This window comes from Amphibalanus amphitrite, unplaced genomic scaffold (assembly GCF_019059575.1).
Source record: "Amphibalanus amphitrite isolate SeventyFive unplaced genomic scaffold, NRLGWU_Aamphi_draft 002056F_arrow, whole genome shotgun sequence".
NCBI classification, from domain to species: domain Eukaryota; kingdom Metazoa; phylum Arthropoda; class Thecostraca; order Balanomorpha; family Balanidae; genus Amphibalanus; species Amphibalanus amphitrite.
Genome location: NW_024883549.1, coordinates 1 through 71,845, shown reverse-complemented (window position 1 = coordinate 71,845; position 71,845 = coordinate 1). Strand labels below are relative to the sequence as shown.

Sequence of the window (71,845 nt, the reverse complement as noted above, 5' to 3'; positions counted from 1 at the left end):
CCCCCCCATGTGCGTTCCAGGATGGGAAAATGGCATGTGCGGGCGAGGGTTAATCAATATTGACGCAATGGTGACGTCACGGTCGCCGTCGACGTCACCATTCGAATCAGAGTCAGTGACTTGTGCCGAATATCAAGTTTAATATTGATGCTTCAACGGATCTATATCAGCCGAAAACACCTCATTCCTTTTTACTCGCTAGATGGCAGAAGCGTCAAACGCCTGAATGTATGCTGTGCCGCAATGCTGGCTCTATTGTATATAACCGCCTAAATGAATGGCGGAGTAATGAGGGATCCGGGATAACCATTAACCACTATCTCTTTAGAACTGATGACTCGCACGAAACTGAAGCTTTTGAGGACGATTATCGAGTGTGGTAAATGTGTCTGGCATTTTCATCCAAACATTCCGCTTTACTCGCTAGATGACGCAGAAGTGTCAAACGCCTGAAAGCATGTTGCGCCGCAGTGCCCCCTCTTCCGTATGTAGCCGCATGAATGAAGAGTTAAGCGCAATCGGCGCAGCCGTTGTCGCCGGTGTCAGGTGTGTGCCTACATAGAGGTCCAACCATGCCGCTGAAATTGATCTATCATACAAAGCTTTATAACAATGCGCGTAGTAATTTTCTTAACAAACGCAAAAAAAACTAATAGGTGTGGCTACAAGCGCCCCCACCCCAATCGGGCGGAGGTTATTGTGTTTTGGTAGCACTCACCGATTGTTTCCTGGTCTAGTCTTCTACAGCAATCACAGACACATTTCGATTGCGGCCAACCATGCAAAACATAGCCCGGTGAAGGACTGCTCCGGTTGTTTTTTTTCAATAGAAAACACAATTCTAACGAATAGTGTTTGTCTAATGAAGAAACAACCTGCGGTTACCCGCCGCCAAACGAGAGGATGAGCCTGGCACGTGCAGACCGGAGTGGGTGCGCTACGAACCGACGAACAGGACAATCTACTAACCACTCTAGAGGTGTGTAAAATTTGAGTGCAATCGGCCCGGTCGTTTTCGAGATCTTGAAGCGGCACCCTTCACGTGCGCACGTGCAAGCTGGGTCCCAACTGACTTGTGCACGGCACCCTAGTTGCCGGTCTCTAGTGGTGTACGGAATTTGAGCTCAATCGGCCCCCGTTTTCAAGATCTGGAAGCGACCCCTATCACGTGCGTACGTGCAGTTGCACCCCAACCGTGACAAATGAATATACATACTAACTGACTTGTGCACAGCACCCTACTAACCGGTCTCTAAAGGTGTGCCGAACTTGAATGCAATCGGCCCAGCCGTTCCTGAGATCTGGAAGCGTCACCCTGCACGTGCGCACGTGCAAGATGGGTCCTAACTGACTTGCGCACGGCACCCTACTAACCGGTCTCTAGCGCTGTACCAAATTTGAACTCAATCGGCCCGGCCGTTCTCGAGATCTCGAAGCGTCACCCTGCACGTGCGCACGTGCAGTTGCACCCCAACCATAGCACATGAAAAGGCATGGTCCAGCGGGTGCCTACATCTTTGTGTAGTTTCAGTGCAATCAGCCAAGTAATTACCGTGTTATTGTCATTACAACAAAATTGACACCTCTCCGTTTTACACGTGTCACGTGCAGTAGGGGTCACCGGCATGCATCATCCATAGTAAATACTTCTAAGAAGGGTATACGCTACCCCACACAAAAATCCGCAAGAGTATCGGTCCCCTGCTTGCGGAGATATAAGTCGTACAAAAACGTCCCCACGGAGGCCGGCCGCTAATATTTAGCATTAAATCGCATCCTTCAATGGGATTTATCCCCGTCACCTGTTCGTATACTGTCTGAGCAAGACCATATATAGGTGTGAGCTCAAATCTCGGTAATGTCGTGCTTTTTTACTAAATTTCTCAAAAACGGCACAACGTGCAATAACGCTCTATATATCATTGGAAGAAGCATCAAAAGTTGTATAACCTATCAACTTTTCACTTAAATATATCTTCAACGTACAAAGTTATTAAGCACCAAAGACGTTCCCATTGACTTTCCATGTTAAAATTTTTCATTTTTAAACGAGCTTAAAAAGAACAAACGAATTCTGACAGCTTAAAGAAGCATAACAACATGTTCTATGGTCTTTTCTCAACAAGTCCTGAAGGTTTAAACAAAATCGTATCATATATTTTGTACAATGAGCGAATGTAAATGTCTCTGCAAAAACGCCCATTGACTTAACATGGGGAGCGAAAAAAGTTCAACTTTGACCTCGTGCAAAGACACGTTACGAAGTTCTGACGTGTATACCGCGCACACTGGCGTGTACCGGAACGTGTTTGCCATAAAATGCTTGGAAGAAAATCACCTCTTCCTTGGCTCCTTTTCCCGCTATTGGCGATCGCGCAAAAAGTGTCCAAAACCCCGTTGACTTAACATGGGGAAAATGGAATCGCACGTGCCACGTGCCACGAGGTTTTAAGCGAGTAGCGACCGGTGCCATCAGGTAGATCGCCCCCGGGAGCCCATACCCTGAACTTTTTACGGAAATTGAGCGATTCGTCTAGGCCCCCGTCAAGATGTCTCGATTCGCTGCCAGACTTGCAAAACATAGCCCGGAGAACGACCGCTCCGGTTGTTTTTCAATAGAAAAACACAATTCTAACGAATAGTGTTTGTCTTTTCAAACAACCTGCGGTTACCAGCATCTGCGATGCTGGGCTCCGCATCGCGGGACCGCAGGTTGTTTGAGCAAGCACCTCTGTAACGCCGCTAAAGGTGTGCCGAATTTGAATGCAATCAGCCCAGCCGTTTCTGAGATCTGAAAGCCTCACCCTGCACGTGCGCACGTGCAAGCTGGGTCCCAAATGACTTGTGGACGGCACCCTAGTTGCCGGTCTCTAGCGGTGTACCGAATTTAAGCTCAATCGGCCCAGCCGTTTTCAAGATCTGGAAGCGACCCCTACACGTGCGCACGTGCAGTTGCACCCCAACCGAGACACATGAGTATACATACTAACTGACTTGTGCACAGCACCCTACTAACCGGTCTCTAAAGGTGTGCCGAATTTGAATGCAATCGGCCCAGCCGTTCCTGAGATCTGGAAGCGTCACCCTGCACGTGCGCACGTGCAACCTGGGGTCCAGCAGACCTGTGCAATACACCCTACTACGCGATCTCTAGCGGTGTGCCAAATCTGAGCACAATTGGCCCGGCCGTTCTCGAGATCTGGAAGCGTCACCCTGCACGTGCGCACGTGCAGTTGCACCCCAATCGTGGCACATGGAAATACACTAAATGACTGCAACCTACTGATCGGTATCAAGCGTTAAACCAAATTTGAACACAATCGGTCCAGCCGTTCTCGAGATCTGGATGCGTCACCCTGCACGTGCGCACGTGCAGTAATGCATCGCCTGGAAAGTGTCTACCTCCATGCCAAGTTTTAGCGCAATCGGCCCAGTAATTACCGCGAGCTATTGCGCTTATTACAAAACAGGCACCTCTTGGCTTTGCACGTGGAACGTGCGTTAGGGGTCACCCATATGCATCGAGAGTAGCACACTATGTGAAAGAAGGGAAAAAGCTACCTCACACAAAAAAACCGCACGTTTATCAGCCCAGTGGTTGCCGAGATATAAGTCGTACAAAAACGTCCCCACGGCGGCCGGCCGCTATTTAGCAGTAAAATCGTGTCGCATCCTTCTATGGGAGGTATCCCCGTCACCTGTTCGTATACTGTCTGAGCAAAGGCCATACGTTACGGTCCAAACTCCATAGTGAGGCGGACATACGAATTTACGAGAGTTTAGCGACGAAATGATTCACTTAATTGTTAAGTAATGGGTACCATTAGGTAGACCATAAATTTTATCTAGCATCTCACCGTAGATGCAGTAAAAAGTGCTTTACTTTTCAATGTATATAAAGACTTGCTCAGCTCAATCAGTTCACTCTGTATTGGCTCAAGCCGTATCATGCGAACGCAATACAAACTAGAGCACCGACAGCGCAGCGCTCCCCAACTCACTGCTCGCCCAGTCCACCCGGGCCGCCGCCACGACGGCCCCCCGCCCGCAAGTAGGCATCCCGCACTGCACCGACAGCCGCGGGCGACCAGCTGACCGGCCAGCTGACCGGCCAGCAGCCGGCGGGCGGCAAGCCGCGGATGGCCGACCCGCCGGCGCGGCGAGGGAGGGAGGGACGCAGCTGAAAGACCCGACTACATATATATCAAAGAAACATTATATGTAATCATCGATGACACGACATAAATCTGCTTTATTGGGGTTAGCGGTGTAGTCTGTGATGCCATCACAATGAAAATAGCCTAGTTTTGTAGAGCATCAAATTCTGATTCCATAACGACTCTCGCTAGTCCATTTTTAATTGTAAATAAGCCTTTTATTGCGATGCAAAGTCCCGAAATGGTGCCGACGGCGGCCGGTCCCCCGATAGTACCATACCATAGATCAGTGGTCGGCAGGCCTTCCGGGGTCGTGCCCCCTTTTCGGGCGCCAGGCAGGGCCATTACCCCCACCCTACCAGACACCATTGCATACACAACCGAGCTCACTGAAATGTCATACCTTTCCGTGACTCTTTGGGTATTTCGGGTATTAATATGTAAAAACGTCGGATCACGACACAATTTTACCCTCGAGCCGATCATTTTTTATCTGCCATAAAACATGTCATACATTGACAGAAATAACTGTTGACTTGTTAGGCAGGTATATGTTAGGTATATGTTCAAATGGTTGCGAAATTCTAGCTACAATGTATAAAATTGATAAACCTGTATTGAAAATGTCATCGCGATCGGCCGCTTTTTGCGCGAGTTATTCGCGAAAACCCGAGGAAAAGGGGGTCCCCTATAAGTGCGAAGGTTAAAATTGGGTAGCAGCGTCTTCCTATCGTCACGGGTAGCACGTTCATTTTTCTACCGCAAAGCTCCAGTTCAGATTTCAGAGGCCGAGAGGCTGGGGTCCGACCGGCCCCTCCCCGTTTACGTTAGCTGTTATGAAAACGCCAATAGAGGGGCGACGGTTAGCGTTCGATCTTTGAACCCTGAGACCAAACAGGCGTGATGTCTGTCCCATCAAGGGAGACATTAATTCTAAGATAAGGCTTTCTCAGAGGCCCCCATTACCCCCCGCCGAGGGGCTCCATTACCCCCAAAGGGGGCATGCCCCACCATTTGCCGACCCCTGCCATAGATGGTAAACAGGTTAGTTCACATTCCCGCCGCTATGCGGGCGGCGGCGGCGCCACCTGTCCTCGTGTCCGCCTGACACCGTAACGATATAGGTCTGAGCTCAAATCTCGGTAATGTCGTGCTTTTGTACTATATTTCTCAAAAACGGCACCACGTGCAATAACGTTCTATATATTGGAAAGAGCATCAAAAGTTGTATAACCTATCAACTTTTCACTTAAATATATCTATAACGTAAAAAGTTATAAAGCAGCAAAGACGCTCCCATTGACTTTGCATGTTTAAAAAAATCTTCTTTAAACGAGCTCAAAAAGAACAAACGAATTCTGACAGCTTAACGAAGCATAACAACATGTTCTATGGTCTTTTCTCAACAAGTCCTGAAAGTTTAAACAAAATCGTATCATATAATTTTGTACAATGAGCGAATGAAAAAGCCTCTGCAAAAACGCCCATTGACTTAACATTGACTTCAAAGACCGTTTTTACGCTATCTTTGAAAAACCTTAGGGGGGGTCGCATCGACCCCCCCCTGCCAGGGCGAGGGTTAAAGTGTTAGTTAATAATTTTTGCTTTATCTGAATATACAATGTTACGTCTACCAGTCTGGACATAAGACTTTAACTTTTTTCCCTTTCCGGGGCCTTACCTGTTCCTATGACGTCATTGACTTAACTTGCTAGTTTGGATAAAGGGATATTCTCGTGCGTGTAAACGGTTAATATATTCGAATTTGAGGTTGACAAAATGTCAACGGTCGTTTGTGACGAACGGGGACTATATAGTAACAGTTACTGAAGTTTGGAGGACGTATCGACTGCTGAAATAATGTTTGCCAATGAGCAAGAACATCATGCGATAACATGATTAACTAGATACGTTAGTTCCGACTAACATTGCGTCGTAGTTTCGGATACTCCGAATGGAACTTGAAAACGTTAACAAATACTTTTGTTATCGGCCATCGTACAATGCTTGAAACAGTGCCTAAAGCAAACAGTCAACGTCCGTAAATATAGTCTGGTGCAGCATGTGCACTAATGGTATTGAACATGCATGTCGATGACCCGACATGCACGTCATGGACAGTGCAGTATGACGAGAATATCCCTTTAGTTGTTTAGAAGTTGAAGGTCTTGAAGTAGAAGGTCTTGAAGTTGAAGGTCCGCGGAGAAAGCTCGCCACCGTAGACACTATAGCCGGGGATAACAGCAGCAATTAAAATTTCATTTGGCAAATAAGTGACGATGAGGCACAACTGCAAATAATCTTTTTCTTGACCGCCTTCCATCAGCAACGTGCTATAGTACCATAATTGCCAGAAGAAAACCGCTCATTTGCAGCCTCATTTTATACACATCTGTTGAAGGAAATATATTTTCTTTTAACCTTTAACAAGTCCGCAAACTTTGCTTGGCATGAGCGATTAAGCGCTAGAAGTTGAAGCTTGATCTAACGAAAAAGGAAACAATACTTAAGCTCATGATGCATAGACAAATATGCACTGAGAGTCCGGATGCGGCAGTGAAAGCGTGTGTCAACTGACGCAAGGTTACAATGCTATTTACCGACGAAAAACGCGATTTTGAAGCATTTTCGTGGATAAAGTGAATGTAGACTCAGACGTATTAGGTAATAGTATGCTTGAATAATGAAAAATATCAATTAAAGAGGAGCTTTGCACTCACTCATTGTGCAAATGTAGCAGCCTAATAGCATTTACATAAAGAATCTCAATTTTATCTTCAATTGCTGCCGTGATATCTTATCCCCGACCTTGCCTCGCACATGACGACCCGTGGGGGGAGTCTGGTATCCACCGCCAGCAATTGTGCACACTGGTTCGGTGGACTGGACGTAAAATGACGCCACTCTACAACAGACTCATGATCTCCGAGTGAGATCGATCTCCAAGTGAGACCTGGGTTTAGAGGCGCTTTAGCATGGAAAGCTCCTCAAGGCTCCCGTCGCGTGCCTCGCAAATGATACGAGCCATACGCGCCCCCCGGGATTTTAGCCCATGCAGGCTGTTTTTTGAGATGAAGTCTCCACTAACGTTACGTCAGCTTGTGCGTCACCAGTTTCAACAACGAGAATAGTTTATGTTTGGATTAGACGGATGATATGCTTCCTAGCAATGTGGATACATAAATGAACTGTCAGGTAAGCTGAAGCCACCAAAGGTAGATTAGATATCGAACAAGTTTTGTGCAATTTTTTGCACAGTTTTGTTTTTAAAACAAAGAATGCATTATGCAGTCATTGCTTCGTGCATTCCATTGGAAGCAAAGCTTCTAATCATCGTCTGCAAGTGAACTGATGATTTTAAGAATGGACGGCACAAAAATAGGACGCCGGTATTTCACAGAATACGTTAATTTACACAAATACGATTAAAGGGACCCTCCCACCTTCAAAAAAGTTTATGAATTGGCATAAAAGTGATGTCGCTCGGTTCAGAAAGAGCGAAAACGAATATCTACCAAATTTCACCGAAAAATATTCACCGGTTTTCAAGATATTGGACTTTTACTTTTGTTTACTTTTTGGGATCTCCGCTGTTCCTAGCGACTTTATTTGGAAGCAATAGATTGGCAGCTCAAAGCAACATATATCACCACGTGCTACAAAACGTTTTAGTCAAACATTTAAAATTCGTTAGATATTTGCGCTGACGTCACACATTCAGAGGGGTATTCCTATGCATTAGCCCCTCTGAATCAAATTGCTGCAATTTTGAATTCAATATTTCCGATTTAAGGCATTTATCGATGTTGTGAGTGCCGAAACTGGTAATTGTGAGCCAGGGACCCCATTTTGGCTATCTCAACTCAAATCTAATGTTAAGGTGGGAGGCACGTTAACATTAGTTTTGAGTTGAGATACCCAAATTGGGGTCCTTGGCTGGAAATCACCGGTTTCGGCACTCGCAACATCGAGAAATGCCTTAGATCGAAAATATTTAGATTCAAAGTTGCAGCACTTTGGATTCAGAGGGGCTAATGCACTTAGATGCCCCCTCTTAATGTGTGACATCACCGATTTACTTAAACTTTGGTAAGACAATTTTTGCAATGGTTTTATAGATACTAAATTGCGCGTGACATATCCCGCACTTTCAAGATACCACATTATTGCTTCCAAATGACGTCATAGGAACAGGTAAGGCCCTGGAAAGGGAAAAAAGTTAAAGTCTTATGTCCAGACTGGTGTTTGATTCACCGTGATTGAGTCGAAAGGTTTGATTCACCGTCCGGATGGTTTGATTTTTAAGCCATGATTGAATCAAACTCATTGGGAATCAGGGTGATTGAATCAAACAAATTAACGATTCATGAACCTTAAAAAAAAAATGAAGCGAACATAGTTCATCAACAAATGTTAACACTACTGCCATGTGATGATAATTGCATACCAACAAAAAGAACACAACAAATACAATACTATCCCTGATATTTATCTTTATTTTTAAATATAATCAAAAAAAAGAATCGTTCAATAACTTTTTGGCTGAATCAAACGTGAATCATTCCTTTTTTCTCATTCTCTGAATCAAAAGGAATCGATTCACCCATTTTTTGGAAGGAATCGAACAGTGATTGAATCAAACAAAAAACAAATGAATCAATGATTGAATCGATCCAAAAAAGGTGAATCAATAACCAGTCTGCTTATGGCAAAAAAAAACGAGCAATATTTTAAGTGAAATTTGGTGGATATTCATGTTTGTTCTTTCTGAACCAAGATACATCACTTTCATGCCAATTCGTTAACTTTTTCGAGGTGAGAGGGTCCCTTTAAATTTGTTATTTGAATCAAGAGGTGACGCATGTCGCCGCACGAACGACCCAGCCAGCCTGCCTTCGTGGTTAGCGTGGGAGCTCGGTCCACAACCACGGCGATGATGCCCAGCTGTGGAGCCGTACAAGCACAGGCGCAAGACTAAGCAACCACGGGCAGATCTTCTTTTCAATGTGTGGTGTGTGCACGCCACCACACTCCCCAGCAACAGGGATTTACTATGCAGCAAGGGCGGGCAATCGGAGAGATTGCCGGTACGGCGGACAGCCAGGTGCCCACACCGTACCAAAGTAGATATGCTGGGATTTTTAGCAAGCCCTTGGTCTCGAAGATCTCGAAGAATCTCGTTGGTGTTGATGGCGGACAATCTACCAATTGGAGAGATTGCCGGTACGGCGGACAGCATGGTGCCCATTCCGTACCACGTCGACGGCCCATGTCTCGAATAATCTCGCTGATGTCGATGGCGGACAATCTACCGATTGCCGGTACGGCGGACAGCATGGTGCCCATTCCGTACCACGTCGCCTTGGGGCCCAGGTCCAGTCTCGAAGAGTCTCGTTGATGTTGATGGCGGACAATCTACCGATTGGAGAGATTGCCGGTACGGCGGACAGCATGGTGCCCATTCCGTACCACGTCGTCTTCGGGCCCAGTCTCGAAGACTCTCGTTGATGTTGATGGCGGACAATCTACCGATTGCCGGTACGGCGGACAGCATGGTGCCCATTCCGTACCACGTCGGGGGCCCAGATCTGGTCTCGAAGAGTCTCGTTGATGTTGATGGCGGACAATCTACCGATTGGAGAGATTGCCGGTACGGCGGACAGCATGGTGCCCATTCCGTACCACGTAGTCCCGGCGCCCAGTCTCGAAGAGTCTCGTTGATGTTGATGGCGGACAATCTACCGATTGGAGAGATTGCCGGTACGGCGGACAGCATGGTGCCCATTCCGTACCATGTCGTCCACTTTTACGAGATGCGGCGACCCTTACCACGCCGGCCCCGACCAGCAGACGTGGAGGCTGGCCGCTTAGACGGTTTGGTGGTTGTGGGTCGTCGTCGTCCACGCTGTATTTTACTGCGCACAAGACAGCAGTGCTGCCGTGAGGTGAGGTATATATGATCTGCAAGGATCAGTGCCTCGTCCGTCTGCGACATTTTCTGGATGACGTGCTGTACGTCACTTACAGACACGTTCACTCCCTTGGCATGCAGCTCGTCGCACACAACAGAGGCCACGTCACGTGTGTGCAGCCGCCTCCAAGCCACGTGGACAGCGTCTCCGATGACATTATCGGCGCTACTCCACTGGCCGTCATCCTCGGCAGCCACAAAGTGACGCCACGTCTTTGCGGCATTGATTTTCATTTGGCGCTCGAAGATCTCGGCCTCCAGCACGTCTGGATTCAGACGCTGAACCTGAATCTCCTCGACAGTTGGCCACTGGTCACTGGGAATGTGCAGGTGATGTGGGTGTCTGACACGCGACACCACCACCGTCCAGAAGCCGGGTGTCTCTACCCACGCTTTCACTTTGGCCACCACTCGATCCAGCGTGGCGCCCTGGCCTTTAAAGCCGGTGAATGCGCTGCCGCCCTCCAGCGGCGGTCCAACACGAAACTCGGTCCGACTCTCTTCACCGCCGCCTATCGCCCGATTGTTTTTGCCCTTGTCACGGGCGCGCTTTACCATCCGTATTGGCACCAGATCGTCGGCATCTTCGATGCCGAGGATATTTGGGCCACGATTCTCGGTGTAGTTTGGAACGCGCACCACAATGAACTCGGGCAGATGGGGCGGGTGCTTTGGCGTGTGAAATACCAGCTGGACGGTGCTAGACGCCGCGACCAGCTCGTCGAGACGATGCTCATCGCCGTCGACGGTGTGACCGTTGACCTTCACGATGACACTGCCCACGGGAACCTGGTACATACGCTCACGGTCCGAGGCAGGTGTGTCGAGGGGAGTGGTCAGCGTGACGCCACTGGTCCGCACCCTTTCTCTGTACTCACAGCTGGACAGTGTTACCTGCCAGTCATCCTCCAAGTACAGCGGTCCGACGAACTCGACGTGAGCGCCATTGAACAGACCGACACTGGGTGCCACGTTTTCCAACAGCATCAGCGGCAGACCACTGCACGCAAAGAACACTGCCGGTATGCTGCGGAACTCTCTGGGTGACACCTTTTGCAGTCGGGCTGCTTTTTTCGTCGGTAAATGCTGTGCGTTCACGGCCATTACCGGCGTGTCACGCTCGTTGGCGAAGCGAACGAGCGCCCTGGCGTTGTCCGACTCGACGGTAGCACGATGCACGGCCAGCTCGCTGAACCAATGGTTACCGTGCAGTGTGACGGCGCCAGCCCAAAGTGGATCAGCAGCCATGTGCTCGGCGGTGGCCGTGTTGTCGCGGAGCCACTGCAGACTGGCGTGTGTCGCCCTGCCGTAGCGGAACGATGGAATGATCACCTTTGTGAAATGGTCGGCTAGCTCGTCGTTCTGAACAGTGCGCCGCACTTCATTTAAGTAGACGGTCTCGTAATCGCCGTCCAGTGCTGCCGCACGGAAACGAGCCACCGCCCGGCGCTCATCATCATTGAGCGTGTTCGGCTCCCGTGAAGCGGCGTGACTCCACGCCGCGAAGCCGTCCACGGTTTCCAGCGCCGGCATACGAAACACCTCACGGAAGGCGAGCATGCCCAGCCGCGATGCCTCGCAGCAGTCTTTGCCGTCGTCCATTCGCTGGCGGAGACTCCACACAGGACTGTCGCCGATCGGCAGTATCTGTGCCGGGTCACCGACAAGCACGACGCCGATGTCGTCCAAATTGATGCCGGCCTCCTCGAGTCGCTTTACTATCCAGCGCATCATCCTGCGCTGGATCATTGAGAACTCGTCGAATATGAGAAGACCCAGCTCAGGACCGAGCCTTTCACAGAGTGCAGCAAACTGTCGGCTCTCGGCCGGCAACGGGTCATCGCCTACTTGACCGACTCTTATAGCAAAGAGACGGTGGATGGTGGTCGCACCGTGTGCCATATGGAACGATGCGCAGCCCGTTGGCGCCGAAAGTTTGACTACGTCAGTCCAGTCGGCCTCATCAGCGACGAGCAGCTCGTTCAACTCGTGCACGGCAGAGCGCAGCGTAGTCGATTTGCCCGCGCCAGGATCACCCAGCAGGAATGCACGCAGTGCCTTGGGCCGTTTGTCCCTAATATCGGGGACCAGGGGCGCGACAGGCTCGACGATGCGTGACGACCGATTACGGCGCCATTTGGCCAACGCCTGATCGTAGGCATTCCATTCACGACAGGAGCGTCGCCACTCGCGCTGTTCTTTCAGATAGTCTGTGACCAGACGCGGCAGCACCAGCTGACGTCCACTCGGCGTCACCGGAGCCGAATGCGCAGCGTCTCCGGCGCTCAGACTAGCCAGTCGGCCATAGTTGCGACGCACATGTTCTGGATTGACTATGCGATCGCCGAGCCACTGCGCTTGGAAGTCGTATCCGGCCGGGTTTGCGACGCTCGCCGCCGCTCTGTCAGCTCGCTGCACTGCGTCGTCAATGTCCTCTGCAGGACACGCCAGCATGGCGTCCAGAGCCGTCTGGTAGAATCGATCACGCACACGCTGAGCCATCAGCTCACGCTCTTCCTCTACCTCAGGCGGCTCGACAACATCAGCAGCATCGTCAGCGTTGTCGCCGTCGTCGTCATCGTCGCTGTCCGATTCGTCAGACAAGTCCTCGCCTGTGGCTGCCGCCGCTCGGCGTTTGTGGTCTTCGTAATACCGAGTGACCCACACAGGCTTGTGTACGTCAGATGCCATCAGCTGATCGTACATGGCTCTCCAGTGAGCGGCTATGGCGCAGTCAGTGAGACAATCTAGTGGCGGCATCAGCTCCTGCGATGTCAGGCACGGCTGACACCACAGCACGATGTCGCGAGCATACTTCCAGAAATTGACTCTGGCAGGATTTGCCTTTGATATGCCATGATGTGGTGCCAACATGACTGTTTTCAGCACACCACGCCATGAAGACTGGCGACGACTTATCTGGAATACGCGCTGACCATCTATGGTTTTCTCAATGGACGTGAACGTGTCGAAAAACTCGTAGACTGACATTTTGCGCTGAATATCGGTCAGAGGAATATTGCCATGACGAATGTTGTCGCCCAGCCGCGCGTTGAAGCGCTCCACCGAGTCAGCATACACGTACACCGGATTGTCAGCGGCATTGGCTGGTTTCACCACGCGGCAGCCGCTCATACTGAACCTCTTCACGTCCAAATTCTTCTGCAGCAGCGGCAGCTGCCAGTTTTTGTGCACTGCCTGAAAGATGGACTGACACATGGATGCCGCCGCCTGGTTGTACATTTTCTGTACGACGCCGATATCCACGTTATCGCTCGCCTCACGCCGTTCCATTGCCGACAACAGCATGTCGCCGGTGGTCCTGATCGGAGCCACCGGCTTCATGGTGTACTTGAGCGCGTACTCGACGCTACCGTCGCCGCGGGACTGAGCGAGCAGCACGTTAAATGTGTAGCCACCGCTGTCCGTGGGCGAGCTTTTCCATTCGACACGCGGCGTACGGGTGAGCCACGCGGGCACCACTGCCTTGTCGTCGACGTTGTTAAGGACGTGCAGGATGGTGAACGGATCATGACTACCTAGCCATTTGTCGTTTGAGGCCGTCTCGAACTGATATATGCGAGGATCGTGTGCATCTTTCACCACAGCCGGCTCGGTGCGGAGACGCCGTGGCATGCGTCTCTTGCACACAATCACCTCTTTTTTTACCTGCTTGGCACGTCCATCTGCCGAACGGGCCGCCTCAGTTGCCGCCTTGTCCACGACCGGTCGCCGCACGGCACACCCGTCTTTGGCAGACGGCGCGTCTCCGCGTCCGCTGTGGCCCGTGTGTCGCAGCGTGCCGTTGATGACGCGCACATAGAGCTCGTCAATGGCGGCAAAGTCGCCGGTTGACAGCGCGTCGTCCAGCTGGACGGCCATGCTAGCACGGCAAACGGTTGTTTTGCGATCGTAGGCAAAGTCAAAGGTGCGCTCGCCGTCTTTTGTGAAGCCGGCATTCCAGTTGGTGTAGCAGCGACCGATGTGCCTGACATACTCTTGTTGACAGTCACGCCAGGCCGCGCTGACGCGCGTCTCAAGAGTGACGCGAGAATCATCGCTCTCCAAAGTGGGGTCTTCCACCCGCAAATCTCTTTCGATCTCTGCCACTTTCTGCTTCAGAGAGGTCTGAAGCTGGTGTAGGAATCGTGAGAACGATTCACTGATCACGTGACGGTGAATGTGTGGGTTGGCGTTAGCACCCCACTCAGAGCGCACCAGGAAGTATGTTGCAGAGTGTCGCGCCACAGATAGCGCCAACGTGTCCAGCTCACCAATCAGCGCCGACATCCACGCCACGATGCCGGGATGTCGCAGCGTGTTGGCTAGCCGTGCATGGAGATAGCGCTCGTCACTGAGCGCCTCATTCGCGGCAGCGTTGTCACACAGCCGATGAATAGCCGGATGATGATTGTAGGGAACGGCTCGTGTCTGCCACAGGTAAACCTCCATGGGGATTGCATTAGACCGCCACGGCGGCGGGCTCTCAAGGTAGCGAGCGATGCCGATGGCGTCCTGCTTTTGCACTCGCCAGTAAGCGTCAGAATCCTCCAATTTTGAGCGTAGACAAAGCAGCGACTGTGCAAGCCTTTTGCACAGCGCCGGGTCGTTTTCCAGTTGCTCCTTGGTTGGCAAACCGTCTGGAAAGTCGGTCATTCTGATGGCAACATTGGCCTCCTGGCCGGTCTTATCACGACTCAGCTGGTTGCTGACAACGAACTGAAGGTCAACGTTGCCTTCCGCCTCGGGCTGACGCGACATCCAGTGAAGCCAGTTCTGTCGCCAGGAGGTGACTGGCTGACGGATGCTGACCTTACGGTCCTGGTACGGATCGGCGTCACCCGAGCGGAACACCTCTGGGAAAGCCATCTGCATGTAGCCGGGTGTCGACTCGGGCAGCGGATTTTCCCGGTCGACTCCTGGCATCGGTATGTGAAGGAGCGCAGAACGCGCGATACCCTGCCGGCGAATGTCTTCGGGACGTTCACTCTGCGGCCCGCAGACGGCACCGGCAGAAATGCCGCCAGCGCGGACGCCCTCATCGTTGCCGAACTCGCGGCCAAGCATCTCCAGCTCTTCACAACAGCGTAACAGCACGCTACTCGGCTCGCCGGTCGAGTCAACATTGTCTCCGTCGACGGGGGCGGGCAGCAGCCAGCCGTTAGCAGTGGCACAGTTTAGAACGTGACGCATGGTGACGTCGATTTCATCGGCGTCCGATTCGTCGTCGTCATCTGTGCGTCGCTCGTGCTGCCCTCCGTTGTGGCGGTCGGCAGCCGCGTCGACAGCTTGACCCACCACAAAGTTCTCAATGACCTCCCATAAGTCATCCTGGCCAGCCTCTGTGGTGTCGGCACCCTCACCGCTGCGCGACAGCCGGAAGCTTTTCCACAGCTCGTCGGCCATGGTGAAGCCAGACTCTAGCCAATTGCAGAACTCGTTGAACCGCAACACCTTGTCTGCACGGGCGTGAATGTCGCTGGCCAGTACGACACGAAGACCGGCAGGCGTGCTCGGCCGGTCCGGCTCGGATAGCCGCCGCTGCAGCGCCGCGAGATTTTCGTTTGAAAACGGCATCCACTGTTCACCGACAAAGCGATAGAATGGACGCGTCTGCCGTGGGTTGTATTTACACTCCATGGTGCGTTCCATAAAATGCTTGGCCCTGAGTATGGTCTGCATGTTTACCATGGCCTCGGCAGACGTGCCGTCTCGTCTGCTCTGGACCAGCACAACGAATGGCAGCCTTTCAAAATCATACCATGGTAAATTCCGTGCCCGGCAGGCGTCCTTCAGCGGATAAGAAATGGTGCCGTGCTTGCAGAACGGAACCTGGTTGGCACGCAAACGCAGCACGCTGACAACCAGATGCACTGGCCGCAGCACCATTGTCTCAGCGGGTGTCCATGACTTAACAAACTGATGATACGCCTCGTCTGAGTATACATCAGTGGCTACCAGATTTTCTGCCGAGAACAGGCTGATGTCCGTCGGCTCTGGCTCGTCACTGTCGTCCTCTGGAGCACCGTTGTTTGCAGCCGATGCGCTCTGCGCTGGCTGGGAGGCGACGGGCCGCTCGGCGCCGCCGACAAAGTCGCCAACGTCATTCGGATCGGGACGTAATTGATTTATGTCCGACACCAGCGGCCGAGGTACAATGTTGTTGTTGGCGTCAACCTCATATGCTGATGAACATGCTGTACAAACGCCCGTGACGTCTCGGTCAGTGAAAACTGTGCCGTTGGCACCCCTGAATTCGGGGTCTAGCGTCACCGTACAACGCCCGCCTTCACGGAGCAGCGACGAGCGCGATACGGCGCCAGAAACAACGCTATCCGGCGGCAAATTAACCAAACGGCCATGCACAGGCACCTGGATCTGATAGTCGGGATACGGCAATCCGGGCGTCTGCTGGTTGCACTTGACGCAACGCACACGACGAAGCGAATTGTACAAGGCATGGATGTCACGTAGTACCTGTAAGTTGGAGAACTCAAGCTCGGACGACGGATCTTCAGAATCGGTGTCGAGCGGATCGTGCCACGCCTGGCAGCATTTTGCCTCGCGCGGACTGTCAACGGTGAAACGGCCGGCTGTGAACTGACTGCTGGAAATAGGACGGAAGCGTCTGCGCTTCGCCTGCGTGCCCAGTGTGACGACGCCACTGTTTGACGTTCGGGTCAGTACGGCACGACGACCAGTCCATTCAGCAGCTCTGTCATCACCACGGTAATGATAGCTAGCCAGAACCTCAGTCTCCTCTGTATGATCAGACGCGTCCAGCACACGTAATGAGCGAAGCTGCATTGCCGGTGGCGGTAACGGGTCTCCCGCCGTCCGAGCGCCCATGGCCACCCAGGTGGACGGCTTGTCTTCCGCCGTGCAGGTGACAAAGTCTGGCGGAGTGTCACACGTGATGCCGACCAGCCGGTCACAAGTGAAACGAACTCTGTGCTGTTCGCCGGCATAGGTGTAATGACCGAGCGGATACTTGGACGCAGCTCTGTCATCAATGACACGCAGTGTGCCGCAATCGACACACGAACGGAGAAAGAACGATGTGAGAGCATTTCCATCTGCAGTGGCAGGGGCTGCAGTGCGTTGAGGCGGCGCCTGCGCCACCGGCCTGCGCTGTTGACGCCTACCTGACGTGGCGGAACGAGTGACGAACATTACGTTGTACTGAACGCGAGTGGCGTTGCCGCGATCTTCGTGACACTGTGGTCCGGCAAAGACGTCAATCAGGTGGATGTATCTGAAATGGTGTTGCCGTAGCTTATGATGAACATCTCGAAGCAAAAGTTCGAAATGCTCGTCTGAGAGTGTCTCCGACCAGGGGTCAGCTTGAAACGCGGCCCAGCGATCAGCTCCATGTCTGGATATGAATATCTCACGGAGGGTAGAGAAACGGTAAAATTTATACCAGCCCTTACCGTAGTAGTGCAGCTGGAGGAGATTATGCCGATCCTCCCAAGTCTGTGGACCCCGGTGAGGCTGCAGACCTTCCTCCTCCGCCCGACGTGGATATTTTGAGTAGAAGCGATCTACAAGGCGGAGTGTCTCGTGAAACAGGTCCTCGTCCTCTAGAACGGCGGCCACTGTTTGACCAGACTTTTTTAACAAGTCCTTGAATCGGAGCCACGAGTAAGAGGTGTACCGCAGTTGACCGCTTCGTGATGGAGCGCCAAACCCACGTCGTTTTAGGTTTTTCAGGCTCATCTGACGTAGTTCCCCATTGTCACCAATAAGGTACGTCACAGTAACTTTATTACTGTTTCGGTACCGCCAGGGACCGATTAAATTGCTGTCCGTTGGTGAGCTGAGATCAGTTGACACACTTTCTATAACCACACTATGCGAGGACTTATCCACGAAGTCATCAAGCGTGGCACGAGTCAGTGTGGAGACCCCCTCGATGTCTAAGTCTGACTGAATGTAGCCAGCCGGAGATGGGATGCGTCCTTGGGGGTTATGGCCGTTCACAGGAACAGCCAATGGCGACTGAAGTTCTGATTCATTGCAAATACTCTCTGCTGGGTCAATGAGCAATTGACCAGATTCCTTACCATCTGCTTGAATAGCCTGAGGAATAGTAGCGTCCGTGGCGGTATCCTTTCTCCGAAGTGGTACCACAGCCTTACCTTTCCTCGGACGACCGCCACGACGCTGAGCGTTTCCTCCCGTAGCACTAGACTCCGACTGTCCTATCTTTGAAGAGTCAGCTTCAAGTGCTGCAACCGACTGAACGGTGTTTTGAGAAGCTATTTCTTTGGTCTCTGCTACATCAAGTTCCATAGGGGCTGTACGTTTTGATGATGGCGGTGGTGGGCCCCGTTTCTTAGGACGCCCACCGCGTGCCTTTTTGGCAGTAGCGCTGTCTACGGTGTCAGACTCTTCACAGCTTTTTGCTGCGTCCTCATTTTCCCCATGATCTGTACCCAGTGGAACGACCGGAATGGTTTTGGAGACGATCACTGGCACGTGTGCACCCTCAGAGGCTGGTTGCGCTTCTACACAGACATCCTCGACGTTGATTGAACGTCCGAAGAGATGCGTGAAAATACGTTTCTGTTTTTTGGGACGGCCAACTGGCCGTTTTGCTGCATTGCCACAGACTGAAGTGTTGAGGTTCGCGGCAGCTGCGGAGCCCTCCTTACTCGCTGGTTTTGTCACAGTATCTAGGCACTTTGCCTGGCGACCGCCTCGTCCCTTAACAATAGTCCAAGCACCATCATTGTCGGTGCTCTGCTCAGTGATGGCCGGTGAAGTCTGGGCAGTTTGTTCCTCCTGGGGTGTTGGTGGCGTTGGGGGAGATGGAGCGACCATGTGCAGGTCATAGTGCTGCCTCCGACTATAAAAGCATAAGTGAATAGGAGACTGGTTTGGTGCTCCATGAGCAGCCACCTGATGACCGTTTTCCCACACATAAATGAGACGGTGAAGAACACGTGCTGCTGCTCTTATCTCTGGCTCACCACCGAACTCACCTCCCTTGCGCATGGAATTGATGTAGCCGTCCAGGTCAGGGAACACTTCCCTAAGAAGTTCATCTGTGCGCTCCTCTTCACATATCTTTTGCCGAAGGGCCACGTGATCTAGCGAGGGATCACCGACAGCATAGGCGAGCGCCCGGAACAGACAGTTGCCGTCGCCATGTATGCCAATGATGTTAGCACCGTAGTCAGTGTAAACGGGGTCCTGCCTGCTGACCAGTGGAGTGGATTGCCAATCATGATAATAAATCCTTCCAGACCTGGCCTCACGGGACATCCCCGTCAGCACCTCTACGAACGATGGCTTTACGCCCTCCGCCATTTTGGCGTAACTTGTTTTTTGCATGGCGAATATATCCTATCCCTGGGAGGTCTTAATAGATGTAGGCTGAGTGCACCCAAGGCCTTACGTCAGCACAGACACAGCCGTGACCGGAGCTGAACCACAATGTACCAAGACAATGCAGTATATCTGCAAATAGCGAGCAAAGAAAAATCACCGAAAATAACGTGGCTGTCAAGCAGGTCAAAGGTTAATAATATGTCAAGTCACTGAGAAGACTGCCTTTCACGGGGTTAAAACAAACATGAAATATGAACGGTCAGTAAATATCGATGCTATGGAGTTTCCAACTTCGTCCTGGCGGTAAGGGGGGGATATATTTCGCCACAACAGTTTATCTAAAAAAAAAAGGCGAAGGCTTTGAAGTGACCAATCCTCCTTAACATATGTATATTTTTAGTTGAGATAGCCTTATTGGGGTCCCGGGCACACTATTGCCGGTTTTGGCACTCACAGCATCGAAAAATGCTTTTAACCCGCGCCAGGGTGGACCTTTCAGCCAACTTTGCCATGGTGGGGGAGCCTTTTTGGCCCCACCAGATTATCTCAGAAAGAATGCAGGCTAGAAAGACGCGGTGAAAAGCAATATATAGCCCGCTACAAGATCCCTCAGAAAAATAAAGATCATTTTTTTGATCAGGTCATCGCTGAGGTCACTGGACGTCATCAAAGGTAAAATTTTCACGAACTTTTGTTACCGAATTTGACAACTTTTTATAAATCCGCGCATAAGTCGCGAACCAATAGAGCTGAGCGCATTCGAAAAGCGCATTCGATAGCTCTCTCAAAGGCTTTTCTGAGTTCTCAGATTTGACCGAAGATCAACGGTTTAGCCTCCAGCGGGCAAAAGCTATTCAATTTTGACGTTTTTGCGGGAAAGTTTTTGCATCATATCTTTTGACTCCTAGCTTGTATGACGCTGATTTTAGGACCATCGCAATTTCAATTTCAATTTGCAATTTAAATTTTAATTTGCAATTTGCAATTAAAAGTGCAAAAGTGCAAAAAGTGCACACAGGGGCAATTTTCCGGTCAGTGTGTCATGTTACCAGTGTCAAGACGTTTGAGGGTATTTCCGAAAACAAGAATATGTCAATTTTCTGCTATTGACTTATAATGGAGAGGTCGCAAAACTGACGTGACCTTAGGTCACGGATATGAAAAAATATGAGATATACGAATTCTTCATACCGATTTTCTCATGCAAAAGCCCGAGTTTCAAACCTCTGGGATGTAAGCTGTAGTAATGACAGCATCACATTTGTTCTTAAAGATATGGCTACTTAGCTTGACCTGGTGACCTGGCCTCACGTGACCTGGGGTCAACTTTTTCACACACGATGAGAAGTTGATGTATAATAAGCTATACCAAGTTTCGCGGTGACACGCGCAGAAAACTGCCAAGTGTGGCTAAAAACAACCCCCCCCCCCCCCCATTAACCCTCGCCGGTACGCATGTTTTTTAATCCCACCCAGAAATGACAAACAAGCACCCTGATTGGCCAGTTGCCAGCCAGTTGGACTTGCGCAGTCGCCATGGTGGCATTGAGGACTCGGCCGGCCTCGTTAGGTGTTGAATTATTTGTTTCGTTGTGCTAGATATTGCCAATTTGCTTTGATATTTGATAAATAACGTTGGGTTTTTCTTTGGTGAACTTGCATACTAATACGACGGTATTTTGGTGCCGATTATTATGCATGTAACATCTTGAGACTAATGTGGCAATGTCCACGCCCCTTTTGCAGTGACCCTCTCCCCTTGTGTCGTTTAACATGGTTGTAAGAACCAAGTGAACGAACCATTTTGTTTTTTAGTCAAGTGGTCATGATCGTCCTTACATCTAATGCAACATCGAAAAATGCTTTAATTCGGAGATATGGAATTTCAAACTTGAAGTTTTCGGATTCTAACATGCAAAAGCACACAATGTACTTAAATCGAGGCACCATGTCTGGGTAAGGGTAAACCAAGGGATAAAACACCGGATAAAACACCCGCCTGTAACCGCTCCATATCAGCGTCTATGAGGGGCTGAGGGCCCACAGCAACGCCTGTAGGGACCCTCACCGGCGCCTCTGAGAGAATCACACTAGCACCTCTGAGCGCCTACACCGGCACCTGCATGACGGCCCCACACCAGTACCTCTAAAGGCCCCTTACCGGCGGCTCTGAGGGCCCTACGCCGGTGATTCTGAGGGTGCTACCGATAACCGAAGGCACCACACAAGCCCTTAGTGTCGCTGAGCTTTAATCTCATACCGGCCTTCCTAGGACGCCACGTCAGTGCACTCATTGCCCCACACCCCTTCCTCACACCTAGAGCGGGTAAATCATGTTATACCTATAGCAACGATTTTACCACCGTTGTACGTCATGTATTTCTCAAAGTTGACTCAAAATGGTCCAGTATAAAATCTGGCCTACCAAACTTATGGCCAAGGTCAGGCCCAAACCAAAGCGAGATGACAATAGCATATGTTGTCAAATCGATACTGTATCAGCAGAAACCATTCAGATGGCAAGGGTATGTCTGCTCGCATTAGCCGCACGTTTGCAAGCTTTTCGTGGTTTCAAACGTTCAAACATGTGATTTGATGTTGCTCCCATACATTAGGGTGGGTGTCAAGGTCACCTAAAGGTCAGGTCAGGTCATTGACCTTTGGTGACCTCGGGTGACCTCGGTTCACTTTTTCGAGTTTTACATGTTTCTAGGCTAGTTTTTGGAGCTGAATTCGAATTTAGCAACCATTTGAACATTTACGAAGTAGTTCTAGTGACTTCGTAACATGTTGCGAAGCTGTCAGAGGCGGTTGACACGTACTACGAATACCCGTCACGACGCCTACTGGTTGAACTGACCTGACCTGACCCGACCTGGTCTAAATGCTTAAAGACATCATCTGTGATCAAAACTAACACGATATTCGTGATCAGCACCCCGAAAAACCCCTTAGCAGCCACACTGTATGACTTTCTGACAGGTCCCAATTTTCCCAACTTTGGGTCATTGACCTGACCTGGAAGGTCAGCCAATGACCTCTGACCTGAAAATTGGGTATCATCGGCTTCCTCTCGTCACGGGCAACACGCTCATTTTTTCCGCGAAGCTCTAGCTCGATCAGGGGGCCAAACGGCAAGGGGGGGTCCAACCGACCCCCCCCCCCCCTACACATTAGAAGCTGGCAAACGCCACACACATGCGAGGGTTAATATTAGATGTATAAAGGAAACAAGGAGGAAAGAAGTCCGGAAAAGGGAGGAAAGATCCTTTCTTGCTGCCTCAATGTTGAGGGGGCGCCGCCCCCTCGACTCTCAATCAAGTTGGGGGGGGGCAAGCGCCCCCACTGCCCCTCCCCCCCCCCCTGTTCCCGGGTCTATGGTCTTGTGTAGGTAGGTACTAATGACGGCCTAAGCCACAGTGAGTGTAAAGAGCATATGCTGTTCATTGACGGAAATGATATACATATTTGGTGCTCTCTGTTACCGCTGCACGTCAAATATACAACTAAAGCAATGTTGCACGGTGTCGAACAGTCATCAATACCACTGCAACACCACATTTGCTTTGCATATTTATAGTCGTTAAAATGAAGTCGTTTTTCCAAGTAAAATTCAAACTTCCAATACAAGCTCGCGACCCCTAAAGTGGTCTGATATCGTTATTTCTGTCACTGCTAGATCCAGAACGGAGCAAAAAATGATAAAATCCACCCCAAACTGTTGACATGGTAACCTTGTCCCAACATAAAATAATGTTAATTATTTTGTGCTTTGCATACTTGACATTTTCATTTTGAATTCATGGCCCCTAGAAATCGTTTGGTTTCGTTATTTTTGGCACAGATGGAATCAGAATAGACCAAATAATGGGAAAATTAACTCCAACCTGTTGGCATGGCAACCTTGTTCCAAAATAAAATGGCATTATTTTGGCTGATTTTTCGCTAAAATTGGCATTTTCATTTTGAATTCGCGACCCCTAAAAATCGTTTGATTTCGTTATTTTTGGCACAGATGGAATCAGAAGCTGTTAATTTCATTTACCATTGCGTTTAATATTTTCATGCTCAGCGACATCAGAAATGTTCTCTATCGAAAAACGACAAAACTTAATGACGTCACCGTGACGTCATCTTAAGTTCTACAGCCTACAATATTTTTTCGGGTATATTTTTGTGGGAGGCGGACGGACGTGTCCGATCGAGTTCCTGCCACCAACCGTCGATCAGCTGATCAGCTGATTTTCCTTTGGCCACCGGCCAGTTTTGGCGGGAACGGCCATCCTGATATCCGTTTTGTATCCTAAGTTACCAATTTAATCCTTACGTGATAATTAAAACCCCTGAATTCAAATCCTTATCTTTTGCTGAGAAGGAGAAAGGCAGAATGCCATTAGGACACTCCCCAGTTCTTCAACGGAAGAAACAAACTCAAACAGCTGAGCAAAACAAGGACCGCCAGACAATGAAACCCGCGGAAACGCCGCAGTCCGATATCCCCGACGCGGTGCGGTCCGGCGTTGCGAAGAAGAGAAATGAAGGTGGTATTTTTGAACTGACTGAGGAGATATCATCTGGAGCATCTACAGGTATGGATCAAAACCCCGACAAAACCGACATTACACCCAAAGTTGATAAGTTATCAGAAAGTGCGTACACCCCATTTGGAAAAGGGTCGGCCAGTTCCAGTTATCTCTCTCGCTCTTCCAGTGACACGGGTAGAGAGGGGACTAATTCCGCATTCGATCTGCAATGGCGGCCCTGGAAAGAAAATTTGTGACAATCCTGTCAAGGAGGGTGAGGCTGGAATACTCTGCGACTGCTGCCATGCGTGGTTTCATGCGGGGTGTCAGGGTGCCCAGAAACTGGCTATCACGGCTCTTGATCGCTTCAAATCTCTTGCCTGGCTCTGCGCAGCCTACAAAATGGATCTAAATAGCAGCAAGTCTCGGCACTCTCACTCGGATCCCCTCGAGAGTAAGATCAAAGGCCTGGAGTCTGCTGTATCGACCCAAATGAGTCTCATGATGGACATGTTGCGGGAGCATGAGAGGTTCTTAGGCGAAAAGCTCGCTGTCAAGTGTTCACATTATCAGCCCAAACTCAACTTCAACCGAGGTGATTTCACCCGTTTAAACCGAACACTAGTCGAGGAGGACTGGTCACCCCTGCAAAATGGTTCGGTGGAAGAAGGCTATACTTACCTGAAATCAACATTGGACAGGATAGTCTCCACCTGTATCCCGCTATCTAAGGGTTTTAAGGCACGCAAAAACATCTATATGACAAGTGCTGCCCTTCAGCTACGGAAGCAGAAGACCATGCTATGGGTGAAAGCTGCCACCTCGGCTCCAATGACCCACTTGACACAGCAAGATACCGTGCCTGCAGGAACAAACTCAGGCAACTGACAAGACGACTCCGCACCAGTTTTGAGGCACAGCTAGTGACTGACTTGAAGACCAACCCCAAGGCCTTCTGGAAGTATACCAAAAGTAGACTCAAGACCAAGCCCAAGGTCGGGGATCTCAAAGACACAAATGGTCAATTGGTTAGCGATGCCAAACTTAAGGCTGGTATCCTCAACCAATTCTTTGCTTCAGTTTTTACCACTGAAGATGCAAACGATGTGCCAACTCTGGACGATCGCGTCCAGTCGCTCGGTCTCGATGACATCACCATAACAACGCGGGCGGTGGAAGAGAAGCTCCGAGGCCTTAATGTGTTGAGACCTGCACCCGAGGGTACTGAAAGAGGCTCATAGCTCCCTCTCTGGGCCCCTTGCCTACCTCTTCCGTAAGTCACTGGACACTGGTTGCGAATTGCGATCGTGACGATTGGAAACTGGCACGTATGGTTCCTATCTACAAAAAGGGAAGCAAGGTGGAACCATGCAATTACCGCCCAGTGAGCCTCACAGCTATACCGTGTTAAGTGCTCGAATCTCTTATTCGAGACGAATTGCTGAAATTCCTCACTGAAAATGAGGTCATGACCACCCACCTTTCGACCTTTCGGCTTTCGGCTTTCGGCTTTCGACCTGGAAGGTCGTGCAATACTCAACCTTTCGAAGTCCTGGATGACTGGAGCAAGGATATCGAACAGGCGAACCCAATAGATGTTATTTATCTCGACTTCCAGAAAGCATTCGATCCTGTACCCCACCAGAGACTTTTGAGCAAGCTCCGCAGCTATGGGGTATCAGGTAAGCTCCTGGCATGGATTGAGGCCTTTCTAACCGGAAGGACACAACAAGTGGTCATCGACGGGCGCCCCTCGAACTGGACGGAGGTCGCTAGCGGCGTACCCCAGGGATCTGTGCTCGGATCTTTACTATTCTTAATCTATGTGAACGACCTGCCAGACGAAATTCACTGCAAAGTGAAGTTGTTCGCTGATAACACAAAATTGTACTCCTGCGCCCATTCCATAAACAACACGACTCTCATGCAAAATGATCTGAATGCTCTCTTAACCCTCGCCGGCCGAGGGGGGGGGCGGGTGCCGCCCCCCCCCCATAGGGTTTTTTCGCGATAGCTCCGAACACGTTGGCGATAGAGAGCTGAAACTTGGCATACCTGACCTTTGATCCAAGCCGGATCTTTTGACACCAACCGCATTTTTGGGTCAGGTCAGGTCACTGACCTATGACGTCATAAGTGAACCTCTGCACGGTCTTCAGATGTCGCAACTTCGCAACGCCCTCACTGCCAGAGGAGATGTCACAGGGAAATGAAACTTGCAGGATCTAGTATCCATTATAAGTCCCACAACTTGTATATCTCGGATTTTTCCTAAAGGTCATATGAGGTCAGGTCATTTTCGTGACCTCACCATTATAAGTCAATGGGGAAAAATGAAAACTGCTATTCTGGCGCCGGGAACGATCTCCAACTATCTTAAGCACACAGAATCGTGATTTGATGCACTCCTTGCAAGATTAGATGCGTCACTTTTGCAATGTTGACCTTGCGTGACGTCATTTATGACGTCATCAAGGTCATATTAGTTTTTCGTCAATAACTCTTGATCAAATTGAGCTAGCGAGTCGGGAAAGCCACCAATGGACTCAGGAAGACCTGACGAATCGAATGATATGCGACATGACCTCTTTCGACCATCTTCGTGACCAGGGGGTGCTGACCTGACCTTGACCTGAGGTCAACACCCCAAGTTGACCTGACCCGGACAAAAAGTATATCATTCGACGCGCCTGAGCAAGACGAACACGATACTGCCAAAATCGGCGCTCTGCGGCCGTTTTTTGCGAAGTTATTCACCAAAAACTGAACCGTACCCTGGGGCACTTGACCTGACCTCAGAGGTCACCGGTTGACCTGGGACCTTAAAATCGGGTACCAATCTCTGCGTCTCGTAACGGCACACACGCTCGTTTTTTCCGCGACGCGCTAGCTCCACCAGGGGCGAAACGGCGAGGGGGGGTCGTACCCGCCCCCCCCCCTCGGCCGGCGCGTATGTAGAAAACCAATAGGTCCGGCGAGGGTTAAAGTGGTCAAATTTGTGGATGATGCCTTTCAACAAGGACAAGTGTACCGTACTGCACATAGGAAGCACGAATTGCGGATTCTCATACACTCTGGGCGATTTTCCCCTAGCCAGTGCAAGAGTGGAGAAAGACCTTGGTGTCCACGTGGACGACGCTCTTAAGTTTCGTGAACACGCAGCGTCAGCAGTGGCGAAGGCTACGCAGCTCCTCGCCGTAATCAAGAAGTCGTTTTCCCTCATCAACGAAGTCACGCTGCCCATTCTTTTCAAAACCCTGGTTCGCCCACACTTAGAATACGGGAACCTTGTATGGGGTCCATTTTACAGAGCGGATCAGCGACAGGTCGAAAGAGTTCAGCGCAGGGCAACCCGGCTGGTAGAGAGCATCCGCCACAAACCCTACACGGAGCGACTCAAAGAACTGAAGATGCCATCACTGCATTATAGACGACTGAGAGGTGATATGATCTTCACATACCAACTATTTCACAGAGGGGTCGATGCCGACCGACCCCAGGTCATTCTTCGCTCTGGCTGGAGGAGTTACTCGGGGACATCAGTTTAAAATCCAGAAGTTTCCAGCAGCCTCGAGGGTGAGGCCTTTGCCGCCCGAGTCGTGAACGACTGGAATGGACTCCCCTCCGAGGTGGTTGGTGCACCCTCGCTGAACTGCTTCAACGCAAGACTGGACGCACACTGGTCCCACATCATATACTCCGTACCTGATCCTGATTGATCTCGTAAAGCCACAGTCCCAGGAGCTCGATAAGATCGGGTACCACAGGCCATTATGGCTAAAAATCCCGAAACCTTAAGGTAAAACCACAATGCTTGAGGGTGTTTTCGGTTAAAAGAATAGCATTTCAATTATCTCCTACTGCGTGCCATGGTTTTTGTTACACATAAGAAGAAAACAACTGACATTTGTGGCCAAAAACATCCCCCTTCCCTGCCAGCTCGAATTAATGTATTGCATACACGTTAAACAATATAAAGCCCTCTTGTCATTGCGTGGCAAGTATTCTTTTTTCTACAAAATCGAGAATAACTCGAAGACTGTCATGGGTCACCACCTACATTTTTCTGTTTTCACCCAGTTTTGAAAGTTCGTTCAGGTACACTGCAGCACCATAAGCTGTAATTTTGATTTATGTAAATTTGATTGCGGTTTTATTCACCTGCAATAAAAGACTAGCAGGTGTGGCCAACAACGCCCAAGGTTGAAGGTAAAAAACGTCCGACAAGATTTTTGGCCCACTTTCGAATGTCACTCTATGTAGCTTACCGCTTAACTAATTAACACGCGCACTGCAGGGGGGGGGGTTGTTTTCAACCCCCCCCCTGTGGTTTTTCGCAAATCGCGAGAAAACGGCGGCGCGTAGCGCCGCCAAATTTTGCATACCTGTTCTCCCATCTTTTGCACACCTTGAGTAAAAATTTTGACCCCAGGTGACCTATGGTCAGGTCACCAGGTCAGGTCAAGTGACCTTACCTCGAAACGTAAATTTCGAAGTTTGCAATCCCACCAAGCCCACAGTTGTTGAGATATGATCTTGAAACCCACAGGAAATAGTAAAGTCATCACGAGCTACAACTTGTATATCTCGGAATTTTTATATCGATGACCTAAGGTCAGGTCATTTTTGCGACCGGCCCATTATAAGTCAATGGGAGAAATTTCAACTTACTCTGAATGCCATCCTATGACTTCAATACGCTCAGGATCATAGTATTACAGGTCCCTGTTGGTGATTTCACCGAAACATATCACTTATGACCTTTGGAAGGTGATCTCCAGGTCATCTTAGGTCACCTGAGGTCACCAGCGGTTTTTCTTCAATAACTTGAGATTGAATAGAGATAGAGACTCCGTTCGACGTTTAACGTGTTTTTCTCGTCAATGCGGATCGAATGATATGCAACATGACCTATTTCGGTCAGGTCATGACCTTGACCTGAGGTCAAATTTTCAACTTGACCTTTCGAGGTCATATTATATATCATTCGATGCGCCTTGACGAGCTAAGAACGATGGCGTTCGAATCGATCCTCTGTCTTGTGTGCAAGACAAGTTATTCAAGAAAAACTACCGCGAAATTCCTGTTGTGAAAATCGTAACATTTTGTCTTCGGTGACCTCTGGTGACCTCGTTTTTGACCTGACCCAAAAATGATCTTTGTATTTCTTGTAGATCTCATCTCAACCTATCCAACGCCGTTTACCGCTTGTCGCTACGTTGCGCCGTTTTCGAGATCTCAGGGGGGGTTGTTTTCAACCCCCCCCCCCCCCCCTGCAGTTCGTGTTCGGCTCAGACCCGCTGCAGTGCGCGTGTTAAAACAAGGATTGCAGAGCTCTATTCATACATTTCAGCATCCTCTTCAACAAATCAACAATATTATCAGTCGGGCACACTGTAGTATTTCCGATCCACTTATGGAAACGCTTCCATTTTTGGAACAATGTTCCAAAAATGGATACGCCGTTTCCAAAAATAGAAACGGTCTGTTCCATTAATGGAGACGCTGCGTGCATCGCTACCTTTTAAGCAAACTGGGCATTGATTGCTGCAATTTGGCATGCGCAGGATGCCACCAATCGACAGCCAGCATTCTAGTTTATATTCCTCTTCTCCGAATTTCCGATCAGAAACCGAAAGTCGACAAACGAGGCGATGCTTATAACATGTTGACGTGATAAAAAAATTCACAAGTTTTCTAATAAAATAAGGTCTGCACCGTCGTCACACCAAATACCGTCGTATTCTGACGATGAATTTATTCATTCTAGTTCATGTGTAACATTGATATCAATTTTATATATTGAAATGATATCTACACTTTATGTACTGCCCACTTTGGACCACATTTGTCCAGTAGTTTCTAGGAAATCTTAGTTTTAGTTGACTTTTGAATGTGCTAAGTTGCGGCGCGTAACATATTAGTATCAAACCCGACGTCCAAGGTAACTGCCGAGAGCAGAGATGCTAAACCAGTCCCAAAACATCAATTTTTAGTTGCATGTGAATTTTAAAAAACACATTTAAAGGGACTATCCCACCTTTAACATGGGGTTTGAGTTGAGATAGCCAAGTTTGCGGCGAGGTTCAGAAACCACTATCTATCTAGGTTGCAACCCCCGCGGCCTCTTGGTGTTGAAGAAATTTGTTCCCTTAATTTGAAAATGGGCCTTGCGCCAGGCCCTATCTTCAACATGGAGCGACCGCTAGTTTGACGTCACCTCGTTTAGTCATTCTGATTTAAATGGGTTTGTTCGTTGAAAAATCGCTTAAAACTTGGTCTGAACTTTGTTGTAGTGCCTACAGAGTAAAAAGAATCAGCTTTATGACAGTAATGTGGCCTGGGGAAGGAGGTAATTTTGGGCTGTGAAGTCACGTATCATCCAATCTATAAAGTCGACCACAATTTAACTGGTTTTAACAACATTTTAGAAGGTGGGATAGTTCCTTTAAGCTAAATTTGCACACATTTGAACTTCAGCGTTTCTATTTTTGGAACGTCGGCGTTTCCATTTTTGGAAACTAAGTCTCCATAAATGGATACGATTCAGGAGCATTTTTAGGTGGTGACTTTGAATGCATACGACAGCTTTCCATGCAAGAAGACAAGTGCTTTTGGTGTATCCGTGCTTGTTTTACGCAAAACAGTGGTTATACCTACATCAAATCCAGCCACCCTTGGCAAGAAAATTTGTGCGGAAATGTTAGCGTTTCTATTTATGGAACAAGCGTCTTCATTTTTGGAACAGAAGAGTAGTCAAAATTGGAAACATTTCCAATAAAAGAAATGTCTCCATAAATGAATCGGAGATACCACAGTGCGCCGGACTGTTATCAGCATTAATTGAGCTATTTGGGGGTGGCATATGTCGATATCACATAAGACACCAAAATGCAAATTACTCTGCAAGGAAGTATCCATAGCTCCATAGCAACCACCTAGCAACGTGAATCAAAGCTGTAAACAACTCGCGTTTGTCTCAGATGCGCATTTTTCGGAGCATATAACCAGAATCTGTTATCCTCGGCGTCATTTGTTGCAAAACAGAGTGACCTGCATTTGACTATCAATAAGGACGATTTTTGCGAAATTCATGTTTCTTGCCTAACTACCTTTCGAAAAAGTTAACAGACGCTAAACAAGTTAGTCGAGCCGACGAAGATGGTCGAGCGTGGCAGGGCAGCGTCAAACTCACCGTGTCTTCAAGTCTTCTCGCAAACCACAGAAAACTCACAAGCTTCAATGAAATTAGACAGCAACAATTTATGACGAATTTTTCGAAATAATATCTGATCACTTCTATCACAACTGACACCTCTGGACACCTCAATCAACAGCCGGATCCGTCAAGGGTCCCGACCAAGTCCCGACAAGATTCCCGACAGTTTCTGCTTGGTGTTTGAGTTGTGCCATCGTGGTTTATTGATATCTTTAAACAATTTTTAGACAAAATGTAGCTGAATATGTTAACATATATTTTTAAAAAAAAAATTGATTTTATTTAATAAACAGAAATCAGCAAAAAACAAAAGTTTTGGCCTAAGCGTAAAACTCTTATTTATGTAATACTCTTGACATTGCTTTGCATTGAAGATTCAGGCTAGAAAATTTTTCATACCCATTATAGGTATAATACAATTTATACAATACCATAGACCCGGGAACAGGGGGGGCAGCGGGGGCGCTTGCCCCCCCAACTTGAGAGCCGAGGGGGCGGCGCCCCCTCAACATTGAGGCAGCGAGAAAGGATCTTTTCTCCTTTTTCCGGACTTATTTCCTTCTTGTTTCTCTTATACATCTAAACATCAACACACGGCATTTTCCTTGCCATCTGAATGGTTTCTGCTGATGCAGTATATCGATTTGACAACATCTGCTATTGTCATCCCGCTTTGGTTTGGGCCTGACCTTGGCCATAAGTTTGGCAGGCCAGATTTTATACTGGACCATTTTGAGTCAACTTTGAGAAATACATAACGTTATACAACGGTGGTAAAAATCGTTGCTGTAGGTATAACACAGTTTACCCGCTCCGGGTGTGAGGGAGGGGTGTGGAACAATGAGTGTACTGACGTGGCGCCCTCGGAAGGCCGGTATGGGATTAAAGCTCAGCGACACCAAGGGCTTGTGTGGTGCCTTTGGTTATCGGTAGCACCCTCAGAATCACCGGTGTAGGGCCCTCAGAGCCGCCGGTATAAAGGGGCCTTTAGAGGCACTGGTGTGGGGCCGTCATGCAGGTGCCGGTGTGGGCGCTCAGAGGTGCTAGTGTGATTCTCTCAGAGGCGCCGGTGAGGGTCCTTACAGGCGTTGCTGTGGCCTGTGGGCCCTCATAGACGCTGGTGTGGAGCCGTTACAGACGTGTGTGGGGCCTTTAGAGCTGCTGACGCGAACCCTCTCCAAGCCGGCAGGGGGTTCTCAGTGACCGGCAAGGGGCCCTTAGGCCGGCAGAAAAAACCGCCGCCTGGGTGCAAGCCCTCCCAGTCACCAGTCTGGGACTCCACCTGGAGGACGAAACCGTCCGGGTAGCAGTGGCGCTGCGACTCGGGGCACCGGTATGTGAACCGCACAACTGCCAGCTCTGCCGTCGTCCTGCTGATCGACTGGGCTACCACGGTCTCTCCTGTGCCAAGAGTGCTGGCCGCCACGCACGTCACGCCAACCTTAATGACGTGCTGCGGCGGGCACTGAGCAGCACAGGGCTCGAGCGTTTTAGAGCCCACCGGCCTTGACAGAGGTGACGGCCGACGTCCCGATGGGATAACGCTCTTCCCTTTCAGCCGAGGAATGAGCCTGATATGGGACGCCACCTGCTGCGACACCTTCTCTGCAACTGCTGTCATCAGCTCTGCCTTGAGCCCTGGTAGCGCCGCTCGCTGTGCGGAAGAACGAAGCGCGTCCGATATGCCGCTCTCCGTAAGAAATACGTTTTCGTACCTTTCGCGGTTGAGACACCTGGTGTCCTGGGTCCAGCGGACACACAGGGGGGAGGGGGTCGGATGCGACCCCCCCCAGGCTGTCGTGGGTACGGAAATAGCCCAGGCGGTGCCGGGTTAAACTAATAGTATTACCACAGGGAACACGACGCATTTATAGCCGAAACATTTGCTTTTTTTCTTAAATAAGATTGAAACATTGCGAGTACTGGCTTTTCGCCTAGCAGTTGGGCGTGAGTGACGATAAAAATTATTTCGCTCTCCCTTGCTCCTGCACCTGCGGAAAGTGGATGGATGGGCATTGGCTACTTACTGGAAGGGTGTAATAAGGGCAATAAACCACTTCATGCTCCGATAATTGCATTACGTCTACGACGGTGTAAAGTAAAGAATAAAGATGTGTGAAGAAATAAACATCTGACAATTGGCTGACTTTCCTGCCTCCCGGCCGCTACTCAGGTCCACCACTCGCCGTTGTCAGTGCACGGTTTTTCTAGCAAGCTCCAGCCTAGTATTGATCTTATTCAGTATTTACGGTACGAAGATTTGATAACGGAATGTGACGTTTCCACATCATGCTTGATGGTTGAAGTTTGCAACGTTAACAACTACCAAGTCAAGTCGCAGCCCCAGTCATCTGGCACGTCTCTGTCATCGAATAAAGCCAATGAACAAGAAAGTTATTATTTTCCAGCATAAATGAAAATATATAACACTGCTACAGGCGGTACGCGGATGTCATGCACATTACACACAACGATTCAATCGAATAAAAACTGGATTAACCATAAATCAGCACTGGATTAACCATAAATAATAACAGTACAGCACTGGATTAACCATAAATAATAACAGTACAGCACCAAACACTTGAGATGCACATTATATTACTTTAGAATTTAGATGCACAGAGGAGTAATGAGACTAAAAGTTTTAGCACGCCCTATCTTAAAAAAAATATTGAACGAGATATTTCCACAGTGCAAAAACAAAACCGAAATCCGACAAAAAACCGATTCCAGGTTCAATGTCCACAGATTTAAAAACAAAACTTTCAAGTGCCCCCCATGGTAAAAAAAAAAATGACCAAAGACGGAATTGTAACAAAGAATAAATAAAGATAAGTGCGGCAAACGAAAGGCGGCACTGGACCAGCGTCTGCCCAAAGTAGGCGCCCAGAGTTACTCCTTAGCCCAGCGGGCAGCAGCAAATGAATTACAACCAAAGGAAGAATATGCATTAGTCTATTAAGGCTCATCGCACCATGACGAGGCACAGCTCGGATAACGCGATTCGCCTGCGTCCTCCAGGCGAGAAGCACCTCGAGTAGGCTGCCGTGTCTTGACCAACTGCCGCATCCGTCGTCCGCGCCGCAGGCCTCCCAGCGGCCATGTTCCAACGGAGCCGTGAGCTTCACCGTCTCCCGCTCCGCCTCTACAAGGTGGATGGAGGCCTGGCCGGACGGGTGGCACAAGGACATCTGGAGCTCCTGCTGCCGGGCCCGGTGGAAGGAGTAGATCGCCGCTCCGCGGTCGACATCCACCAGCTCCGAGCCGGCCACCAGTCCAGCTCGGAGTAGTGCCTCCATCGCATCGGCCGTCGACCGGCGTGGGGCCCGGATGTGACTAGTGCAGCTCCGTGGGGTGCCCTGCCGCGCTCTGCCGAGTGTGCAGAGAGCAGGTAGACTGGTGGCGGTGAAGAAAACAAGCAGTTATCTTCTTTCGGGATCTGTAAAGAAGCATTCTACTAAAAACTACATCCAAAACGTTTTCCATATTTTTTTACAGAACACAATGCAGTAGCCAAAATAGATATGAAGTATGTGAAGACAACAGTCTACTGCCATTAGATAACTGATCCTGATGGACAAATACTTTAGATACTAGTATATCATAAGGTGGTTCAAAGGCACACTTTGCAGCTCCAGTAAAAAATCACTGTTTTTCATACTTCATACTGTAAGGGGAAATGGTGGGGTGGGGATGCAGCCAAGAGTGCATCATATAGGGTTGTAGTGGTCGGACCATCTGGAGCAATAGCCTGTTTTTGCCGTTTTTAATGTTAACCCTATGACGCACATGAGCACGCGCCACGGGCGCACCCCCGGCCGAATCGTGCCCAAAATCTAATACGACCTTTTGAATTACATGACCCACGAGTCGTGAAAATTTCACCCTCGTGCGTCAATCGACGGTGCCGCAATATCCGTTTTTGGGCGTCACGCCGCCGCAGCCTGTTTTTGCCGATTCTAATGCTAACTCTATGGCGCACATGAGCACACGTCACGGGCGCACCCCCGGCCGCATCGTGCCCAAAATTTAATACGACAAATGAGTGCACGCCCTCGACTTGGCGTGAAAATTTCACCCCCGTAGCCCTTACCGTTTCCGAGCAATAGCCTGTTTTTGCCGTTTTTAATGTTAACCCTATGGCGCACATGAGCACGCGCCACGGGCGCACCCCCGGCCGAATCGTGCCCAAAATGTAATACGACCTGTTGAATTACATGACCCACGAGTCGTGAAAATTTCACCCTCGTGCGTCAATCGACGGCGCCGCAATATCCGTTTTGGGGCATCACGCCGCCGCAGCCTGTTTTTGCCGATTCTAATGCAAGTCTATGGCGCACATGAGCACACGTCACGGGCGCACCCCCGGCCACATCGTGCCCAAAATTTAATACGACAAATGAGTGCACGCGCTCGACTTGGCGTGAAAATTTCACCCCCGTAGCCCTTACCGTTTCCGAGCAATAGCCTGTTTTTGCCGATTCTAATGCTAACCCTATGGCGCATATGAGCACGCGCCACGGGCGCACCCCCGGCCGCATCGTGCCCAAAATTTAATACGACCTGTTGAATGACGCGACCCACGAGCCGTGAAAATTTCACCCTCGTGCATCAATCGACGGCGCCGCATTAAGCCTTTTTAAGCGTAACCCGACGGCGGACTTTTTAAGATTTATAAATAGTAGATAGTAGACCACTACAACCGCTGGGTCGTGTCCCAGCGGTTGATGGTCCCTACAGATGGTCCGCGGAGGGGAGACCCATACCAGAACGTAGATTGTGAAACAATGTAAGTGTCTGCCAATATTACCTTTTCCAGAAGAGTTGAAAAACAGCAATGGGTCAGCTCTTGCGAGAAGCACCATGCAGTGTTGGCTGCACTTCAATCTGTCTCCTGTAAAAAAAAAAACAGTATCACTGTATGATTGACAGTTTGATTGCATTTCCTTCCAGCTCCAACATCTCTATTTTAGACATTCTCAGTTCCCACTTGCGCACGGCACCCTACTAACCGGTCTCTAGCGATGTGCCAAATCTGAGCACAATCGGCCCAGCCGTTCTTGAGATCTGGAAGCGTCACCTTGCACATGTGCACGTGCAGTTGGCAGTTGCACCCCAACCGTGACACATTTAAACACATTGCCCAGTGGGTGCCTACATCCTTTTTATAATGTAGTTATTGTCATAACAATCAAGTTGTACTGTGCTATTGTCATTACAACAAAAGTGACACCTCTCCGTTTTACACGTGTCACGTGCAGTGGAGGTCACCCGCATGCATTGTCCATAATAAATACTTGTAAGAAGGGTATACACTATACGCTACCTCACACAAAAAACCGCAAGTGTAACAGTGTCCGTCCCCCTCCCCGGCGCCGTTTTCTTCCAGGGGAGGCGCCCCAGCCGCCGTACTGGGGCGTAGCGGAGTCCGTGCTTTTAGCACAGCAAAATATCCACCCAGGCTAAATTAACGTCACGACAACCTAGGATTAAGAGTGGCTACAGACTTCAGACTTTATGCATACTTAACATTGAAGTATTATATATGCAACTAAATGACACACATGGTGTTTGTTCTAACCTTCTCAACAGAAAGTGAACATGTCAGGACAGCACCCCTTGGTGACCATTATATTCAAGGGGTGTACAGGAACTGATTCCCCAGGGGTGAAGCGATAGAAGCAAAAACATGAGTCACTAGTTATATATACTGTTCCCTCCTGTGTCTTCCCTCCTGCAGGAAAAAAATACATGTGTGATGCCCAATGTGACTGATAACTGCATATTATACAGCTGGAAATATTGTACAAAGTTGTGACAACACAAGCAAACTATGCATGTCACTGCTCTTGTATAACTTTTCTATTTTTATTGCTATATGAGACCTCACAAGACACAAAAATATGCATGGTTAGAAAGTGGGTAACAATACATTTCAAATGAACTAAGCAGATTATTTCTAAGCTCCTTTAAGTCCCAATTTCTGCTATATTTCGCTTGGAGTCACTTCATAGTTTGAACTCAAGGTGCCTTGTGGATTTACCTTAGGTATGTAGGTAAATCCACAAGGATTTATGGGCTTTGCCTCAGTTAATTAGCTGCTCCTTCAATTTAAGTTTCTCGTTAAATTTCATTGAGGCGTTGCAAGATGGGCTGTAGCCGAATTCTCTTCCCTGTTTAGCTGATGCTCAAAATACCTGAACATTTTTAATTCCAATTTTTGTAGCTGTTAACAATTGGTAAAGGCCCATGTACCTAGACAACAATGACTTTACAGAGGAAACCCCTGGCTGTGTTTCATGGGCGCGCTGCCAGCAGCTGCCAGCGCATTCCGTGGAGATAGCGTCAACCTCTGGTAGTGTTGGAGGTATAGGCTTGTTGATATCTATGGAAGCCAAAAGTGGCTGGCAGAGTACCGCGTTAAACCACCCTTATTTTTTGCACAATAATGGTGTGATAACTGTTCCTGCAAAAAAACATAAGGTGAAGTGAAGTAAAATCAGGTCAAACATTTATATATACCCAAAAGTAGCAGTGTATGGAGTACGTATATTCACATTACCATTCCAATAATATGATGCACAACAGGCCATAGAAAAACCAGTGAATGTTGAATTGTACCCCAATTTCAATATAAATATGGCACTTGGCAATAACAGTTAAACACACCGTTTTTGATGCTAAATCAACAGAGAAAACTCCTGAACATAAAAAATGATCAGAATGTATAATAAGGATAAAAGTATAAATAAAAATCGACGACATCAGCGCCTATCATCGAACTTGCACATTCACCACTCCCCATTCCACGCACAGATTGTAAACACACCGTTTTTGATGCTAAATCAACAGAGAAAACTCCTGAACATAAAAAATGATCAGAATGTATAATAAGGATAAAAGTATAAATAAAAATCGACGACATCAGCGCCTATCATCGAACTTGCACATTCACCACTCCCCATTCCACGCACAGATTGTTTACCCCTTGGTTTACCCCGTGTTCGCAGTCTCCCTGACGACGGAGATTCTATACGCCCGCCGACCAATCACGTTCAAGATCAGCGGGGCTTGGCCGCAGTTCTCGAACGCCATTGGCCAGATTAAGCAGGACCTTCGTCGTCAGTAAACTGTGAACACGGCGTTACATATTTCGCTATGGTAACAAAAGCGCCAGAATTGACTACCAGAATTGGATCCGAAGGTCAAATGGGTCACGTGACTGACAAGTTCAGATGGACAACACCAGGAAAACGGAACAACGTGCAATAACGTTCTATATATCATTGGAAAGAGCATCAAAAGTTGTATAAAATATCAACTTTTGACTTAAACATATCTTAAACGTAAAAAGTTATTAAGCAGCAAAGACGCTCCCATTGACTTTCCATGTAAAAATTTTTCATTTTTAAACGAGCTTCAAAAGAGCAAACGAATTCTGACAGCTTAACAAAGCATAACAACATGTTCTATGGTCTTTTCTCAACAAGTCCTGAAAGTTTAAACAAAATCGTATCATATAATTTTGTACAATGAGCGAATGAAAAAGTCTCTGCAAAAACGCCCATTGACTTAACATGGGGAGCGAAAAAAATTCAACTTTGACCTCGTGCAAAGACACGTTACGAAGTTCTGAGGGGTATACGGCGCACACTAGCGTGTACCCAAACCTGTTTGCCATAAAATGCTGGGAAGAAAACCACCTCTTCCTTGGCTCGTTTTCCCGCCATTGGCGATCGCGCAAAAAGTGTCCAAAACCCCGTTGACTTAACATGGGCAAAATGGAATCGCACGTGCCACGTGCCACGAGGTTTTAAGCGAGTAGCGACCGGTGCCATCAGGTAGATCGCCTGCGGGAGCCCATACCCTGAAATTTTTACGAAGATTGAGGGATTCGTTTAGGAGAGGCTCAACTTGTCTCGATTCGCTGCCAGACTTGCAAAACATAGCCCGGAGAACGACCGCTCCGGTTGTTTTTCAATAGAAAAACACAATTCTAACGAATAGTGTTTGTCTTTTCAAACAACCTGCGGTTATGAAAAACGGTGTATACACACACACTGAATTTTAAATATAATAGTTGGTAGACATTGTGTTAGTACAAGGTGAGTAGTTTGTCACCCACCTGTCATTTTAGTGATTGAACGAAGTGTTTGTCACAATTGGCGAGGTCCCCTAATGAGGAAGAAAAATAAAGTCAGCTGTTAATATAACTTGTAAACATTTTCGTGACCTTGGTAATGGCGGTAATGGCTGCTGTGTATGTTTCTCTCGTTTCTCTCAAGGCTATCTCAATCTGTAAGAATCTTGCTCAAGGCCACCGTAATCTGTTTTTGTTTGTCCTGAAAGCATTGGTACTGATTGGTACTCTGTGCTCTGTGTATGTTTTAGGGCCTTGCTCTGTGCGGTTGATATTCGGGTACGATCAAGACCGGTGAGACCGGTAAGATGTATTTACCTACATCATAAATTGTACAATGACGTATTATGTGAGTACAAACCAGCGCAGACATCATATGCGGTTTCAGTCGCGGTTATGTATTGTTTTTGTATCTAGGATTTTGATTTAGGAACGATTTGTCAGATTATGATTAAACTTGGAATGTAGCTTATACGTGCCTATGTATCGTCAAACCTGCAGCTGCAAGTTTATCTTTTTTCCAAGTGTTTTGGCTGGCTTGAGAGTTGTATGCACTTGTAAAGTTGATAAATTTTGCGTTGTTTGCTCAACGCAGCTCAACGAGTGCAATTGCGATATCATTAGCGTTGTCGAATTTCCAACCTTGCACAAGCCCCTAATCAATGTTTCGCTTCACTCCTCTTGGGCCTACCAGTACCATGTATGTCTGATCATCTTTTAATTCAATCTCGTAAAGTTGGTCGCGAAGCTCAGTTCGTCGAGCGTTGGACGGTTCAGACTCCCGGCGCGGTTGAGTCGCGAGACTCACAGGAGCCTGAGCTCGAGTCGCTCCCGCCTCCCGGCTCCGGCGTTGTTCTACATATATACCCTGGCTCCGGCACTCGTGTGAAACTTCTTAGTCCCTGACACGGATCGTCTGCGGTTTTGGGAGCAGAGCAGCTGCAGCCATTTGAAGTCAGCTGGGTGGGAGGCTTTAGGAGGCTTTTGGGAGCTGAGTATCTGTTTGATGGGCACGTTTAACTTTGGTATCTAATTCTCATTTATCCCGTTACCCGGAATAGCCCGATCCGGGGGATATGAGTCTGCGCAATAAGCTCTGATAAGCATGGGCCTCAGCTCTGTCAATCCGTCCATGTAAACATTCGAGCTTCATTTATAGCAACCAGTTCAAGATGTAAGGTATTGTATGTCTTCTACAGGATCGCTTTGGAAAACTACTGGGCCTCATTGTTTGCCGGATAAAGCCCTGCTGAATAACGCCACTAGGAAATGGAGCCCTTCACCGCCGAGACGGACTACCCCACTGAGCTGGACCCGCGATCCTCTGAGCTGGACCCGTCCTCCGCTGGGATGAGCCCTCGCGGCGCCGCCGAGCGGGCGCTGTTTTCGCCGGCACTGGGTTTCTCGGGTCGCGACTGGTTTGCCGAATTACACCGGCGCCGCCAGTGCTGGGTGAGCTCGCTGCTGCTGGACGTGCCGCCGCTGCCGCCGACGTCCGGGCCGCTGAGACGCCCTGCGCAGCCCGACAGGTGAGTCACCGACCGCCGCGCCGGGACGTGTGCTTCAGTGATTTATTGTGTTTGTTTCCGATTTGTCTGCACGCTGCGTGGTGTGTGTGAAGGATGGAGGTGGTCTCTGGGCGACTGTGATCCCGATGTGTCTCTGCTTTCTATGTGCGCGTGGAGTCGCGATGGCCTCAGGCCTCAGGTCTCAGCTATTATCCCGGCATGTTTGTGTGTGCTGTCTGTGTGTGTCTGTGTGCATTATGTGTGTAAATACTTAGTCTCAGTCTACCTCGGTGGCCTCAGTCTTCCATGATCCCTATGAACCTCTGTGTGCAGGCAGCCGTGGCTGAGCTGTGTCAGGCCCGGTGACAGCCTGTCAGCCGAGCTGCGCCGCCTGCGGATGGAGTGTCATGTGGAGCCGGCGGCTGGCGGCGCTGCTACGGCTGCAGACGTGGACCGGGCCGTACTGAGACTGGAGTCGGCGCCGAAACGGTAAGAACGCCGCCCGCTGCCGGCCCGACCGGTACAGAGCTCTGGTATTGTGTTTCTTTTGCCTGTGTAAGTAATGAAGTATTATGTAAGTGACAAGTGTCATATTTTAATCACATCCTTTGCTTATTTCTGGGCATTGTTCGTCATTCGCCAAAATTTACGAACCAATGCCGCCATTGTTATGAACCGAAAATAAATTTACCCCCAGTAAATTGTGGGTAACGCGAAGGCGGCTGTGCGTGCTAAGCGCTTTATTTCTTATGCTGCCGGTGTGTGGGCACGTGGGGTGGTCCAATACTGGTTGTCATAGGGTCTGTTCCAGTCGCACTTCCTAACACCCCTAAACTCCAAGATTGCTTCCCTGTTCCAGTGGCAGATCTAGCCCCTACAAAGCCAAGGAGGGTCCTGCTCCAACCTCCTCTATCTTGCTCTTGGAGGAGTTTAGAGGTGTTAGGAAGTGCGACTGGAACAGACCCATAGCGTGTGTGTAGTGGTGCTGGGGGACGGGGGGGGGTGGGGGGTGGAGGAAGGGGTGTATGCGTACGTGTGCCCAATGTATCCAGCGATTACCCGGGCTACCTTTGTGACTTTGACGCCCAAGGGAGTCAAGAACTGGGGGACGGAAGAGGCGGGGGGAGGGGAATGGTGCGCCATGTCACGCCCATCATACTTTACACCTACGTACACGTCACATTCGCGTCAAGTCGCGGGCATAGTGGAAATGCATGGAAAATGCTGGCGACACCACCGCTTGTAACGACCGTGGATTTGCGAGCCTTGCAAACAATTGTTGCGAGTTATGTGTAATGTGTATAACCCATGTATTCGCCACCTTTGTGTGTAATGGTTTGCAACATTATGGTACTATTTTTCACGTGCCTTGTTTTACGACCCTGCTGTGAAGGGAACCAACGACACCGCCATGCCTGAATTATGTTTACTATTCATCGTTTCGGTAATTTGCTTGAGCTTATTTCCGTGAAGACAGATTTTACAAGACAGCGTACGAATTACCTTCGTCGTGTAAAACCCGATGAAACTGAAGCAGTGCATGTGTATTTCCGTAAGTGTGATTCGAAATACTAGCCAACACAGAGGCTGCAGCTCCCCTCTGACGGCCATCGGCCGTCCACAGTGCGGAGCCGGTCCCTGGTGACGGCCGCGCCAGTCTGCCCGGTGACGAGCTGCTGTCAGAGTTGGAGCTGGAGCCGGACGGCGGCCTGCTGCCCAGCCGGCTGACGCTGCCCTGTCCGCTGCTGCCGCCGACCGACACTGGGCCGCTACCGCTGCCGCCGCTGCCGCGCGCCGACCAGCTGCCCCTCAGGGACCTGCAGGTGCGTGTCGGGTCACCGCCGGGTCACCGCTGGGTCACTACCGCCTGACCCCGCTCCTCCGCTGCGTGACCCCGCCCCGCCCCCATGTCACCCCCACCGTGACCTCGCCCCACCGCCGTGACCCCCCCGCCGCGCCGGGTTACCGCTGTGTGACTCAGCCCCGCCGCCCGGGTCCCCGCCCCGTGACCCCGCCCCGCCCCGCCCCTGGGTCACCCCGCCCCGCCCCCGTGTCACCCCCGTCGTGACCTCGCCTCGCCGCCGGTTTACCGCTGTTCGAATCAGCCCCGTGGCCGCTCCCCCGCCCCGTCTCAGGAGACTGTCCCTAGTGAACCATGTTCAATGCAGTCAGCGAAATTCAAAACATCATCAGACCGCCGTCGCTGCTGAGCTGAGCGGTAGCATATGCTGCCCTCGGGAGCTTTAGAGTCATGCCTGCAGTGTTTTGGCCGTCGCCTTGAGCACGTTCAATATTCGGGACCCCTGGCTAGGTCGTTGGCTTGCAGGTTTCATGCACGCATGTGTAGTTATACTGCGATACGTACACGCACCTGTACGTGTCGCTTGTAATTATTATTTTGCATACGATAATTGTTACCTAATGCCTTCATATCTATGCACCATCTTTCCTATTAAAGTCAAGAAATGATGCACTGAGAAAATGTATGACGATAATATTAAACTTCACTTACGTACATCGTGTACATGTTGCATATGTTCATTTACGTACCCACCTTTTTATTGGTACTGGAAGTCGTAGGTAGTTATCGCAGATCGTTATGATAACATCTACAATTTGTAGTTGATCTGATGTAGGCAAAGGACAAGGAATTGATTCCGTGATTACTGTGAGCCACATTTTCGGTGTCGCTCTGTTTCAGGACCCGCTGCTGGACGAGAGTGGTGGCCTGTTGTCAGACTCAGAACTGGCTGGATGGGAGAGCTCGCTGGTGCCGCCGCCAGCCGCGCCCTGGGCGCCGATCGAGCTGCCGCAGCCCGAGCTGGCTCCACTGCCGCTGCCGCAGCTCCTGACGCTGACCGAGCTGCGCGGGCCCAGTGGCGCGCCCGAGCCACCGGCCGGCCAGCTGACGCAGCCGGGGAGGGCAGCGGGCCAAACTCAGGAGCCCACTTCACAGCGACACACTACCTCTGCACCGCACGGTGTCCGGAGTGACGCCGATAAAACCTCTGCAGAACACCACCAGGCTGAGTCCACACTGAGCGGCGCTTGCGCTTCAAAACAAGTTACAAAGTCGCTCCTCTCGGTTGAGGTTTCTTCAGAAGTGGTGCTGAGTATTCATGAGAGGGCTGCCGCGCAGCATTGCCCAGCGGAAAGTCGTGAGGTCACCGCATATACCACTGAAACGGTGAATAACATTGCTGCGAATGCCCAATCTGTCGACATCTCTGAGACACCCGGTCGAAGTAGACCACTGGAATCCCACCAGTCCAAGTCTTCACCTATCGAAGTGGCCTGTCTGGAGCCTGCTCATGACAGGGACGGTCGCGGTCCTCCGGCGTCAGATGGTAAACCTGTGGGCGATAATTATCAGCGGGGCTTGGCCACTGTCCCACAGAGCGCCGCCTCCGTCGACCAACCCGAGGCGGCAGGAGAGTCTGACAGACCAACGAGCTCTGACACGGCGGACCTGCACCAAGTAGTAAGGAAGGCTGACCGAACGCCGAGTTCTGACACGGTGCAGCCCCGTAGTGAAACGTCCATTCAAAAGTTGGAAGAAAGAACGATATTCCCGAAGGCTCCCGAGGCATCGATCATGACAGATTATTCGATGGCTGCGCGCTCCGACGTCTCTGGCGAAGTCGTGGACACCGAGACGGGCGGCTGCGGACAACTCTCGCCGGTTCCATCCCAGGGACGGCCACCGCCCGTGCAGTCGGCCAGTACAGACAGCTTCCATCGAGGGGACGTAGACCGCTCAGAGCTTGCCGAAGATCACATCATGCCGGCCGAGAGCGCTTCACAGGAGCAGCAGTCGCCTCTAGCGCCGGACCGGTGGCATAAGGAAGGAGCTGAGCAGCACCACTCTGCGATTTGTACGACGGAGGTGAGATGCGACCAGGGATCATCAAGACCGCTCTCAACATCGAGTGGCGTGTCGGAAGCCCTCACGAGCGAGGCTGTGGTGCTTCATGGAAATGACAGTACTCGGGAGAGTTCGCGCTGCGACGTATCGCTGCTCGGTGGAGGGGACTGCGAGGACCGGTCAGGGGACGGTGAGGCGCCGTCCGATCATCGGCCGTGCTCCGCTGTGTCACAGGAGGATGGCAGCGGTGATGGGGGAGTGGAGACGGCGTCAGGGGATCGTGAATGCTCGACCTCGGGCGTATCCGTGACGGCAGCGATTGTGTCAACCCCTCCGCGAGAACTGAAGCCGGCAGTGGTGAAAGAGGAGGTCCCTTCACACCGGTCTCCGACAGTCCCAGTCTCACACCACACCGCCGGCCCGCGGAGCATCTTCAGTCCTTCCTGTCAACTGACTCTGGACGGCGCCCTGAGATCTCCGACGTTGCCTCCATCGGGGTCTGAAGATCCTCTGGCGTCGACAGTTACGAGAGCCACACCTGTGCAGGAGGACCAAGAGTGCGGATCAGGGGAAGTGCGCAAGGCCGTCGGGAGACATGGGTCAGTAACTGACCTACCGGAAGGAGGTGATAGTTCAGACACGAAACGAGAGAGCGCTGCGCCGCTTTCTGTAACGGTTTTGTCGGAGCCTTTCTCGCCCCTCACTGTGTCCAAAGAGTCTGAGCCGCCGCCGAGCCGAGAGCGGCTCGCTGAGGTCAGTCCGGACAGAGGTGAACCTCCAGCCAAAATGTTTCATCTTAGCGGCATACCGACAGCCAAGGTGACACACCTGAGTTGCGAGACGGCGGCTAAAGCAGCGCTCATGAGCTCTGAGAGACAAGTGGCACACATTTTGGGCTGCGAGCAAACAACCAGGGTGGTTCATTTGAGCCACGAGCAACCAGCCAAAGTGGCCCATCTGAACGGCGAGCCACCAGTCAAGATGGCTTGTGAGAGTGACGAGCCGCCAACCAAAGTAGCTTATCTAAACTACGAGACGACTGTCAAGGCGGCACACCCTAGCAGCGAGCTGCCGACCGCCCATGGCATTGTAGGTGATAAGACCGGCTGCAGCGTCACCGCCGGAGCGCAGCCGTCGGCCACGGAGCCCGCGGCGTCCCAGCTGACGGCAGCCGACAGTTTCCTGGCGGCGCTCTCTGCGCGGGTGCAGAGCCGCGCGGAGCGCACCCCGCTGTCTGCCCGGCGCGGGCTGCCGAGTGCGCTGCTGACGAGCCGGGCCGGCCGGCGGGTCCGCGGCGGCCGGCCCCGCGGCGGCCCTGTAGCGCTGAGCCGCGCGCTCAGCCGCTGTGGGCTGCCGGAGCCGCGGCGAGGGGCGGCTGCACGCACTCCGAGGGCCGCGGAGCCGCCGGGAGTGGGACAGGGCGCTGTCTCGGGGCTCACACAGACTCAGCGACCACCAGACGACCACGCGGAGACGGCTGTGCCGCTAGACGGTGAGTGGAACACCGCTAGCGAAAGCCTTGTCTGCTCCTAGACCGCTCCTGTTTTTTTTTTTGTGGATGCTTTGTTTGCACATCTATTTTTTCATTGCTCATAAACATCGTCTTGCACATAAACAATTACTGAGCGTCCAACCGCGGGAATGATTGAATTTTTAGCCTAAAAGCGTATGCTTACCGCGATCATACACTGTCAGGCGTAATATCGTTATTTATTTGCTATTATAGAAGTTTATTTGTTTCCATTTCCAGTCACGGCATTAAACGCAGGTCCGCACGGTTCACTAGAAGATTTATGGGCGGCTTAAATGACAGCTTAAATGTGTGACGGCAATGAGCACGTGTGGCTCACCATTGACTTCCAAGTGCGTCGTTATGAACAAACCTGTCATTGATCGCTTACCCTGCACTCGGCTGTGCGCCCCAATGAACACGTGCCGGTAGGTAATGGGTGAGCGAGTAATCGGACTGCCAACGCCCCATTACGTACGGTTCTCCAGGGTATTAGTCGTAGGTCGCTCGGCGAGCGGGAGGGCAACCAGTTCCGCCCCTGTATCGCGTGACCCCTTGCTCCGCCCAGTTACGCACGAGCGTACTCCACGCCGCGTAGTAGCGTGGGGAGGGGAGGGTTAGAATGGTGGCATGTGTAGAGGCTAGAACCGGTTTCCACCGCCATGCCACCGCCCAGCGACATGGAGCGGGGTCAGTGACCAGGGCGCAGGGAAAGGTCAGAGGTCAACTATAACGCAGAGCGTTGTGTCTCCCTCCCCTCCGCGTGTAACGACGCACGACAGCGGCCGGCCGCCGATCAGGCTTGACATGTCAAGGTCACCCGCAGTCAACGGGCTCAGAGGATTGGTCGAGTGCGCGTCCGTGGCTGACGACAGTCTCGACCATGTGCTATGGTGCCGATAGACTAGCGTGGGTAATAAGTTTTTGTTCAGTGCATATGGCTGCTGGGGTGTGTCATCTTGATATATGATGCCTTGTAACGTGTATGATACGCTTAAAACCTCGCTGGCAGTGGCCGAGAGGAGAGGGGGGGGGGGGGGGAGGTGCCGCCTCCACATGTTTATTTTTGTTGATAGCTGCGAAAGCTGAAATTTGGCAAGCCTGACCTTTGATTTAAGCTGAATTTTTATGACAGCAGCTGTATTTTCATCCTCGCCCATATTGGTGTTTTGCCAGCGTCTATCGTAAGGGGGGAGGAGGGTCCATTGGACCCCTTTGCCGTTCAGCCCTTGATCGAGCAAACGCTTCGCGGAAAAAAGAGCGTGTTGCCCGTGACGAGAGGAGGCCGATGATACCCAATTTCAAGGTCCTAGGTCATTGGTTGACAGGTCAATATAACTCAAAAGTCGGGGAATCGGGACCTGTTAGAGCGCCCTAACCCAGAACAACAACAACAACGGGACCTGTTAGAGCTTCGTAAAGTGAAGCTGTTATAGGGTTTTGCGGGGTGCTGATCACAAATTTCAAGTTAGTTTTGATCACAGATGATGTTTTCGTGCATCAGGTCACATGTTACGAGGGAACCAAAACTACTTCTTAAATGTTCAAACGGTTTCTAAATGCGAAATCAACTCCAAAATCTACCCTAGAAAGTAGAAACATGTAGAACTCGAAAGAGTGAACAAAAGTCATCAAAGATCAGTGACCTGACTGACCTTCACGTGACCTTGATACCCACTAGAATCCATGGGATCAACATCCTTTCACATGTTTGATCGCTTAAAGCCACAAAAAGACATAAAACGCGCTCTACGCGAAATACGCCAAAACGCGATTCCGGCCAAACATGGTTTCGGAAAACAAATCACAAGTCAAAGGTCTTTTGAGTCAGGGTCATAGGTATAAATTACAGGGTAGGCGTAACATTGATTAACTCGAGGGTGCTGAAAGTGTCGTCGCAATCAGCCGCTTTTTGCGCGAGTTATTTGCGAAAAACTGAGGGTAGGAGGGCTGTTCGACACCCTCCTACAAGTGCGAAGGTTAAAGGAAAAGGGCCACCTTTAACATGGGGATTGAAACTGAGATAGCCATCTTGTAGCCCGTGTCCGAAAACCTATCAGTTTACCTCCTTACGGCCGATTTCGGCCTCCATTCGTAGATATCGGCAATTTTAAAAGAAAATACGCCAGGAATGCGTTCTTATCCAAGGAATGCGTTCTTATCCGACAATACAGCCACCCGCGGCGAGGCTTTGGCTTTTTACCAATCAGCTCCAACCAGCTCAGCTTTAACCAATCAGCTTATCTGACACAATCCGACGAGTCTGTCTTCTGAACGCTGATTGGCTTGAGTGTGACGTCATCGCTATGCCATCATACAGTAGGTGCCGTAGAGAGTATCAACATAGTACCAATATGTTAAATAGTTTTAAATACTTTTTCGCGAATTGTGCACTTCTGGCACCAGTTTTAAAAAGAAAATGAAAAATAATAATGTCAAAATGAAAAACAACGATATCTTCATATTTCACGAAGGTGGCCCTTTTCCTTTAAAGGGACCCTCCCACCTTCAAAAAAGTTAATGAATTGGCATGAAAGTGATGTCGCTCGGTTCAGAAAGAGCAAAAACAAATATCTACCAAATTTCATCGAAAAATATTCACCGGTTTTCAAGATATTAGACTTTTACTTTTGTTTACTTTTTGGGATCTCCGCTGTTCCTAGCGACTTTATTTGAATTTGCGGCATTTGTTGCGCGCAAAGCAGCATATACCACCGCGTGCTACAAAACGTTTTAGTCAAACATTTAAAAATCGTTAGATATCTGCGCTGACGTCACACATTCAGAGGGGTATTCCTAAGCATTAGCCCCTCTGAATCAGAACGCTGCAATTTTGAAATTCAATATTTCCGATTTAAGGCATTTCTCGATGTTGTGAGTGCCGAAACCGGTAATTGTGAGCCAGGGACCCCATTTTGGCTATCTCAACTCAAATCTAATGTTAAGGTGGGAGGGTCCCTTTAAGGTCAGGCCGTTGACCAATGACGTCAAAAGTGAACCTCTGTAAGGTCCCAAAATGTCGCGATGTCGCAGCACCCTTCGTTCCAGGGGACTTTGCAACGGGGAATGAAGCTTATATGATCTAGTACTATCTCACAGAGGCCTCACAACTTATATGTAGCTATCTCGTATTTTTCTTAAGTGTGACCTGAAGTCAGGTCGGACACGCAACCTCACGATTATCGATCAGTTGGGAAATATGAAAGCTGTTATTTTGGCGCCAGGAGCCATCTAAAGCTGTCTCAAGCGCATTAATTCGCGATTTTATACAATCTTTGCAAGCCCCAGCATTCACTTTTCCATTCTTAAAGTTAGGCGACTTCATTTATGACGTCACTAAGGTCACAGGAGTTTTCACCAAAAAGTCCCGATGAAATTGAGCTAGCGAGTCGGGAAGCCACCAGTGGACTTGTGAGGACCTACCGAATCGAAGAAGCTACATATATGACCTCCTTGGGCCAGCTTCGTGGCCTGAGTGGCTCTGCCCTGACCATGACCTGATGTGAACATGCCTTAAATTGACCTAAACGAAAACAAAGCGTATACTATTCGACGCGCTTGGAGTTGAGCATGCAAAACTCGATGGTGCCATAATGTTGGCTCTGTAACCACTTAAGTGGTGAAGTTGTTTACCAAAAACCGATCCCGCGACTTTGAGCTGACCTCAGAGTTAATCGGTTGACCCGAGACATTCAAATCGGGTACCAGTTGCTGCATCTCATACGACGCACGCGCTCAGTTTTGTCCGCAAGGCGCTAGCTCAATTAGGGGCAAAAAGACGGAGAGTGGTCGCAATCACACCCCCCCCCCCCCTCGGCCGGGGTATACTCGTATGCAGAAAACCCAAAATTCCGTTGAGGGTTAAGCACTGAAGTAATATTATGATGCGAGAAGGTATAGGTCAAAACAAGTATGCACACGAGCGGGTGTGAATAAAACTGTGTTCGAGGTATGCCTTTTTATTATACATTCGATTTGCTTTAGTTATTGGTAAGAACAGATACAACCAAGAAGAGCGCCCCTGAAGAAAAGGTGGCGCACCGGATAGGTGCGATTTTAAGGTCTAAGGTCAGTCGGGGACCTTTAAGTTCGGATTAAGCGCTGCATGTTAGGGGTAAAAAATGGGGGGCAAAAAAGCATCCCGATTTTGGCAGCATCGTCATGCTTTGTCATGGCACTGATCCACTCCCTCGGCCGAAATATTATTACCCTTTTGTATGAGTTCTGGCATAATCCCGCACATTATGCTGCATGTTGTTTGCCATGAAAAAAACAATGCATGTTCAGCTCTACGTTCTACGCAGTACGCACTAACCTAACCACCATCCCATCATCCACCACTAGCCACCATCCCGTTCTGTGCCCCCTTCCACCCCACACGAATCAGCCGAGACACTAGTCAGTCGGGCTAGCGCTATCCTATCCTCCCTTCCTGACTGCACAGCGCTTAAACCCAGAGCCGAGACTTCCCGAGCGCGACCTCTGACCCCACGCGGTCCGAAGGGTCGGCCGATGCCTAAGGGCGCGCCGCGCGCCGGCCACCCGGATAGCCTCTGCCGAGTCTCCCTTTCATACACCGTTTACTACGCGCTCGATTCATTCATGATTCTGTGTTTCTGCGTTCCTCTCGTTAGATGGCTCTACTGATGTCATAGGCGATCCCAGGAAGATTGCGGCCAGAATACCCCAAACGGCAGAAAATGAGGTTTTTGGTGAATATCTCGGAAAGTATTTGGCATACAACGATGCAATTTCACAGTCTCGTGGTAAATGTGCATACACATAATTCGGGTTGATACTTATGCATTTGAACATTATATAGGACCAGATATGTCCGAAAAAGCAAAACCAACAAGACTTTTACTGGAGAGCCGTACACATGCCTGTCAACGTGTGAAATGGCTGCCAAATGGTCTAACGGTGGTTCTGTCTTCGTAGCGCAATCACCGTGCCATTTGATTGTTGACGACCGTCAGCTGACTTTACACTGCTTTTGGGCCAGTCAGGTGATTTGACCTGACTTGTCAGGGGATTTGCTCAAACTTTTTTGGTGACCTGAGCTGACCTGTGTAGGGACTTGTTTGACCTGACCTGTCTTACCTGATCTTACCTTGTAATGGTCCGACCTATCTGGTAGAGCGGGGCGAGATGTCACGCTGTCTGCCCCCCCCCCCCCCCAGAGCTGACGCTGCGCTTCTGGCCTGTCTGGTGGGGTGGTATCACGCTGTCCCCCCCTCCCCCCTCCCCCACAGAGCTGACGCTGCGCTGCCTGGCCTGTCTGGTGAGGTGGTATCACGCTGTTTGCCCCCTTCCCCACAGAGCTGACGCTGCGCTGCCTGGCCTGTCTGGTGGAGCGGGGCGACGAGCTCTTGCACCCTCTCCGGCTGGACGTGCCGTTCGCGCTGCTGGAGCCGGACAACAGCCGCCGCCTGCTGAAGGAGATGTGCAGCCAGGTCAACGAGTCCCTCAGCTCATTGGGTACGTATGTCTCCGCTGCCACGGCGGAGTCGCCGGGCGGTGCAAGACGGCAAGGACCGGGCCGGACACTTAGGGCGGTGATTAGCGGTCTGAAGCTGCACCCACTTACTAGCTGGGGTCATTGGCTCGAGTGGGCAATCGTACAACAATAAAGCCGTCTATTTGGTCTAGGAACTAATCGGCAATTAGAGTTAACCCTCGCCCGTATTGGTGTCTTTCCAGCCGCGAACGAATAAGGGGGGGGTCCGTTGGACCCCCCTTGCCGTTTCGCCCCTGATCGAGCTAGAGCTTCGCGGAAAAAACGAGCGTGTTGCCCGTGACGAGAGGAAGCCAATGCTACCCAAGTTTAAGGTCTTAGGTCATCGGTTGACCTTTCAGGTCAGGTCAATGACCCAAAAGTCGGAAAAATCGGGACCTGTTAGAAAGTCGTAAAGCGTGGCTGCTATGGGTTTTTCGGGGTGCTGATCACGAATATCCTGTTAGTTTTGATCACAGATGATGTCTTCATGCATTTAGGCTAGGTCGGGTCAGGTCAGGTCAACCAGTAAGGGTATTCGTAGTAGGTGGCATCCGCCTCTGAAAGCTTCTTAACATGTTACGAAGGCACCAAAACTACTTCGTAAATGTTTATATGGTTGCTAAATACGAATTCAGCTCCAAAAACTGGCCTAGCAACATGTAAAACTCGAAAAAGTGAACCGAGGTCATCCAAGGTTAATGACCTGACTTGACCTTCCGGTGACCTTGACACCCTCCCTCATGCATGGGAGCAACATCATATCCCATGTTTGAACGCTTAAAACCACGAAAAGCTTGCAAACGCGGCTAATGCGAGCCGACATACGCCGAATCGCGATTCCGGCCAAACATGGTCTCGAAAAGTAGGTCACAGGTCAAAGGTCATTAGGGTCAGGGTCATACAAATTTCAGAGTAGGTGTAAAATTGATTAACGCGAGGGAACTGAAAGTTTCGTCGCGATCAGCCGCTTTTTACGCGAGTTATTCGCGAAAAACCGAGAGGGGGGTCCGTTCGACCCCCCCCCCCCCTATACGGGCGAGGGTTAAGGATTATGTTTCTAGCACTCACCGCTTTCACATGCTATAAGATTGTAGATGCAGTTACGATAAAAACGTCATAATTCTCAGAAACTTTTGAGGAATTTTCTTATTTGATTTTTTGCTTCAAAATTTTAACAAATTGCTTGCTGACTTTTTATTATGGGCGTTGTATGCTTTTTTCAACGTCTTGAAGCATGACGTTTTCGAATTACATAGTTGGAATTGTGTAGCAATGTATTGCTTTATGTGTACCAGTAATCGTGCTCCATAGTCCATCAGAACTATAAACTCTCAAAAGTATAAACAAAGGTAGCTGACTCGCGCCGTACAGGCATTCCCTGATAGAGCGTCAGGGCCTGTACTGATACACGCTGTCTGTTCCTTGCAGAGCGCCAGGGCCTGCTGCGCCAGTACCGACACACGCTCGCCGTTCACGGCCTGGCCAAGGCCCGCGACATGACCGCCCACCTCTCCGCCGTCTGCGGTCTCCGGCAGCTGCGCATCTTCAGCCGCACGCACGCCGACATACTGCAGGGTGAGTAAACCTCACTGCATGGTTCTGAGCTGTGTATTCACTATTCAGGCTGAGTAACTCAGCCCAACACTGCAGGGTGAGTAAACCACACTGCATGGTAATGAGCTGGGTATTCACTATTCATCCTTATACTACAGGGTGAGGATGTTTTACGGAATGCTAGTGGCTGTATGTTGTGGAGGTGATAATAGTTTGCCAAATGACAATCATGAGCTGAGTAGTGAGTAATGAGCCGTTAAGTGCATGATGCATGACGAGGATAGTAAGTATTGCGATGTCATACCGAAGGAAGAGTGTGCCCTGTAGTGTATCGGGACGTTTTTCTACAGGGGTTGATAATGTATTGCAATGTGGAAGTAATGTATTGGGTGGAAGTAATGTATTGCACATTGGTATGCTGACTGCCGCCGGGCAGGTTTGGGGTATTTGCTGCGTAAGGATAGGCGTCTTACATATAATGCTGGGTGGATGGAGGGGGGGGGGGGATGCTGACGGCGGGTGCCGGGTGGTGTACGTACTGCGGATTGAAGGTGGTTGGTTAGTGGTTACTACAGAGTGAGGGATTACCGCATATACTGCTGGGTCGGTGTGGGGGGGGGGGGGGTGCTGACGGCAGGTGGTGTACGTATGTACTGCGGAATGAAGGTGAATACTGCAGGGCTAGCTGTGAGGGATTACCACGAGGTGGTGGTGATATTTACCTACCTAACATTCCGGGGGCTGCATACAATGTATGTCATCAGGCCCACTAAATTCCTGGGCTTGGTGGGTGCGGCACGGCCGAGCGGTGTAATAGCGCCTACCTGATGTGACATGACACCTGACCTTCATGACTGCGCGCCCCCTAACATGTGAGCCGGGGCCGTTGTACTTAAGTAACCGGGGCATATCGTTCATCGTCGATGGTTGGTAAAATTCCTATTATTTCGAAAAATACCAATGAATGGCGTGTTTTGAAGATTGGTGAGCCATACATCCCCGCCACTGGAAACTATATAGCTTGGATTGGGCAGACACAGGGCGCAATCTCGATATGCAAGCTTTCTCGAACCATCGGCAAACTACAGAGCTTGGTAGGTATATTCGATGCATTGCAATGCAGTGCGCTACGTCACATAAGCTGCACAATTGCAGCTTTTAGAGTAAGCCCAGGCGATACTTCGCTTTGTGCGCTATGCGCTTTTGCAGGATCACATACCCGCCTACTCAGTACGCATAATGTAGCCATATTAGATGCAGTGTTGTTAACGTTTATTATTTTATCTCACTTTGTTTAATGCTATTCTGTTTGATAAGCGAATAATGGGGTTTTAGTTTTAACCCTCGCCCGCACATGGGGGGGGGGGGGTGGTTGCCACCCCCCCAGGTAGTCTTTCGACTCTGCACTCAACATTTTTAGAGCTAGAAGGCTGATTTTTCGTATAGCTGCTCCTCTATCCTTTCTTGATGTCCACTGAAAATTTCAAGTTTCTGTGATTTTTGGTTTCGGAGATATGACCTTGTTTTTCAGGTCATGTCATGACCCAAATGGCCAATTCTCAACATCTTGCGTTTGCCATGGGCCTTATGAGCTTTTGACACCCTGATTTCGGCCTTTTTTGCCAGTCTTACCTCCCACCTATCATGGAACATGTTGTTCGACGATGTACAGGGGTCAAGGTCAGGGTCAAGGTCAACCTAGGTCATCTAAGATAATTGCGTTTTAGGCAAGCTGAATTTACTTTTTTTTGAAGTTTTTTGACTGCATTTTTGGTAAAAGCTTCTCAGATCATGATTTCATGTAATATGGACCCAAAAACAATCGGTGCACACATCAGTATACACACAGACACACACAGACATACAAACACATGTAATTGACCTTGACCTAACTTGACCTGAAATGACCTCAGCAGCAAAATTCTGGTCGGGCAGTGTGACAAAGAGGTTCTAGCTGGCTTGGCACCAGAAAACAGCATCGTCATCGGTATTTGATAAGCAGCACACTTGATATCCAACGGTGACCCAAAACAGCAACATTTTTTAGTTTGACCTGACCTGGAAGGTCAATGACTGACCTGAGAAGTTAAAACTGGGTATCATTGGATTCGTCTCTTCCCAAAGAATCTTTTTGGTCTTTACTGCTAAGCTCTATCTCCAACAGGAACGAAATGGCGCGGGGGGGGGTGGCAACCACCCCCCCCCCCATGTGCGTTCTAGGATGGGAAAATGGCATGTGCGGGCGAGGGTTAAGACACAGCCAATATTTTTTTTTCGCTGTGCCAATGCCTCAGTTACCTCAGTTTCACTCGGTTACCGTTGCGTTTACGGCAGTGTCACGGTTGCAGTGTTTGCCGTTTTCGTGCTCGGTATGCGTGACTTCCAACCATTGTTTCAATAGCGCTCGTATTTCCACCCCTAATATGAAAATTTATGGTGAATTGATTTTCCAGCAAGGCTCAGCTCAAACGAAATAAAATCTGTTTTTCAATGTTATACTTTGCTCTCCTCCTAAGAACTCGCGGTTTTAAGGATGCATATCCCAAACAATATATTGAAATAGCTGCCTGGATATATCCTTGCTCGGTCAGTGTCTGACTCCCCGCTGTACTATGGTCCCACGGGCTGTCTAGACTCAGAGTCTCGTTACTCCGTCTGCGTGGGACCTCTAACCGCCTGTGTGTGGTCCCTCAGACTGTCTCCAGATGTCTCGCTGCCTGATCAGTGTCCGACTTCCCGCCGTATGCTGTGGCCGCGCAGGCTGTCTGGACACTGGAATGTCTCGTTACTCGGTCAGTGTCCGACTCCACCTGTGTGCTGTGGCTGTCACTGTGTGACTGTGGTCTGGCAGGCTGCCTGGACGCGGTGATTGGTGACCTGGAGTCGACACTGGCCGGCCGCTCCGCCCGCCACCCGCGCGTCGCCGCGTTACTGGCCCTGCTGACTGAGCTGCACGTGGACTCACTACCGGTGGGTGCCGTCCCGTAATGCATATGACACATAAGGGTGTGTCACTAGAAACGAATCATGAGCTTCCTCATATATTCCTTGTTCCTTTGGCATTAGGGATGTTGTACCGCTCTATCCATGTACTGTTGGCGCGGTGGGTGCTCTATCGCTTCCTAGATAGACGCGCTTTCGATAGGTTTTGTACTCTGTGGCTCTTGTGCCATCGATGATCGCTGTACACTCTACTGAATGTGCAACATTATGTGCCCTCCCAAGAAAATGAGGTGGACTTCATTATCCAGTACTGAGTTTCCGAGTTCCCTTCTTTTCCCGTCCCATAGCATCCTATTCAATTTCATTTACCCATCCAGTCTCGTTTCACCTGGTCTCGTCTCATCTCCGTTCAGTCCCTTCCCCTCAATCCGTCCCAGTTCCGTTCCACTTTTCCTCTCCTCCCGTCTCATCGCAATCCCTTTCTTCCGTCCCATTTCCGTCCCTTTTCCCTGTTCTTTACCTTTTCCATCGCAATACCCGACCCGTTCCGTCTTACCGTCCCGTCAACGTGTCCCGTCTTCCCGTCAACGTCCCGTTCCGCCCCGCTCCTGTCCTGACAGGGTCCGGTGCTGGTAGTGACAGAACAGCTTCCTGAGCTGGCCGAGGAGCTCAGCTCAGCTCTGACTGAGGTACCCGGGGTCCGGCACGTCTTGCTGACCGCTGATGAGCCCCAGCAGCGGCTGAATGAGGCGTGAGTTAACATCAAATGTTCTTTTTACTCAGGCTACGGGAGTAATAGCTCGCATGGGTGTATTGGCTAAGTGTGTCGGCACCGTCTTAGACGAAGGGTCGGTGGCCGGTGGGTTAGGCATGCTGCTTATCCTAGCGTCAGGCGAATAGTTCGTCGGAAAGCGTTTGACGCTTTACTGTAAGTGCCACACTTTAAACGGCCTTACGGAATGACCATACGCTCTTTAGTGTGACGATTATTTATGCAAAATGGCACTTTGTGTAGTTGGCCGATCTAATCTTAATCACCTCCCAGCCTACATTGGGACGAAATAAAACAAAAGTGTGAACGTCACCAGGCGACAGTCAAGTGCCAAACTGCGAGCGGACCATGTTTTAGTGTGCCATGCATTAGCCCATAACTCACAGCTGGGTTATTACTCACAGCGGCCCATAACTCACGGGTCATGCTAGGTTACACGGCAGCGGGCAGGAACCGCAGAGCTGTGATGGATGACATGGTACAGTTGTAGTTACCGCTGATAAGAAGGGTGGTGGAAGTTGTGGGGTGATGTTTAATTACACTGGAGCTGGACAGAATATTCTAGTAATGTTTCCTGTTTTTAACATGCCGTTTTATTTGTGAATTGATCGTTGTTTTATTACCTTCTAGCGGACATGTCGCTGTGTTATATGTTCAAGTATAAGAGTCTTAACCGACCTGACCGGGCCCCTCTGCTGACCTGTGACCGGTCAGGCTGCGTCAGCGCGCCGTGCTGGTGCTGAGCTGCGGCGCTGAGGTGCCGACGCGCTGGCCGCTGTCCCGCTGCGCGCTGCTCGTGCCGCTGCTGCCTCCCGCTGCCGCTGGTCCACTGGTACAGCGGTGCCGTGCCTCCTCAGTGGCTGTCCGCTGTCTGCCCGTGAGGCCCGACTGGGAGGCGCTGAGACACCCGGAGAGACACGGTGAGACACTGAGGGATACAGCAGGGAGGGGGGAGGACTGAGACACCCGGCAGAGAAAATCGGCGAGGAGGCCGAGGGACACAGGCACCCGGTGAAACACTGGAACGAGACACGCGAATGAGACGCTCGGTGTCTCGGACAGGGACAGACGCACGGCGTAGGGCACGCGGCGAGAAGGAGCCGTTGTGCAGCTACAATGTTTTGTCCTTATCGCCTCAAGCGTGGTTAGCTATCGTCAATGTTAACATTATTCAAATTCCTCATACGAGATCGGCCTTCAAAGCAGAGCTTCACCTACTCGTATACGTGGTGCAGCAGCGTACGTGTGTTCAGCAGTGGTCCGATTGGTACGAATTTCGGTTTTTAATTGTGACTGATTGTGCGTTTGCATTGGTTAAGTTTTTTTTTCTCATCACGACGCCCTCTCATCATTTGATCGTTTGACTCTGACTCTTTAGTAGTCACCTTATTGCGGAAAGAGCCAAACCCGCCAAAACAAATTAATGCATGAAAATCGACGGTTTAAAAGCGGCATTCGGTATGCCACTGTACAGAAACGGCACCCGTTATGCTTTGACATTCCAGGAGGCAGGAAACCATAGGTGACAACGCTATTGCCGATTCCAAGACAAACTTGCAGGTTCTTTCGGTCGTGGAAACGTTCAGCAGGAGCTGGGGCGTAGCAATAGGCGCTTCTAGCCTGGTCGCTGATGCTGTGTAAAATGACGAAAAGGAGTGCAGTTAGCAACCATTATTTGCCTATCTGCGTGTCTTTGCCGCTTTTTGTCGAAGCCTACGGGCTACGAGTGACGTATATCTGTCTGTTGTCCGAATGACCTAGTTAGATTCAAACAAGTTACGCTGTACTACTTGCTATGCTTTATAAAAAGTCCTGTCAAAGTGAGATGAACCCATTTTTTTGTGATTTGACCTGCGAATACATGCTTCCAGCTTCGTAACCAGTTGGTAATGGTATATCATTCGAGCAAGCACAGGCCATTGTGAATATGAAATTCTTTGACCCTTATTCTGCCATCGTAGCGTATAGTTTTCATGACGAATGAACCGATAAGGGACAAGGAGACATTCCCATTTCCTTTCAAATCGTCAGTTTCCAATAGCTCGTCCTTTTTGTCGGCCCCCTCATCGTCGCCACATTATGACTGATACGCTGCCTGGTGATGTGCTATTCGTGACCAAGGTATGATATCAATGGATAGGTCTGGCGTTCCGGTACCATGTGACGCAACTAAAACAAAGGTGATACAACGAATGCTATAGCTCTATATGAGCGGAATGTATGGGGAACCGGTGACAATCTATCCAGCAATTCACACCATTGGTCGGCTGAAGAAAGGAACAAAAGCCGCACTGGACTATTTTGGTCATTTTCCGACATAGCGGGTCGTATCACAAATAAGTCCGCGCTCGTTGTATCGCTTATACTTGGGCACACCCTCCCACGCAACGCGTTTGCGATCGACAAATGTATGTGTGCGAGCTTTACCATTTATTTTGCTCGTGTCGCCATATAGGGCCTTGTCGTTGCCATGTGTCACAGGATCCGTGAGGACCCCGATTAATCAGCCACGGGTGCTGGTCGGTCGACAGTCGCAGTCTATGCGCATTCTATTCATGTACAGCCCTCAGCAGACTGCGTGGTAGGTATTCTTTTTTTTCGACAAAACCGGAAATAACTCAGACTGTGTTTTCAGTCGGTCGGAACTCACTGCAAATAAAGGCTCCACTCCTTCGATTGGGTATTTCACTAAACAAAGTATATGCCTTGTGTGGCAGCAAAATGCAAAAGTTTGTTTTCGGGGCGAATATGAACTTTAGGGTGTTGTTGCCAAACTGGATGGAAAATGAATACGATATGGTAATGCCAATCCAAGGTGCGGAGTCTCACGCGTCTTGCTGTTACGATTTCCGGGTGACCGATAGCATAGTTTCCGCGTTATTCTCGGTTTTGTCGAAAAAAGAATACCCACCACACCACGCAGTTGGCAGAGGGCTTTACAATTCATTCTAAGGTGGCCTACCGGCGTCATTTCTAAACTAGCGTTAGTCACGTTTAGCTCTGTCCTGTCACTTCCACCTCGCTTTATAGCGTCCTACCATACCCTCTTTGCGTTGGCCACACGTGCGGCCGGCACCTACCGTGCCTGCGACGTTCACTGGGCGCCCCGTCACGGAAACGATTCCAGTCCACACGCATCTATTATGCATGACTGTGTCTATTATTTATGACTGTTTGGTAAAATGGTCGGTAAGCCGAACTTGAAGTTTTTGTAGCGCAGTTAACAAAATATTAGTAATTTTGTGATAGCAGTGCTGTTAAGCGCGATCTTATATGGTTTACTGTTGGTAATTCACCGTGAGAAATAACTATTTGTCTGGCCGATTGTGATGGCATCTATGCTAATTCCTGATGCCGGTACTGACCATATTTTGTTTGTCCGTTGATAGTTGGATGTCTTTGCGTTATGTATGCATGGATCACTGCATAACGCCAACGCCACAAGTCATCAGTTAGCTGAAGTAGACTAGACTGTGTCGCTTATCATGCAGTTCAGCGCCTCAATTCAATATACCTTGGTTAAGCCGTGCTTGTGGTGACCTTGGAGGCACAGAGACTAGAGTGTCTCATTTGACCTGCGTGATAAATTGCACACTGAACAGTGCGCACTGCACAACCTCTAAGGGCGGCACGTCCTTCTGTAGTCATCCACTTATACATACATTTTTTACGCATTAATGACGCGGGCGGCAATAGTGCTCAAGGATCATGACTTACGAGTAGGCACACACCTATATAGGCTATAGCTGTACATACATATATACTTACATCGCGCAAAGAAACCTTAAACCACCGCTGTTGTATGAAATTCAACCATTGGCTTCTTTCCATACTCACTGTCCTGCGCTTCCTCTACCTACACCCGTCTCACGACTGTCTCCCCTTCCTCAGTGCTCGTCTCCCCTCCCCCTGCACCGCCGCCGCCCGGACCCCCGCCGGCCGGCCAGCCGGTCTCGGTGGTGGCCTGTGCTTCTGCTGCCGAACGCTGGGGTCTGCGGCGTCTGGAGGAGCTCTCCGGTCACACTGTCACCGCCCACGTCAGAGATTACAGGTGGGTAGGGGAGGGATCTAGAGACTACAGGGATATGGAAGGAATCCATGGATTACAGGTAGAAAGGAGAGGGATTCAGAGACTATAGTAGAGCAGGCAAGGGATCCAGGGATTCCAGGTGGAAAGGGAGGTACCCAGACACTACAGGTGGGTGGAAGGGAAGGCCCCATATCCAGAGATGTAATCGGGTGGCGCAGCACTATGCCCCTCATCTGACCCGGTCCGAGTCGACATCAGCTCTGACCCGGGGGATGCTGCGTCCCCAGCCGGCTGGTCGGGCTCTCTGCCGGCCCGTTCCCCGATCTGGTGCTGGCCGCCGACTCCTGTCTGCTGGTGCGCTCCCTGGCCGACCTGGCGTCCCCCTCGGACGGCCAGCGGCTGGCGGCGGAGGTGCGCGCTCTGCAGCAACAGGCGGCGCTCTGCTGGCTGGTGGTGGTGGGCCGCCGCCGCGCCGCCGCCGCCGCCGATACCGACACCAGGTCAGTGACATTGGCACTGACACTAGGTCAGTGATATATTATGTCATTGTCATCGGTTTGAGACGCCGACTCCGGGTTAGATGTCAGTGACAAGCACAGCACGGTTGTCAGACTTCACGCACTCAGCTGGCCCAGTTAATCCTCACTCTCCCTTTGGGGACGTTGCCTAGCGTATATTTTTTCTTAGTTTTGACTGACTGACTCGTGCCGATCCGCTAATATCGTCCGTTTGGTCTCTGATGGCCCGCTAAAACTTGAGTCTGACGTGAACTGACCTTAAATCGATCGTCTGACCTCGTGTTAACCCGCTACTATCGACCATCTATCTAACCCGCGTTGACCCGCTAATATCGACCGGCTGACCCGCTGCTACCGCTCGTGCGACCTCTGTTGACCCGTGGTTGACCCGCTACTATTGACCGCCCTGACCCGTGTTGACCGCCCGTCGAGACACGGGTCCGGGCCGGCCGACCGCGTGCCCCGGGGGCATTTGTCGGCGGTGCACCCCGCTGCGTGAATGTCGGTGATTAACCGGTGCCGGTAAGTCGTGTGTGTGCCCCACGACAGCCGCGGCGCCGTGGCTTTCAGTGCGGACCGCTGCCAGGCAGCGTTACCGGTGGGTTAATTACCGGTGGAATGGGCGCAGCCGTGCGGCCTGACCCGGCCCTGCCCCGCCGCCACGGTCGTTACCGCGCATGGTATCAAATATTCAGTTAACCATCACTGCATGGCGACTCGATGCACTGCGTGCACTAAATATGAACTTCTGGAAATGAGGGCATGCTTCAATGCGGCGATTAAATGGTAATCGGTAAGCATTTTTTTTCGGATGCAGTCACTTTTTACCGCGGAAAATGATAAAGGCATAGAAGCCGTGAGTACAGCCTTATGAGTTGAAATGTATTTTTTTTAGGGAGCCGGACTTGAGCCGTGGCAGTGGGCCGGATTTGAGCCGGACTTGGCAGTCCGAAACCATCCAAACTCCGAAGCGCCAGGGCAAAGACTGGCAAACCGAAATGAAGCCATCATATCGACCCAAATCCCCTGTTCCGACGGCGCTCCGTTTACACCGGCGCAAATCTGGCATATTGGAGTTGCAGGGGCAAAAAAGACTTCAGGCAAACCAAATTGCTGGCTGGAATTCTTGACATTCTTCTACAAGTGAAACATGCTTGCACAAGGCAATCTTTTCGGAACGAGAAATGGAATATCTACTTAAGGTGATCGTTGGGCCGTAAAAGCTCCCGATTTGTGCTAGTCTCAGCTCAAGCTACATAACTGCTATTCCAGTTCAAAGCCCCATGTTAAAAGTGGCATATTTTCGTTAAGTGCGTGCAACGGTGCCTCGGCTTAACTTTTTAAGCGAAACGCTTTGTGCAAACTCTTTCATATGTGTCCTCGATTTGAGAGTCGCATGAGCCTAATAAACAGCTGCGAATGTTGATGGTGTTTATGGTGATCACCTACCAGCGTTCGTTGTAATTCACTCACGGCTTGCCTGATCATGGTGGCACGACAGCGCATTGTGGCCAGACTGTGGCCCGTGTTCACCGGCCCCGGCTCCTTATCAGCTGCATCGTGACGCAGTTCTGATATAGCCTTCAGTGAAGCGACAAACCGCGCTGGATAGTACATGTATACATAATGGCACAGGCAGGGTTATTCTTGACCGAACATCGCCATTTTGCAGATTGGCAACTACGTTGTCTGGTTAAAAGGGAGCTTCGACTAGCATAACTAGTTACATTTTTGACGTTTTTCATTGCAGTAGACATGCCCAATGCTCATGTCAAATAAATGAACTACATTGCAATATTCCGGGGTCCTCTAATCGCCTTTTTGCTCGCAATGCCAACTGCCCACCACTCAACTAACCTCCACAGCGCGCACCATACACTTAGGTACGAGATCCAGAAGATGGCTGAGAGTCCTGTTCTGACTTCGATTCCGGACTAAGCGCTGGTCATGCCGCCTCTGTCCGTCCTGTTTCTGTCTGCGTCTGACTCAGAGACTCGCCGGTTCTCTTCGTCTGTGCTCGTACCGCCTCTGTCCGTCCTGTTTCTGTCTGCGTCTGACTCAGAGACTCACCACTAACCGTCAGTGTCTCCCTGCCGTCTATGGTTTTCTCTGATGTGTCTCCGCAGGCTTCTCTATTTGTCTCTAGGTCTATGTCTCCATGTCGCGAAGTCTTTATGTCTCTAAGTCTCTGTGTCTCTAAGTCTCTGTGTCTCTAAGTATCTGTGTCTCTAAGTCTCTGTGTGTCTAAGTCTCTAAGTCTTTATGTCTCTAAGTCTCTGTGTCTCTAAGTCTCTGTGTCTCTAAGTCTTTATGTCTCTAAGTCTCTGTGTCTCTAAGTCTCTGTGTCTCTAAGTCTCTGTGTCTCTAAGTCTCTGTGTCTCTAAGTCTCTGTGTCTCTAAGTCTCTGTGTCTCTAAGTCTCTGTGTCTCTAAGTCTCTGTGTCTCTAAGTCTCTGAGTCTCTAAGTCTCTGTGTCTCTAAGTCTTTATGTCTCTAAGTCTCTGTGTCTCTAAGTCTTTATGTCTCTAAGTCTCTGTGTCTCTAAGTCTCTGTGTCTCTAAGTCTCTGTGTATCGAAGTCTCTGTGTCTCTAAGTCTCTGCTTTGTGTCTCTAAGTCTCTGTGTCTCTAAGTCTCTGTGTCTCTAAGTCTCTGTGTATCGAAGTCTCTGTGTCTCTAAGTCTCTGTGTCTCCAAGTCTCTGTGTCTCTAAGTCTCTGTGTCTCTAAGTCTCTGTGTCTCTAAGTCTCTGTGTCTCTAAGTCTCTGTGTCTCTAAGTCTCTGTGTCTCTAAGTCTCTGTGTCTCTAAGTCTCTGTGTCTCTAAGTGTCTGTGTCTCTAAGTCTCTGTGTCTCTAAGTCTCTGTGTCTCTAAGTCTCTATGCCTCTATCTCGGCAGGCGGGAGGAGGCGGTGGTGGGTCGGCTGCGGGCCCTGCTGGCCTCCGCCGCTCACCTTCCCGAGTATACGCTGCGCCTGGTGCGTGCCGATCAGGACAGCGTGGTGCACATCGTCCTGGATATCGTGCAGCAGACCAGCGAGACGGTGAGACGGGCGGGGAGGGAGAGAGGCAAGGATGGGAGGGAGAGAGGAGGGGAACACGAGAGGGTTTTCTGGGAGGCAGGAGGTTTAGGACTTTGAGCAGAGGCGTTTTACTTTTTCGAGGCAGTATGCTGAGGCTGAAGAGGGAGAATATGGTGAAGAAAGAGAGAGGGTACTGTGTGGTCTGCGAGTCGACATTGTGATAAGTGATTGTGCGTAGTTCCACTATTATTATGGCACACTCAGCCTGGACCTATGCACCCTATCAATTTCGTTGATGAATGGGACTATGCCACAAGCTTACTGTGTAGTTTAATCGTTTGTTCAGTTCTGTTTGTTGTCGATAAATGCAAACACGGGCCGCCACATTATGTACTGTTCATGTGTTTGTTTGTGACAGTTATCGGATGGGCGGCGACATTCTGGCGCGGGTTCTTTATTAGCGTGACAATAACTTTTAATAAAGCATAGTTGCTCTGAGTACGAGCTCTGAGTACTGAGTACATGGAATGTCACTACATGCTTAACCTTTTGTACTTTATTTCAGGCTCAAATGGCATGCTATTCATATTTCATATACGGCAATAAAAACTGAGCCATTTCAGTTCTGGTATGTCAATCACTGTGAGTGGGGCCCGCGATGACGAACATTTACCGTTGCTCACAACCCTGAATTGGCTGTTGAACCGTCGCAACCATTCGTAGCTATCCCATCCCCAACACAAAGATCCATGCATTTTCAAAAAAATTTCTTTGTATTCCATTAGCGCAACCTATCACGAAGAAGTCTTTTGATTAGCCACTTTTAATTGCGCTGTATCAATTCGCGAGTGCTAATACGCCGTTGTTGTTGCTGTCGGTCGATCGACCGTAGCTGGCATTCGTGTTTCTTTCGGATTCCTTATGAATGTTTATGATAAGGACAAAACCGATAAACGACCTTTTTGCCCAGCCAGATAGTCCCACTCGATCCCACCCGGGATTTCTGCACACAGTGCACACATCCCACCCGGGATTTCTGCACACAGTGCAACCCTCGATTGAGATTGGGGCGGTATCTGGAAATGTGACACTGTACGGGCGTAAGGCGTCCCGAATATCCCATCCTTCCCCGCGCTGCCGGTAGGGACATCCCGAGGGCAACCGGAGCGTCCTGACATTTCTCTTCTTAGATGGGATTTGTGTGGGATATCCCAACAAGTATCTCTGTGGGTCAAGGAGAGACTTCAGAAATGCGCCTCTTATAGTTAGGTAAAAATAGAATAGTTATATAAAATGACAGTTGGCTAGCCAGGAACGAAATCGTTTTAGATATGCCGAGTATACCTGCCCCGGTAAATCGGAATTTTTGGAGATTATCGTGACATTCCCCAACAATATATCGACCAAATTGCTGCCTATGTAGTATGCACATGTAAAATGTCGTGGATTGTGGAAAGGAAGGTTCCATTTCATGGCTGCAGACTGCAGTCTGCAGAGGAATGTATTTATTCTGCTTTTCATCGACAGTCATAGCTTTAACGAGCAAGTAGAAATCGCAAATGGAGAACGAATCCGTGTAATAATTTCCAAAGTAATATCAACTGTGAACTGACTTATGTACATCATGTGTTGTGCTGAAGCCCTTTTGTTGTAACCACCCGCGGGCTGAGTTATGAGCACGTCGTGTCCCCCTCCGTTATCAATATGAAAGTACCTACATCCAGCCGCCCTTATCTGTCCGCCAGGCGGGATCGGCGGGTGACGGACGGTCAGACGACTTCCAGCCCTCCGCCGACGCCCAGTGCACAGAGGACGAGTGGCTTCTGCTGCAGCTGCCGGCGTGTAACGCCGTCTCTGCGGGCCTCCTGCTCCGGCGGGCCGGAGGGCTGCAGCAGCTGCGCGCTGCTCCGCTCGGACGGCTCGTTCAGATCATGCCAGAGCTGCCGGTCAGGGTCCTGGCAGCCCTGCAGCGCCACCTACAACAGCCGAAACAGACGACAGCGACACCGGGGTGGGTAGCAGCCGGACGGCCTGCGTGGTGTCCGTCAGCACTGAGAACGGTGACAGACGGTCACGTTTCCTGATAAGTCTGTCAGTAGCTTTACATCAGATTATGAACTGAACTCACCGTATGTGGGCTGTTGTTTTTCTGTCTATTTGTTCTCTGGATTATCTGAATAAATATTCCTATGTTTGGGTTAACATTGGTTGTTTACGATTTTACATTGCCGCTAAATTGTGCGAATATTTATATTCATTCAGCAATCAGCATTTCTCAGTGACTTTAGCATCAAATCTTATCAATCCTGTACCCTTTCCTCGACAGTGACTTCTGCGTAGATGGTATGGCACCTATGAACAACCAAGACCTAACCGGCCCGGGCTTCCTGTCGTTGCCTCGGCCGCCTTCGCCGCCCACAGCGGCCTTCCCTTCCGACGTCCTCCGACGAGAGCCCACCGTTCCCTGTAGCCGTCATCGGCGGCCCGGGCTCCATCCCGACGTTCCCCCGTTTGGCACAGAGTGCCACACACGGCCACCGTACGATGACGAGTCAGACGGGGACTATGGATCGCGTCATCACCCGGTCTACGGCGGGCGGTTCGACCGACAGCACGGCTCGGAGCACGGCCTGGAGCACGGCGGCTCTGCGGCCGACGGGACAGACGACTGGCTGACCGCCCCGAACGCGGTGGACCTGCTGGCTGCCGAGGCCTGTTCCGACGAGTGCAACCCTCACTGGCTGGATGAAGACAATGTGTATGACGGTAGGTAAACGGAAGGGATGGCTGGGGAGGGGTGGGGATGGGAGAGGTGGCGGGTTTGTGTGTAGGTAGGTGGACGCCGGATGAAATGAAAAAAAAAATCGTAGCCTGTAGGCTGTAGGGACCATGGATGTTAGTGGCAGATGAAAGGTCGTCGTACGCCCCCCCCCCCCCCTCCTTACCAGGGGTGGAGATCTGTCAAAATGTCAGGGGGGTCCAGGCCGGGCAGATTGAGGCGGGCTGGATGCAGTACCATTGACTTACTTAGCAGTAATTCGTTTTCAGGGGGAATCCTGACCCCCCCCCGATCCCCGACCCCCCCCCCCCCCGATATCTCCACCTCTGCTCCTTACCACCCCGCCCGGTCGCGGGATGGCCGGCCATCCCCTTGGCCACCCCAGCCCGGCAAGGCCCTTCTCCGGAGAGAAGCGGGCCTGCCGGGCTGGCCGGGTTCCGAAGGTTTTAAAGCGCCACCTGAACTGTGTGTGACCTTCACCTTTTCTCGCTGCCTTTTCAGACTCACCGCCAATGGAAACGAGTCAGTGACGTCATGGCTTTCCTGGTGACGTCATCTGGAGAGTCCGGCTGAGCCGAGTGCGGTGGCGGTGGATAAGGCTTGGATACTGCTTGCACAGCACGCAAAGAGCTAGCTTTCGTACCCATGACCGGACGATTGATCTCGTAATTTGGCGGCTAGTGATTGAAATGCCCATTTGTTCCGTGGAGTGAGGAAATAAACGTGTTCAGTTGTCGAATAACTGCGTAATTCTTTATTGTTCCGCCTGATCGGGAGAGACAGCAGTATGACGCAACCCGGGATCGCCGGTACGACCTGTGCGACCAGTGTCGCTTTTCGGATTGGATGGGAAGGGCGCCAGGAGTTCGTCGCCTCGCCTTGGGACCGTGGACTGAAATCCCCATGTCACACGAGTAGTGTGACTTGTGAGTCATCGGTTATAACTGTGTCCGAATGGGTCACGGGTGCTCATCCCTCCCCCAAATGCCCCTTGCCGGTCCTGCATTGCGCCCGACAGACTTCGCCGGGGACCCCCTTGAACTCGCCCTTTGACGTATGAGTCCGACCCGCGGGTCACAATCTACGCGCCACATACGGCCTTGCGCGCCACATGCCGCCGGAGCCCGGAGCACCACGTGTCGGAAGAGGGAGGAGGCCCTTCAGGGGGGCGATAGCGCACCACTGAAAAGGCCAAGGGTGCGCCAAGCCTGATGAACAGGAGACGGTGTCTGATTATAATCACTTTCATTAGCATAATTTTGTGCAATCAAGCTTCGTTGAAATATTTAAACATTGTCATTGCTCTAAGATACCATTACAATCAATTAAAACCTTGAAACTAGGCTAAAGTTAGACCTCGAAGTTTTATAGTGTCAAACCCGCTTTCCGTTGAAAAATACTAATTGACAAAAAGTGTTCTGCCATTTTATTCACAAAATAGATCCAAATCTAAGAAATTTCAAACAATGAGAAATAACAAATGCAAAATGTTGGGAACTTAATCAAAAGTTGCATTTCTAAAATATAAAAGCATGGTGAAAACCGCCAAGGTCTTAGGCCAAATGCTACCAGATTACACCGCTGCTGGATATGGAAGCCCTAAGTCCGAGCTCTCTCTCCTTCATTTTGTTCCTCTGTGTGTCGAAGGCGTCTGTGGCGCGGGACGTGTGTTCTCGCGCACTTCGCCTACCCATATTGTGCTAAAAAATACAAAAAAATCAGAAAATAAAACCCTTAAACATAATTGTGGTGTAGCTCCGAACCAAGTCATCAAACCATGAATTCGGCCGGCCCAAACTATCCCATGGCGTCCCTGTACGTCGGGGATCTCCATCCGGACGTAACTGAAGCCATGCTCTTTGAGAAGTTCTCGACTGCTGGCCCTGTCCTGTCCATCCGAGTTTGCAGGGACATGATCACCCGTCGTTCCCTCGGCTACGCCTACGTGAACTTCCAGCAGTCGGCTGACGGTAAGTCAAACTGTTCTTTTTATGGATTTGGAATAATGCTGCTTATTGTGGCTTATGCGGATACTGCTCTGCATTGCTATTATGTGGCTATATCAATAAGCACATTTGTCACAATGTGTCATAAAACTGTCACTTTACCATGCTGAATTTAGGCTGAAACAATGGCTGTCTGTTTGTTTCAGTGCTGTTTAAATTGTTGGCTTAATTTGTAGGGCTGCTTGTAATGATGTTTTGTGAGGAGGCAAGAGTGCAGGTGAAAAATTACCTACTATTTTCAATGGTTTTTCCAGGAGCAACCTAAAAATTGGGCTTTGGTGCTTAATTAAATAACAAGTTGAGGAGGCCCTAAGCAGCAATACAATTGATATAATTCAATGCCAAATGCTGCTGGCTTCCATTAGTTATTGCTTCATCCTTTGCCAAAAATTTCTTTTGTGAGTAATGTGCTGCCTTGTTATTTATCAACAACCTTATCTTCAAAAAAAAAATCCCTTCTTTGCTGTCATGGCAATAAAGAAGAATATGCCTATTTGTTTTTGCACTTAAAAGCTGAAGGAGCATCACAAATTCTGTATTTGCATGAAATAAAGCAAATAATTTTGCAGAAATCTAAGTGCTTTAGGCTCAAGTGGTATTCCAAATTCAAAATAGGCATTGCATTGTAAGGCATATTTGCAAAAGAATAGGTAGGCATGATGGGTAGGTATATTGATAATGATTGGGTCCAGAGCTGTGAAATGTTTCTATATGTGGCTATGGACTTGGCAATGTGGTAATCAATCAATTCAAGACTCACTTAACACTTCACAGCTCACTTAGTACCCAAATGTTTACATATAAACGTGTGAATGCAATATTGCTATTTACTGCAGTAAGTCTGGTTGAGATTGTTAGGCAGATCCATTCCACTGAGGAGTTTGGTAACCTGGTAGAGGATAAGTCACAATTGTATGCTTCCTGGCTGGTTCTCAATGATGTTCCCTGCTCTTATTGTTCACTCCATTACTGCCCACTCAACAAAAGTATGCCTTCTTGGCCTAAGGCTCCCAATGGAGCCAAATACTTTCAAAGGAAAATGAAATGTATCTCTCCCTGAATTTTTCAGCTCCCCCTCATTATGTTCTTGCTGGTTCTTGCTTGAGTTGCTTTTTTATATCAGGTCATTACTCATGCACATTAATCCTAAAAACAGCTGCTGCAGTGGTGAGTGTTTCCAAAACATGTGATTGCTGGCAGAATATTATGGCACATTGGCATACTAGCTTGATGCTGGCCTGGCACATCACAATGCTGCAGAGGTAGCACTCAGCACTTACCTAGTTTATATGATTTTAAGCCTTGAAAAGTGAATGGATGAACATTTTCTAAAAAAAATCACTTCACCCTTCATTTGCTGCAAGCAGGTCACCAGAGGGACAGATTTGTGATCATTTAGCATTAATACATAGGAAGGTGTGCAATGTTCTGATTAATGATAGTTCCATATAGGGTTTCTCTTAGAGGCGTATGTGTGTTAAAAGATTATCAATGGGGCATACCTCTAGAATTAAATTTAAAAAAATGTTAAGAAGGAATTAAGAAATATATGGCTGACTAACACTGAGTTTTCCTAAAATCTATTAATTTCAGTGTAATGAACTTCCGGTATGTCAGGTTTTTATTTAGCTAAAGGTCTGCCAAGCTGTGGTTTGTGCACGCGGTCTATCTAACGTTTCGTCGCGCTCCAATTTCGTCACCGGTCGACCCGCTGGGAGAGAACGTGGCCCGCAGCTTGCACCACCTTCGTGGCACTGCCTGGTAACGTCTTGCATAATCCTACCATGGATGGAGTGTTCAGCATTTCACCACAATACCTGGGCCCCCGAGCGTCGGAGCCAGTGATAATGCTCGGGTGTTTTGCTTAGTGCGAAGTTCAGTTCATATGGCTGCTGGCATGTGCAGCTTTTTGATTCAAGAGTCGAATATTGGCCTTTTGGAAGGGATAGAATATCAAGTTAGCGCAAAAAGTTGCGTTCATAGTTTACGCACAAATTTATTATCGTTCTTGTCCAGGTGCATAAACAGACGGACAGCTGTCCCGTTCAGCTCGATCGCCTGCCTCTGGCCACTGCCCTGCCGTCCCGGCCGTGACGGCTGCGGCGCAGTTGGCCGGCCGGCCGCCGGGCGATCTGGCCGGGCCCGCGGCCCGTGACGGCGGCCCGTTCACAGGCCACAGCGCTTTCTCCGACCGGGCCGGGCCGGTTCCACCGCGACTTTCTAACCGGGCTGACCGGTGCCACCGAGTTCCCGGCGCACGGCGCGGCGAGAGGCCCGGTGCGGCCACAGCTGGGGCCCCGCGTGGGGACAGCCGCCGGCACCTGTGATGGAGTGGGGTTGGGGTGGGGAGGGGTGATCGGCGTGACTTACGCTTAGAATGAGTCACGTTTGGGCCCTGGTCATTAGACGCGGTATATTAAGTTAGACGCCTTATAATGGGAAAGTCATGCACATCGTGAAGTACGGCGCCACAATATGAAAGGTTCTACCATAGATC

The 71,845-nt window shown here is 50.0% G+C and overlaps 1 protein-coding gene and 1 long non-coding RNA gene across 10 annotated transcripts; one reads left to right on the top strand and one right to left on the bottom strand.

The window, feature by feature from the left end:
- Window positions 1-33,588: 33,588 nt before the first annotated feature.
- LOC122376218 lies at window positions 33,589-38,197 on the bottom strand. 9 transcript variants are annotated; one of them, XR_006255555.1, is made up of 4 exons: window positions 38,153-38,177; window positions 36,222-37,675; window positions 36,020-36,103; window positions 33,589-34,648 (listed from the first exon to the last, which is right to left on the bottom strand). It is a non-coding gene; the product is annotated as an uncharacterized LOC122376218 (long non-coding RNA). The 9 variants fall into 9 exon arrangements; XR_006255559.1 differs by lacking the exon at window positions 38,153-38,177 and adding an exon at window positions 37,993-38,013; XR_006255557.1 differs by having other exon boundaries at window positions 36,222-38,197.
- A 2,351-nt stretch (window positions 38,198-40,548) lies between these two features.
- On the top strand, window positions 40,549-68,084 carry LOC122376219. The gene is made up of 15 exons (XM_043356004.1): window positions 40,549-40,878; window positions 41,191-41,346; window positions 42,482-42,680; window positions 43,559-46,214; window positions 51,552-51,710; window positions 53,158-53,304; window positions 56,135-56,253; window positions 56,847-56,977; window positions 57,713-57,918; window positions 60,890-61,049; window positions 61,316-61,528; window positions 64,440-64,584; window positions 66,309-66,574; window positions 66,890-67,329; window positions 67,844-68,084. The coding sequence occupies exons 1-15, from the start codon at window positions 40,619-40,621 to the stop codon at window positions 67,870-67,872; spliced, it is 5,286 nt and encodes a 1,761-aa protein (XP_043211939.1). The 5' UTR covers window positions 40,549-40,618; the 3' UTR covers window positions 67,873-68,084.
- Window positions 68,085-71,845: the final 3,761 nt, after the last annotated feature.

What these genes read in the sequence shown, in the direction of transcription:
- LOC122376219 (XM_043356004.1), top strand. Translation starts at nt 40,619, where the DNA reads ATGGAGCCCTTCACCGCCGAGACGGACTACCCCACTGAGCTGGACCCG. An exon ending in GACGGCTGTGCCGCTAGACG is followed by an intron (nt 46,215 to 51,551) that starts GTGAGTGGAACA and finishes CCTTCCCCACAG; the next exon opens with AGCTGACGCTGCGCTGCCTG. An exon ending in GCCGCCGATACCGACACCAG is followed by an intron (nt 61,529 to 64,439) that starts GTCAGTGACATT and finishes CTATCTCGGCAG; the next exon opens with GCGGGAGGAGGCGGTGGTGG.